The following is a 72,089-nucleotide window of genomic DNA, read 5'->3' on the forward strand; positions in this document are numbered from 1 at the left end:
ATACAGAAAATTCTGCCCTCTTGGACATTCTAGTGGGCCCAGAGACTAGCTACTTTGGCTTAAAGGTCTGGCCTAGGAGGGTAGCAATGAGCCTGTGGAGTGTAAGCTAAAAAATTCATTTTTTTTATATCTAAAGGCTATGGCAGAGGTAGAAGAATGAGAAAATCAGAAAAGGGAACTAAGTTTGGAAAGAAAAATGATTTTGAATAGCTATCTTAGAAAGAATAGCAAGACATCCATTTGAGAATATTCAGAAGGCAATTAGCAATATAAAGCTTAGCACTTCATTGAGAGTAAAGTACATAGACACCCTTCCCCACTGAGGTAATATCCAATCCAATGGCAGGTTTTAGTTGGAACCATAAAATTGAATAAATAGTCATACAGAGGAGAACCAGCACACAAAATACAGAAGTATGATAAATTCCCAAAATGATGGAATGGGAAAAATTAAAAAGAAACACTCAAAGTAACAAACTCATTTGCCAAATCTGTAAAAAGAGTAATAGGTAGCATACAGTCAACACAGTTCAAGGGAAAAGTCAACTGTAAGCAGCAAAAAATCAAAAGCAATGGACATTTTAAAATAAATGAGACAGAAGAAAAACCTTTGAATTTGGAAATTATAAAGCCATTATTGATCTTGAAAACATCTTGTTGGAATGTGGAATGAAAGCAGGGTGAAAAAAACATAAATAGTGCATGTATGCCACTTGTTTTACACCTATCAGCATACAAGGAAGGCGAGGAGTAGACTATTAGGAAGAAGGGCATGCTTCCTTTTGGTGGTAACTGCATCAAGGACACTAAGGGATTTTGACACCACAAATTAGCTGATGATTAGAGAAAAGTGTACTTAGTTTTGAAAAAATCTATACTTCAAATAGCTTACCAATAGCCTAATTCCTTAGATGTTCCACTACTATATGCTACTTCCAACAGAGTAATAGAACCCTATCATTTATTTTTAATACTGCTTGTTCATTTCCCCAGTTTTCTCTTAATCTGCTATCTTTAACTTCCTTGCCTTAGCTTACAGTAATATTTTAATATGCGGACTATAACAATAATGCTGAACTCATTTGTAATTCTGTCTCTTCAAACACATTTTTCCCACATGAAATGTGGTTAAGATCAGTTAAAAAGAAACCAAATGACAAATAAGAAAATTCTCTTTTTAAAAGATATTTCTAAAAAAATCTTTGTTTTGAAAGGCAGATATGAATCACTGACAGCACACATTTGGGTCTTAACAGGTGTATTTTGTTTAACAAATTTCTGTCTTTCACTCAAGCTTTGTTCCAGTATAACTATGCCCTCTATAGTCTTATCAAGTGAATGAAGGTGACTTTAGCTTGAAAGAAATCCAATAAGTCTCTGATACTTAGTCCACATTCTTGATTTAGGTAGGAAAGTAATATTTGGTTCTTTGTAAAAAATTCCCTGGGGAAATGCTCTAAGATAAAAAGCAACTAAATTTAACAAGTGGATACGTTTACTGGCTGTGTGATGACTACTTGGAAAAGAAAGTCTGCTTTTCTCCTTCAACACTGAAAACTATTATTAGTGACAATGTTGAATTTTACCTGAGCCTTCTAATCCTGGAAAACAGCAAAAGTTAAGGTATCTCTCTGCCTTTTGTGTTGTAGAAAACAGTTTATTGGTAAGAACCACCCTTCCCCATGGGTTTCCCAGGTGGCTCAGTGGTTCAGTTGCTGGGTCGCTGGGTTTTGGAAGATTCCCCTGGAGGAGAAATGGCAATCCACTCCAGTATTCTTGTCTGGGAAATCCCATGGACAGAGGAGCCTGGTAGGCTATAGTCCATGCGGTCACAAAGAGTCAGACACTGCTGAGCACAAGCACAAGCACGACCCTTCCCCATATGACTTAAATAAGACTCACAGATGTCTCCTCTTGCTTACCTATGGCAAGGCCAGACAAATATTCCAAATTGCCATTTTTTTTTGTCTCATAAATTATCAGCTGAAGTGTTTATTCTTATTGGAACAAACTGCTTATTAGTAAAACATTAAAGTTTCACTCCTTCCTCCTGACTCCAGAATTATGACTAGAATAGGCTGACTGACTTTAGGGTAAAATATTCTCTGATCTACTATTTAATCAAACTACTCTTTTACCCCATTTTCCCACTCCCTACCCTTATTACCCTTGCTACTTCCTCTCAACAGAAGAAAAATCACTTATGGTTATGGCATTCTCCCTACTGCAATAGTTCTCCCCCAATTGCAGTAGACCCTCCTCACACTGACCTTTTCTTTCAAGTGAGGTTTCCCCTTACTGTGTTGAGATTTTTTTTTTTAGTTGACATTGCCAATTGATAGAAAGAAGTAAATATTGCTGCATCTGGATATATAATAATGTGCAACTGAAAGCTCTAAATATTAAATGATCTGGCACATACAATGAATTACGAGTATTAATGGATACACAAAAAAGTCCACAAAGATATAGTCCTTTAAGCATCTGCTCTGTGCTAGGATTTTCCTCAACTAGACCACAATTAGACAAATATGCTTGCTCAAAAAGCACATAGGTTAGTACGGAAGACTAACATAAAACCATCATGAAATGCATTGATATCAGAAATGTATACAAAGTATTATGTTTATATCTGATAAAGCCATTTACTATGAATGCCTAGGGTCAGTGGCAGGAAAAAGATGTGACAAGGAAAGTTTTATAGTAAAGGTGATATCTGAGAAGAGCATTAAAGAATAAATATGAATTTGTCAGATGAACAAACTGAAGAGTCTGCATTTGGCATTGGGAACAAAGTGATCACAAAAAGACCAAGTGATACCATGATTCCTCGGGATAGCAAAAGTAGTTAGAACTGACTCTTTTGCAGAGTGCAGATGTAAGCCAACTGAAGAGAAGCTGAAAAATGAGCCGATACAAAGCAGTGCAGCCTTTTACAACTATGAAGTTTAGACCCTGCACAACTCCAATGGATACCATTCATAATGATGATGTCAATGTGAATGGCACAAGCTGGAGTTGTGTACAGCCCTGAGCAAGATCTCTGAGCAGGTATGAAATTAATGGAGCATTTTTATGCCAAGTATATAAGTTAGGATGCTTTGGGTAGTAAACAATGGAAACCAAATCTGTCTGCCCTTAACTTCAAGAGGATTTTGGAAGAACATCAGGGTGCATGTAATTGAGGAGAACCCTAGGGGGCCTTCCTGGGACAGACCCCTTCCCCATGTCTTCTATTTCAGCTTGTCTCTGAAGTACCTAGATGACAGTATCTGATGCACATTTTCTGAGCTGTTTTACAGATGTTAAAACTCCCACCGAGCGGAAGACTTCATGACCGTAAACTACTTCATGACCGTGAGCACAGAGCCCCCAGGCATACTGGAGCCAAAGGATTGATGATGGTAACCCCTGTGACAAGGACTGTTACTTCACCATTAACCAATCAGAGAATCGTGCACAAGTTGATTACATATCCTGGGACTTCCCTCCTTCATCTTGCCTTTAAAACTGCTTTGCTGAAACCCATCAGGGACATGATGCTTTTTGAGCACTAGCTGTTCTAGACTCCTTTTACGGGCCTTATGATAAATGTTGCACTTTCTTTCATTACAACTCAGTATCAGTAGATTGACTTTACTGCACAGAGGCAAGTAGACCCAAGTTTGGTTTGGTGACACTCATAGTACTGCTATGGGGTTGTTGAAGAAACAAAATATTTTCCCAGATCACAGAATAGGAAGTTAGAGAGCATTCCTTTAACAGGAACAATTTGGTCAGAATGCTACAGACTATGTACAGGATGTATGCGTGCATGCTAAGTCACTCAGTCATCTCTGACTCTTTGCAACCCTGTGAACTATAGCCCGCCAGGTTCCTCTGTCCATGGGATTCTCCAGGCAAGAATACTGGAGTGGGTTGCTATGCGTTTCTCCAGGAGATCTTCCTGAACCAGGGATTGAACTTGAGTCTCTTATGTCTCCTGCATTGTCAGGCGAGTTCTTTAGTACTAGCACCACCTGAGAAGCCCAGGTACAGGATACTACCAATATAACTGTTGTGAAATAATTCTAACCATCTCTAATCAATGCAGCGTTTTGCTCCATATTCAATCTTTTAGGTAAGAAGCTTTAATCAGGTCTGAGCTGTGTTCTTCTCATTAGAAAGACCACACAAAGTAGAGATTATCCTCAAAATGGTAAGGAAGGATTAGACACTGGACAAAGATGACAAAAATCTTTTGAAACAAGCTGGGATGTTTGGATTTTGATTTCTAAGGCAAGGGATGTTAAACTTTTCTTAAAGGGCCAGACAGTAAATAGTTTAGGTTTGCCAGCCATATGATCTCTGTGGCAACTAATCAATTCTGCCCTAGAAAGCAGTCATGCACAATACTAAATCAATGGACTTGGACATGTTCTAATAACACTTTATTTACTAAATACATGGCCAGTTTTAATCTTAGTTTGCCAAATATCCAGTTCTTAGGGATGAGAAGGCCTTGAAGAATCTCAACTCTTTATTATGCCCAATGAATTGGCCGTTTTCTCCATGACTATGAAGGTGGAAGCTACAAAAGGATCCAAAGTCTGTCTTCAGTGAAGTTATAATTCAGTAGATAAGGCCAAAATAAGGCATAAAATCATCAAAGTATTTTATAAGACATGACAAAGGATAAATTTAGAGATGCTCCCACTTTCCAAACTTGTCCCCAAACTTGTATTATTTCTGATCCAGTTTATTTTATCTCTTCCTTTTCTGAAATATAATTAAAATGCTTAGGGGAAAAGACATGAAGACTATCTTCAAAAGAAAATAATTGAGGGTTTGTAAAGAAAAATAGAAAAGCCAAAAAATGCTGACTATAATTGAGGATTTTTACATTAGAAATTCTGTACCATTGTGAAGTACAAGTAAAATGAGTAGGAGGATGGAACTTTCATAATGTTCAACTTTTCATTAAATTATTTTCAATTTTTTTTATGGGTAATGCTTAAAATTTGAATCATGTTAAAAATTACTTTTGAGTGATTGTGCTTTTAAAATGCATCTCCATGCAAAGTCTGAGCTACATTCTCTCTCAAATTTATTAATACATCTTGAAGTTCTTAGTGGTAAATCACCATCTTTAATCCCAAGAGAATGGAAAAGATAAAGAAAAATTAGTTTCAAAAATATTTCAACAAGTTTACATTTAAGACAAAATTTTAAAAGATGAGCAGCTCCAGTGATACTAGCTTATTTTAGCTGATAAACTAATGAATACAGACTTCACAAATTTTTAAAGCTTTTAACTGCCTTTGCTTCTATAGCAGGCCTCAAAATATACTACTTCAAAGGAACTGTAAACATCTTAAATCATGACTTCTTTCCTAAAATTACCTCTCTACTCACCTATAAAGCCTCCTTGACATTTTTTCCAATCATATTTATTAGCTTTGATTATTTCATGTATTTGACATACAAACGTATTGAACACCTACAATATATACAAAATACTTATTTTTTTAAGCTATATTTCAACTGATTATTTTGTGTGCGGCACTGGAACATACAGCGTTGGAAGATTCAGTCCCTGTACTCAATCTTCTCACAGTTAAAGAAGATTAAGACAAGTAAATCCACAATTCAACACTCTGCTATAAAAGGTATGAAAAAGGGTTGCCCAGGGGTGTTTGTAAAGAGCAGGAGAGACTATCTTTTCCAGAGTATGGGAATATTCCTGGAAAAGATGCAGAACTGATACTATATATTGGCGTGGTCCTAGACTTTAAGAGGACTGATGCTTCTGCTATGGTCTCTTATAAATCTGACTATTATCTAAGAAATCTAACTAGAGTAGAAATTTGCCAGACTACACGGAAAGGCTCTGATAAAGGGGCTGGGGCAGTGGGTGATGGGAACCAGCCAACACCCAGTAGTTCCAAGAGAGCCGTCCCAGTCACCCTAGCTAATTCAGCAGATAAAATGAAGAAACGAGTCCTACAGTCTACTGCCTGGATTTCAGTGTCTTAGAATTATGAGATAAAATAATGATAAAAATTTTAGCCACTAAATTTTGATGTAGGTTGCTATGCAGTAGTGAATAACCAGAGCACATACATAGGAATCAATAACGTGCAGAAGATGCAGTGACTTTTGTTGGGGCCCAGAGCCCCATATGCCTCAATAGCATATGGGTTATTTTAAATTACATTTACTTACGAAACAGCCAATACAAAAGGGACCCTTAAGACCTTTCTCTTTCTCTCTCTGAAAGCAGAAGATGAATCTCTCCCTGCATCTAGAGGCTGAAGGACACTCTTATCACCAGAGAGGGGGAGTTCTGGCTGAGAAGCCTGTATACACAAAATTTGTTACTTCTTTAATTGACTACCCCAAGTCCACACTGTTTAAAGTTCTCACTAATTAGGAACCCAAAGCCTAAATTCTTTGACCGGTCAATTCCTCATAAATTTACTGTTTACATAAAAAGTACAAAAGTTGCCTGCTTTGGCTACTTCTTAGGTGCCATTTCTGTGAGACTTCGGTGCACAAGAATTGAAGTGTTCCTTTCTCTCCTGTTAATCTGCTTTATGCGAATTTCCTTATCAATCCAGCCAAAAGAACTCAAGAGGGATAGAGGGGGATATTTCCCTCTCCTTGACACTTGTAAAGAGTATATAATGCTCACTGAAGGTGAGAAAGAAGTAATAAAATACTATTTTCTACACCCATTGCTATCAAACTCATTCATTAGAGCCTAAAAGGCATGATTCATGAGAAAAGATGCCTTGCTAACAATCTGATGAAATATAATTATTAATTCTAAAAACATTCTAAAAATGCAAGTCATATCAAATGAACTTACCCATCAAAAATACATCTAGTTAATGAATAAGAATACAGTAAATTTTAGTAATCTGAGTTATATTCAATTATGTAATTTGGAATGACAGGTCATAACTGACTTTTATTATTCATTTTTTTCAAGCAGAATAAGAGATCTCATACTGAATTTCCGATTACAGCTCATACCCTCTAGGTGGTTCTCATGTTCTCCTGCCTGTTAGTGTTACTGAATCAACCTATCTGTTCATGATATGTTTTGAAACTGTGTTTCTGTCTCCAAAGTAAACAAATGGTTTTAGCATACATGAATCAGCACTGACATGTACTTAGTCACATAATTACATCTGTACGTATATACTTTTGCCCATAATTAAAACTGGGTGTTTAGACATATACCGGAAAAGTCATAAAATGATGTTATAGTCATGAACTTTCACTTTAAAAAAAGGAAAACTGGTACAAAACCGTTCCTCCAGCAGTCGCAGCTCTGGAGACCATCCGCGCAGACCCACGGTTCAACATTCGGGGGTCTCTAAGCAGCCACCGGCTGAGGTCAACTGACGCAGAGAGGCAGAGTCTTCAGGCTGAACAAAGCCAAGGCAACCTTAACAGTGCCTGCGTCGTCCTTGCAGCCTTCGCAGACTGCAGCTAGCTCAGAATTCAGTTCGCGGGGGCTCCCCGCTTAGCTCGCAAAGGTCATGAGTTACAGCCGCCCTCCTCCCAACGTGGGCGACTTGATCTCCCTCAAGGTGGACAACCTGACTGACCGCATCTCACGCCGCACCCTAAGGCGCATCTTCGAGAGGTACCGGCCTGTCGGCGATGTGTACATCCCCCGGGACCGCCTCACTCTAGAGTCCCGCAGCTTTGCCTTCGTCCGCTTCTACGACAAGCACCACGCCGAGGAGCCCATGGACGCCCTAGACGGGGTCATGCTGGATGGCCGTGAGCTGTGGGTGCAGATGGCACGCCACGGTCGCCTCCTAGATTTCCACCAAGGCCGCCGCCAGGAAACTCCTCCCCAGGGTCAAGAACGCCAGAGCCACAGCCTGAGACTTCGTCGCTGCCGCAGGTCCAGCACCAGGAGCTGATCGCCAGGTCAGGCCCGATCTCGCTTCAGCCGCTCAAAGTCTCCATCTCGCTCCTGTGACAGTTCTCCATCCTCCCCAGAGTCCAGATCCTTCTCAGCAACCACGTCTAGGTCTAGATTCAGAAGCCTTCCACCAGGAAGAAAGTACAGGTCCTGAGGACAATCAAAAAAATCCCTCCAGGTTTCCAGAAGAGGAAGGCGCGGTGTCATATTAGAATAAGTGATGAACGAACAACCTGAAAACTGGGGGCGGGGTAGGGAATGAGGGGTCAGCGGGGAGGGGGGGAGAGGAACAACATCTCAGTTGATCAGACAGTCTTTGAAATTAGCCACTACCTGTTGAAAACGTTGTTCTTTAAAACATTGTGTAACTTTTTATTTGTTTTAAATTTTGCCTCAAGCGGTACACTTCATTTTATAATGGTATTTTGTTTCTTTTATTCACATATCTTTTAAGTTAGTGAGATGAACAATTTTGTTATTGGTTTCAATATTTGAGGTAAAGTTTCATCTATCTTTATATACTGCATTTTCTTTGAAAGTAAACAGGTTGTTATCTAATTTGTGGCCTCTAGACTTAAGAAAATGTGTGCAGCCTTTTCTTTTTGAGAAGTCAAAGACTGTCTAGTAATTGATTCTTCATTGCCAACATTCTTTGAAGAATAAAGACCTACTAAAAGTTACTTTAAGTGTATGTACACGTGTTGTTTACCTTGGGATTTAAATGGTAATCTGGATCTGTGTTGACACAGAGAAGTTTAAGGTGAAAATAAATTTTTAAAGAATTATTTATCAAACATATTTCTAGTTGCATGTATTTTTGTGCAGAAGACACAGTTGTACAACAGTTGGGCAATGATGGTTAACTGTGAAGGTGGTGTTTTGTAATACAGAATGCTTGGCTACTTGACGTTTTCCGCTGATTGCTCCTATGTAAAGGTAATGTGCTGTGCAGAAACAAATGGTTCTCCAGTTTGTTAAAAACCCTGACAACTGTACTTGCAGTCACCCAGGCCCAGGCCTCGCATCTATAAGGGAGCATACAGTGAACACACCTAGCAGGTGAATTGAAAAGTAAATGTGTCTTTATTTTTTGCTTTCACACCAAAAGAGGTCAATCTGACCATCTTCAGTTATGAACTTAAGTAGGAAAGATGCTAAGAATTTTTTTACTTTCTAAGTGCTAGTAACATGCTACATCTTTTTGTTTATGTATGTACTGTATTTTTCTGAACAAGCATTTTTCCTGGTATTTTAAAAAATTTGTTGTGATTATATTCTCATTCATAAAAGTAGGAAACAAAAGATAATTGAGGTCATACATCTCACATGTGTTATAAACAAAGATATCAAAACAATTGAGCACCAACTTTAAGAGATCCAAGGTATAAATATAATTTAGCAAGTTAAAATCAATGTCACACACATCTGCTACTACCTTACAGCTTTGATCCCCAAGCTGGGTATGACTTTACTGTGGCTCTGCTCTGAATCTTTTGGAATTGTCTTCTTTGGCTCAACACTCTATTTTAACTTGCTGGTTTTGAATGAATATTTTGGGAGACAGTTAACCCTAGCTTGACTTTGGAATTTATCTCAGCATCATTGGTCCTAACTGTAGCCCCACTCAACCTCTCCTCTTGAATTTGTGGTTGCCAATGTGACACTCTGTTTCAGACATTATTTTCTTTCTTTTTTTCATTTTCCAGTTTTATTGAAAAATAATTGACATACATCCCTGTATAAGCTTAAATATGCAGAATTATGGTTTGATTTATATATCTCAAGAAATGATTACCACAATAGGTCCAGCTAACATACATCTGCTCATATAGATATGACAAAAAGAAGAGAAAAGAAAAGAATTGCTCCTAGTGATGGGAATACTTAGAATTTACTTTCTTAACACCTTTCCTATATATCATACAGCAGTGGTAGCTATAGGCATGTTGTACATTACAATCCTAGTACTTACTTATAACTGGAAGTTTGTACCTTTTGACCACATAGCTCTGATTCCCCACCCCTCCTTCCCCTACCTCTGGTAAACACTACTCTGAGCTCTCTTCGAAAGACCTTGGTATTTTGGCTTTGTCTTTTCTCTTTTCTTAAGATTCCACATAAAGTGAGATAATAAAATATGTGTCTTTCGCTGCCTCATTTTCAATTCTCACTGCCCAATTCTCTTTGCCTGAGAAACTGACTAAATTCAACCATGAAAAATAGACTCAATTTTCACATATTAGAATTTAAGAAACTGGAGTCTAGAAAGAGTAAGTATTTGGGAGAATAATGGATAAATGATCAGACTTCAACCCAGGTCTTTAAATTCTCAACCCAGTCCTCTATCCTGTATATTGAATGTCTCAGTATATTGCCTTTAAATACACAGAATTGAAATGAGGTTTGGGAACATCAATTGTGGTATTTGGGAACAAATATTCAAAACAAGACTCCAAAAAATACTTTGAGAAATTTGTTTTTCAGCGAGTAGCTCAGCTGGATACTAGTAGGAAACAGTAGGCTCTGGAAACAGAGCCCTATTTCACCGAAATTTTGAAAGCTCCTCTGTGGTATGAATGCACTTTATCTCAAACTTTGAAGTCCTATAACACAATAGTTATTGTCTACAACTGATTTAGTCAGTTTCTCAGATAAAGAGAATTGGTCAGTGAGAATTGGAAATAACACAGAGAAAGTCAAATACTCTATTATTTCACTTACATGTGGAATCTAAAGAAAACAAATGCTAAAAACCAAGCTCATTGAAAAAGAGATCTGACTAGTGGTTACCAGAGGTAGGAAAAGGAGGGGTGGGGAGTGGGGGAAGGGGAAATGGAAGAGGTGGTCAAACGGGCAGCTCAGATGGTAAAGAATCCACCTGCAATGCGGGAAACCTTGTTAAATCCCTGGGTTGAAAAGATACCCTGGAGAAGGGAAGGACTAACAAATCCAGAATTCCTGCCTGAAGAATTCCATGAACAGAGGAGCCAGCAGGTTACGGTCCATGGGGTGCAAAGAGTCAAACATGACTCAGTGACTTTCACTTGCACTAGCAACCAGAAATCACACTTCACTCAAAGGTTACTAACAGAACCAAACATCTGTTAAAACTTTATAAATATAGAAAACATATGCATGCATGCACACACACACACATAACTACACACCTAGCATGCAAATTAAGACTGCTAAACTCCAATTCAGTTCAGTTCAGTCACTCAGTTGTGTCCAACTTTTGCGACCCCATGGACTGTAGCATGCCAGGCTTCCCTGTCCATCACCAACTCCCTGAGCTTGCTCACATTCATATCCATCAAGTCAGTAATGCCATCCAACCATCTCATCCTCTGTCGTCCCCTTCTCCTCCCGCCTTCAATATTTCCCAGCATTAGGGTTTTTTCCACTGAGTCAGCTCTTCGAATAAGGTGGCCAAAGAATTTCAGCTTCAGCTTCAGGATCAGTCCTTCCAATGAATATTTAGGGCTGATTTCCCTCAGAAATGATTGGTTTGGTCTGCTTGCAGTCCATGGGACTCTCAAGAGTCTTCTCCAACACCACAGTTCAAAAGCATCAATACTTCAGTGCTTAGCTTTCTTTATGGTCCCACTCTCACATCCACACATGACTACTGGAAAAATGATAGCTTTGACTAAACGGACCTTTGTCAGCAAAGTAATGTCCCTGCTTTCTAATATGGCGTCTAAGTTGGCCATAGATTTTCTTCCAAGGAGCAAGCATCTTTGAAATTCATGGCTGCAGTCAACATCTGCAGTGATTTTGGAGCCAAAGACAATAAAGTTTCTCAATGTTTCCATTGTTTCTCCATCTATTTGCCATGAAGTGATGGGACCAGATCCCATGATCTTTGTTTATTTAATGCTGAGTTTTAAGCCAGCTTTTTCATTCTCCTCTTGCAATTTCAACAACAGGCTCTTCAGTTCCTCTCTATTTCTGCCTTAAGGGTGGTGTTATCTGCATACCTGAGGTTATTGATATTTCTCCCAGAAATCTTGATTCCAGCTTGTGCTTCACCCAGCCTGCAATTTCACGTGAGGTTCTCTGCATAGAAGTTAAATAAACAGGGTGACAATACACAGCCTTGACGTACTCCTTCCCCAATTTTGAGCCAGTCCATTGTTTCATGTCTGATTCTGTTGTTTCTTGACCTGCATACAGATTTCTTAGGAGGCAGGTCAGGTGGTCTACCCATCTCTTGAAGAATTTTCCACAGTTTGTTGTCATCTACATAGTCAAAGACTTTACTGTAGTCAATGACGCAGAAGTAGATATTTTTCTCGAACTCTCTTGCTTTTTTGATGAGCCAACAAATCTTGGCAATTTGATCTCTGGTTCCTCTGCCTTTTCTAAATCCAGCTTGAACACCTGGAAGGTCTTGGTTCAAATACTGTTGAAGCCTGGCTTAGAGAATTTTGAGCATTACTTTGCTAACGTGTGAGATGAGTACAATTGTGTGGTAGTTTGAACATTTTCTTTGGCATTGCCTTTCCTTGGGATTGGAAAGAAAAATTACTTTTTCAAGTCCTGTGGCCACTGGCGAGTTTTCCAGACTTGCTGGCATGTTGAGTGCATCACTTTCACAGCATCATCTTTTAGGATTTGAAATCGCTCAACTGGAATTCCATCACCTCCACTAGCTTGGTTCATGGTGATGCTTCCTAAGGCCCACTTGACTTCACATTCGAGGATGTCTGACTCTAGGTGAGTGATCACACCGTCCTGGTCATCTGGTTCATGAAGATCTTTTTTGTATAGTTCTTCTGTGTATTCTTGCCAGATTTTCTTAATATCTTTTGCTTCTATTAGGGCCATACAATTTCTGTCCTTTACTGTATCCATCTTTGCATGTAATGTTCCCTTGGTATCTCTAATTTTCTTGAGGAGATCTCTAGTCTTTCCCATTCTATTGTTTTCCTCTATTTCTTTGCATTGATCACTGAGGAAGGTTTTCTTATCTCTCTGTGCTATTCTTAGGAGCTCTGCATTCAGATGGGTATATATTTCCATTTCTCCTTAGCCTTTCACTTCTCCTTTTCTCTCAGCTATTGTAAGGCCTCGTCAGACAACTCTTTTGCCTTGTTGCATTTCTTTTTCTTGGTGATGGTCTTCATTACTGCCTCCTGTACTATGTCACGAACCTCTGTCCATAGTTCTTCAAGCACACTATCAGATCTAATCCCTTGAATCTGTTTGTCACTTCCACTGTGTAAATGTAAGGGATTTGATTTAGGCCATACCTGAATGGTTGGGCTTCCCTGATAGCTCAGTTGGTAAAAACATTCGCCTGCAATGCAGGACACTCTGATTTGATTCCCGGGTCAGGAACATCTGCTGGAAAAGGAATAGGCTTCTCCATTCCCACTCCATTATTCTTGGGCATCCCTCTGGCTCAGTTGGTAAAGAATTCACCTGCAGTGCGGAAGACCTGGGATCAATCCCTGGGTTGGGAAGATCCCCTGGAGAAGGGAAAGGCAATCCACTGCAGTATTCTGATGGGGTCACAAAGAGTTGGACACAACTGAGTGACTTTCACTTTCACTTTCATTCCTGAATGATCCAGTTTGTCCCTACTTTCTTCAATTTAAGTCTGAATTTTACAAGGAGCACTTCATGATCTGAGTCACAGTCAGCTCATGGTCTTGTTTTTGCTGACTGTATAGAGTTTCATCTTTGGCTGCAAAGAATATAATAAATCTGATTTTGGTATTGACCATCTGGTGACATCCATGTGTAGTGTCATTTCTTGTGTTGTTGGAAGAGGGTGTTTGCTATGAGCAGTGTGTTCTCTTGGCAAAACTCTGTTAGCCTTTCCTCTGCTTCATTTTGTACTCCAAGGTCAAACTTGCTATCACTAAAGATATCTCTCGACTTAGGCATCCTAAAAATCCCACTAGGAAGCCAACTGGTCACATAACATTATCTCACTCTTCATGAAAGTATCAGTGAAAGATATTTTAGTTCCCACCAGGACCATTCTGTTTCTTCATATAAACCAAATGTTCAGTGATATTTTATCTCAGGATATTTCTTCCTCATATAGGAATTAAATGAGTATTACTGGGCCAAGGTATCAGAATACATTGTGCAATAAATGAAACACTTGCAAATATAAGGACTTTTTCTTCATTTATTTTTATTACTTGGACGCTAATTACTTTAAATAATGTAGTGGTTTTTGCCATACATTGACATGAATCAGCCATGGATGTACATGTGTTCCACATCCCAATCCCCCCCCCCCCGCCTCCCTCCCCATCCCATGCCTCTGGGTCTTCCCAGTGCACCAGCCCTGAGCACTTGTCTCATGCATCCAACCTGAGCTGGTGATCTGTTTCACCCATGATAGTATACTTGTTTCAACGCTATTCTCTCAGAATATCCCACACTCGCCTTCTCCCATAGAGTCCAAAAGTCTGTTCGATACATCTGTGTCTCTTTTTCTGTCATGCATATAGGGTATAGTTGTCTTCTTTTTAAATTCCATATATACGAGTTAGTATACTGTATTGGTCTTTATCTTTCTGACTTACTTCACTCTGTATAATGGGCTCCAGTTTCATCCATCTCATTACAACTGGTTCAAATGAATTCTTTGTAATGGCTGAGTAATAGTCCATGGTGTATATGTACCACAGCTTCCTTAACCATTCGTCTGCTGATGGGCATCTAGGTTGCTCCCATGTCCTGGCTATTATAAACAGTGCTGTGATGAACATTGGGGTGCACGTGTCTCTTTCAGATCTGGTTTCTTCGGTGTGTATGCCCAGGAGTGGGATTGCTGGGTCATATGGCAGTTCTATTTCCAAATGTTTAAGGAACCTCCACACTGTTCTCCACAGTGGCTGTACAAGTTTGCATTCCCACCAACAGTGGAAGAGGGTTTCTTTGTCCCCACACCCTCTCCAGCATTTATTGCTTGTAGACTTTTGGATAGCAGCCATCCTGACTGGCATGTAATGGTACCTCATTGTGGTTTTGATTTACATTTCTCTGATAATGAGTGATGTTGAGCATCTTTTCATGTGTTTGTTAGCCATCTGTATGTCTTCTTTGGAGAAATGTCTGTTTAGTTCTTTGGCCCATTTTTTGATTGGGTTATTTATTTTTCTGTATTGAGCTGCAGGAGTTGCTTGTATATTTTTGAGATTAATCCTTTGTCTGTTGCTTCATTTGCTATTATTTTCTCCCATTCTCAAGACTATCTTTTCACCTTGTGTATAGTTTCCTTTGTTGTGCAAAAGCTTTTAAGTTTCATTAGGTCCCATTTGTATATTATTGCTTTTATTTCCAATATTCTGGGAGGTGGGTCATAGAGGATCCTGCTGTGATGTATGTCGGAGAGTGTTTTGCCTATGATCTCCTCTAGGAGTTTTATAGTTTCTGGTCTTACGTTTACATCTTTAATCCATTTTGAGTTAATTTTTGTGTATGGTGTTAGAAAGTGTTCTAGTTTCATTCTTTTACAAGTGGTTCACCAGTTTTCCCAGCACCACTTGTTAAACAGGTTGTCTTTTTTCCATTGTGTATCCTTGCCTCCTTTGTCGAAGATAAGGTGTCCATAAGTTCGTGGATTTATCTCTGGGCTTTCTATTCTGTTCCGTTGTTCTATATTTCTGTCTTTGTGCCAGTACCATACTGTCTTGATGACTATGGTTTTGTAGTAGAGCCTGAAGTCAGGCAGGTTGATTCCTCCAGTTCCATTCTCCTTTCTCAAGATTGCTTTGGCAATTCGAGGTTTTTTGTATTTCCATAAACAGGTTGTGAAAGTATTTGTTCTAGTTCTGTGAAAAATACCATTGGTAGCTTGATAGGGAGTGCATCCAATCTATAGATTGTTTGGGTAGTATAGTTATTTTCAAAATATTGATTCTTCCCATCCGTGAACACGGTGTATTAGTCCATCTATTTGTGTCCTCTTTGATTTCTTTCATCAGTGTTTTGTAGTTTTCTATGTATAGGTCTTTCGTTTCTTTAGGTAGATATACTCCTAAGTATTTTATTCTCTTTGTTGCAATGGTGAATAGTATTGTTTCCTTTATTTCTCTTTCTGTTTTCCTCATTGTTAGTGTATAGGAATGCAAGGGGTTTCTGTGTGTTAATTTTATATCCTGCAACTTTAGTATATTCATTGATTAGCTCTAGTAATTTTCTGGTAGAGTCTTGAGGGCTTTCTATGTAGAGGAACATGTCGTCTGCAAACAGTGAGAGTTTTAATTCTTCTTTTCCTATCTGGATTAATTTTATTTCTTTTTCTGCTCTGATTGCTGGGGCCAACACTTCCAAGACTATGTTGAATAGTAGAGGTGAGAGTGCGCACCCTTGTCTTGTTCCTGATTTTAGGGGAAATGCTTTCAATTTTTCACCATTGAGGACAATGTTTACTGTGGGATTGTCATATATAGCTTTTATTATGCTGAGTTAAGTACCCTCTATTCCTGCTTTCTGGAGGGTTTTTTATCATAAATGGAATTTGAATTTTGTTAAAGAATTTTTCTGCATCTATTTGAGATAATCATATGGTTTATTTCTTTCAATTTGTTAATGTGGTGTATTACATTGATTGATTTGTGGATATTAAAGAATCCTCGCATTCCTGGGATAAAGCCCACTTGGTCTTGATGTATGATCTTTTTAATATGTTGCTGGATTCTCTTTGCTAGAATTTTGTTAAGGATTTTTCCATATATGTTCATCACTGATATTGGCCTGTAGTTTTCTTTTTCTGTGGCATCTTTGTCTGCTTTAGGTATTAGGGTGATGGTGGCCTCAAAGAATGAGTTTGGAAGTTTGCCTTCTGCAATTTTCTGGAAGCATTTGAGTAAGATAGGTGTTAGCTCTTCTCTGAATTTTTGGTAGAATTCAGCTGTGAAGCCATCTGATCCTGAGCTTTTGTTTGCTGGAAGATTTCTGATTAGAGTTTCGATTGCCGTGCTTGTGACGGGTCTGTTAAGATCTTCTATTTCTTCCTGGTTTAGTTTTGGAAAGTTATACTTTTCTGAGAATTTGTCCACTTCTTCCAAGTTGCCCATTTTATTGGCATAGAGTGCTAGCAGTATTCTCTTATGATTCTTTGTATTTCAGTGCTGTCCGTTGTGATCTCACCATTTTCATTTCTAATTTTGTTGATTTGGTTCTTCTCCCTTTGTTTCTTGATGAGTCTGGCTAATGGTTTGTCAATTTTATTTACCTTTTCAAAAAACCAGCTTTTAGCTTTGTTGGTTTTTGCTATGGTCTCATTTGTTTCTTTTGCATTTATTTCTGCCCTAATTTTTAAGATTTCTTTCCTTCTACTAACCCTGGGGTTCTTCATTTCTTGTTTTGCTAGTTGCTTTAGGTATAGAGTTAGGGTATTTGTTTGACTTTTTCCTTGTTTCTTGAGGTAAGCCTGTATTGCTATGAACCTTCTCCTTAGCACTGCTTTGACAGTGTCCCATAAGTTTTGGGTTGCTGTGTTTTCATTTTCATTCATTTCTATGTATATTTTGATTTCTTTATTGATTTCTTCTATGATTTGTTGGTTAATCAGAAACGTGTAATTTAGCCTCCATATGTTTGAATTTTTAATAGTTTTTTTTCCTGTAGCTGAGATCTAATCTCATTGCATTGTGGTCAGAAAACATGACTGGAATGATTTCAATTTTTTTGAATTTACCAAGGCTAGATTTATGGCCCAGGATGTGATCTATTTTGGAGAAGGTTCCATGTGCACTTGAAAAAAAGGTGAAATTGATTGTTTTGGGGTGAAATAGTCTATAGATATCAATTAGGTCTAGCTGGACCATTGTGTCATTTAAAGTTTGTGTTTCAAAAAAAGAAAGTAAAAATAAAAATAAAGTTTGTGTTTGCTTGTTAGTTTTCTGTTTAGTTGATCTATCCATAGGTGTGAGTGGGGTATTAAAGTCTCCCACTATTATTGTGCTATTGTTAACTTTCCCTTTCATTCTTGTTAGCATTTGACTTACATACTGCGGTGCTTCTATGCTGGGTGCATATATATTTTAATTGTTATATCTTCTTCTTGGATTGATCCTTTGATCATAAGGTAGTGTCCTTCTTTGTCTCTTTTCACAGCCTTTATTTTAAAGTCTATTTTATCTGATATGAGTATTGTGACTCCTGCTTTCTTTTGGTCTCCATTTGTGTGAAATATTTGTTTCCAGCCCTTCACTTTCAGTCTGTATGTGTCCCTTGTTTTGAGGTGGGTCTCTTGTAGACAGCATATAGAGGGGTCTTGCTTTTGTATCCATTCAGTCAGTCTTTGTCTTTTGGTTGGGGTATTCAACCCATTTCCATTTAAGGTAATTATTGATAGGTATGGTCCCATTGCCATTTACTCTGTTGTTTGGGGTTTGAGTTCGTCCAACCTTTCTGTGATTCCTGTCTAGAGAAGGTTCTTTAGCATTTGTTGAAGAGCTCGTTTGGTGGTGCTGAATTCTCTCAACTTTTGCTTGTCTGTAAAGCTTTTGAATTCTCCTTCATATCTGAATGAAATCCTTGCTGGGTACAGTAATCTGGGTTGTAGGTTACTCTCTTTCATTACTTTAGGTATTGCAATTCCCTTCTGGCCTGAAGAGTTTCTATTGATAGATCAGCTGTTATCCTTATGGGAATCCCCTTGTGTGTTACTTGTTGTTTCTCCCTTGCTGCTTTTAATATTTGCTCTTTGTGGTTGATCGTTGTTAATTTGACTAATATGTGTCTTGGGGTGTTTCGCCTTGGCTTTATCCTCTTTGGGACTCTCTGGGTTTCTTGAACCTGTGTCATTATTTCCTTCCCCATTTTAGGGAAGTTTTCAGCTATTATCTCCTCGAGTATTTTCTCGTGGCCTTTCTTTTTGTCTTCTTCTTCTGGGACTCCTATGATTCGAATATTGGGGCATTTCACATTGTCCCAGAGGTCCCTGAGGGTGTCCTCATTTCTTTTAATTCTTCTTTCTTTTTTCCTCTCTGCTTCATTTATTTCCACCATTTTATCTTCTACCTCACTTATCCTATCTTCTGCCTCCATTATTCTACTGCTGGTTCCCTCCAGAGTGTTTTTCATCTCATTTACTGCATTATTCATTTTTAATTCACTCTTTTATTATTTCTTCTAGGTTTTTGTTAAACATTTCTTGCATCTTCTCAATCCTTGTCTCCAGGTTATTTATCTGTAACTTTATTTTGTTTTCAAGATTTTGGATCATTTTTATTATCATTATTCTAAGTTCTTTTTCAGGTAGATTCCCTATCTCCTCCTCTGTTGTTTGACTTGGTGGGCATTTTTCATATTCCTTTACCTGCTGGGTACTTCTCTGCCTTTTCATCTTATTTAGATTGCTGTGTTTGGGGTGGCCTTCTGTATTCTGGTAGTCTGTGGTTCCTTTCTATTGGGGAGGTTTCTCCCAGTGTGTGGGGCTGGATATTTCGCTTGTCGAGGTTTCCTGGATAGGGAAGCTTGCGTCGGTGTTCTGGTGGGTGGAGCTGGATTTCTTCTCTCTGGAGTGCAATGGAGTGTCCAGTAGTGAGGTTTGAGATGGGTCTATGGGTTTGGTGTGGCTTTGGGCAGCCCGTACATTGACGCTCAGGACTATGTTCCTGCAATGCTGGAGAATTTGCATGGTATGTCTTGCTCTGGAACTTATTCGCTCTTGGGTGGTGGTTGGTTTAAGTGTAGGCATGGAGGCTTTTGGATGGTCTCTTATTTATTAATGTTCCCTGCAGTCAGGAGTTCTCTGGTGTTCTCAGGTTTTGGGCTTAAGCCTCTTGCGTCTGGATTTCAGTCTTATTCTTCCAGTAGCCTCAAGACTTCTCCATCCATACAGCACTGATAATCAAACTTCTAGGCTAATGGTGAAAGGATTCTCCACAGTGAGCATCACCCAGAGAGGTTCACAGAGTTACATGAAGAAGAGGAGAGGGAGGAAGGAGATAGAGGTGAGCAGGAGGAGAAAAAGGGGGATTCAGAGAAGATAGACATATCTAGGCAGTACTCTGTTCCCTAAGTGTTCTCTGGAGCCCAGAACACTCAGAGATTCACAGATTTAGACTGAGAAGAGAAGGGGGAGGGAGGAAATAGAGGTGACCTGAGGGAGAAAAAGGAGAGTCAAAAGGGGGAGAGAGTGATCAAACCAGTAATCACACTCCTGAGTAAAAATGGGTACTGAAGGTTGAATTCTTAAATGTCCAAAATTGATATCCAATACTGAAAAACAAAGATTAAAAATCTAGAGTAGAGGTTAGAGTCTTAAAAATACAATATTAAAAAACAACAAAAACACCAAAAATGTAAGAAACATATATGAAGTTTGTTTTAAAAACAGGGTTCTTTTTTGCGAGGTTATAGTGGGTTATAAAATGAAAATTAAGGAATAAGAGAGGAGTAATAGAGGACTCTAAAAAAAAGAGAGAAGAAAAAATATTTTTAATTAAAAAAATAATAATAGTAAAAATATATCTAGGAATTTCTCTGGAGCTGTTGTGGGCAGTGTGGGTTTGGTTCTGTTTCAGATAGCTCCTTGTTCCAACTTATACTTCTGGATATCTATAGGCCCCTTCCAGTGTAGTCGTGTTAACTACAGGGATTTTAATCTGTTGCACCTGTCACTTCTAAAGTGGTTCCCTTTGTTTATTTGGCTTCTGTTTGCAGGTCTCTTCAGTGTCTAATTTCCGCCCTGACACAAGTGGGCAGATGTGGTCTCTTGTTTAGGTTCACTTGCTCAGGCGTGCTGTGGGGAGGGAGGGGCCCTGAAGACAAATATCACTGGCGTGTGAGGGGAGTACCCGCAGTGTTCCGGCCACACTGGGTTTGCCCCCGCTCACAGCGTGTGTGCTTTCCCCGTCTACACTGCTCAGGCTCCAGGCTGCTTTCCAGGGAGTGGGCCCTGAGTCGCGAGCACTTCCCAGGCCTAAGTCGCTCAGGTTCAGGTTTTCGGGTATTCCACAAAGACGCAGACTCGGTTGGGCCTGCGTTTAGTGCCTTCCTGGTCAGAGCAGCTAAGACAACCAGGAGCTCGACGAGAACACTCTCCCTGGGTGCGGTGGGCCTTCTCCCCTCCGCGGTCCCAGCCTCAGTTTCCGGGTGCGCCGGTTGGGTGATCCTTGTGTCTGTTCTGGGGAGCTGAATTCTGGCTGTGACCCTCCTGACGGATGTCAACCATCCAGAATCTCAGAAAGTCTTTGGTTAGAAGATGGAAACCTGTTTGCAGTTTGGTAGGGGATGCCGTCTCTGGGGCCGTGTTTGCCCCTTTCCCCTCCCTGCTGCCTCCTGCCTCCAGCGGGGGTTGGGCCGGTCCGCAGCTGGCTAGCTCTGCTCTGGTATTTGCTCAGTCCTTTGCTCTGGGAACAGGCGGATAGTGCATAAATTTAGGGCTTTTCCCAGGTTAATTCTCTCTCTCTTGCTATCCCACAGTTTAAGTTGCTATGTCACGTTAGCTCCCTCCGATTGTCCTCAGGGCACTCAGACCCGGTCCTTACCCTAAGCATTATCACCCGCTCCTCTCTGTTCAGCCCCCACTTGCTAGTGGCAGATGCGAGCGTCTGGGGTACTTTTCTGCTGGGAATTGTTTTTAGGCATGTAATCTGTGGGTTTTATTTATTTTTCCTCCCAGTTGGGTTGCCCACCGAGATTCAAAAACATCCCCTGGACCCGCAGGTGAGAGGGTTTCCTGGTGTTTGGAAACTTCCTCTATTAAGACTCCCTTCCTGGGATGGATATCTCTCCCTAACTCTATTGTCTCTCTTTTTATCTTTTATATTTTGTCCTACCTCTTTTTGAAGACAATGGGCTGCTTTTCTGGGTGTCTGATCTCCTCTGCTAGCGATCACAAGTTGTTTTGTGGAGTTTGCTCAGAGTTCAAATGATCTTTCGATGAATTTGTGGGGGAGAAAGTGGTCTCCCGTCCTATTCCTCTGCCATCTTAGCTCCCTTCCCTATATAAGCATATTTTGAAAGGATCTTAAGGTACAAAGATGTAGGAAATTCATCCACTCTATTAACATTATATCGATATGTCATAACTACATTTCACTCATGATCAATTGAAAACGATTGCTCATTGCTTTCAAGTTTACACAATTTCAATGCCTAATAAATAGTTGTTAAACAAATGAATGACAGAAATATTGTTTTCTGAACTTTTCATAAAAACTAAATCCAACTAAATTGAAATTATATGAACATACTAAGCGTATAGACTGGACAAAAGCAAATAAATTTTGCATGCTGACTAAATTATAAATTATCTATTTTTTCTACCGGATTTTGGAGATATCATTGACATTTAACACTAAGTTTGAGGCACACAGCACAATGATTTGACTTATGTTGGGCAGCAAGAAATTTTCCTTTACCTGTCTAGATTCATCTGTCTGGTCTAAGAATTAAACTGGCATGAGACAAACTAGCTGGAAAAAAATCAAAGTTTAATAACATCCACATATGAGAAAGACCCAGGAAATCTGAAAAACCCAAACGGCTGAAACCCTCACCTTAAGAACATCTTTAACTAAAGACAAAAGAGGATGTTCTGGATAGTATTTGAGACTTCCAAGGAGAGCAAAGTGGTTCATATGAAGACGGAAAAGGAAATGTTTGGTAAATGGGCCATGTAGACAATAGGACACAGAACTGTCTTAGATCTCGAGGCCCTCCTGTGTTTTCCCCACCACAACTAGCCATATTCTTTGTAGATATCTCTGGTGATTGCTCTATTGGGGAATAGGCCCTTTATCTAAAAGTTTTAGGCAGTTAGGAACAAGGTCAAAGTGTCTTCCTGAGACTTTGGGCCTAGATTTTTTATTATTTCCCAGCTTGACATAATCTACATGTCAAAGAAACGTTTTGACGTGGCAAGTTTTGTTCTCCTACACTTACATACATCATGAAAGGATAACCATGATAAGTTCGGTAAACATCTATCACCTCATACAGGCAGAAAAGAAAAGAGAAATAATGTTTTTCCTTGTGATGAGAACTCTGAGGATTTATTCTTAACAACTTTCATATACAACATAGCAGTCTTAATTATATTAATCATGTTGCACATTACATTCCTGTACTTGTTTATTCTCTAACTAGAAGTATGTACCCTTTGACCTCCTCCATCCAACCCCCTCCCAACCTCTGGTAACCACAAATCTTATCTCTTTTTCTATAAGTTTGTTTATTTGTCTTTTGAAATATACTTGGCCGACAACACTGTTTGTCTCTGGTGCACAACATAGTGATTAGATATTTCTGTACATTATAAAATCATCACAACCCTAGTTACCATCTGTCATCCTACAAAAATATTACATTACTATTGACTATATTCTCCAGACTGTACATTTCATCCCTTTGACTCTTTATTTTGCAACTAGAAGTTTGTACCACTTAATCTCCCACATCTATTTCACTCATTCCCTGACGCCCCTCCCCTCTATCAAATTACTTTTTGACATCGAACTATATCATCGACTCAGTGGATATGAATCTGAGCAAGCTCTGGTAGATGGTAAAGGACAGGAAAGCCTGGCATGCTGCAGTCCTTGGTGTCACAAAGAGTTGGACAGAGCTGACCGACTTAGCAGCAACAACTACTACTACATCATCACCAATCATATTACTCTCCTGACATTATTAGGAGCCTTCCAATCATAATCTTATAGTTTTCAAATGAAATACATTCTTTTAAAGAGATAAAAATCCTAAGGCACATCTAGCTTCAGGTACTTCTCAATTTTTTTTTCTCTCAAATATCTCGTTCTTTCTCCATCTTTGTTTTCCTCTGTCTCTTAATGTCAATTTTCCTCATTCTTGGGATAAAACATAGTCACAAGCATCGTTAGGTTCATATCTCACCAGCTTAGTAACCCCAGGGGAAAAAAATTTCTCATTTTCAGTAGTCCTAGCTAATATTTCAGGTTTACCTCTTAAATGGGACTTTTGTTCACATGCTCATGTTTTGACCAATTACCATAGCCAATTTGAGATATGCTGATTGGACATGGCTGTATCATATGTCCTTTCCTTTAGCCACGGTAGGGAATTCAGCTAAACTTAAACTAACTGGACTAAGACTGTAGAATGAGTTTTTCTACCATGAAAATCAGGATGCTATCCGCACAAGTATGTTACGGGGACACTAAGCAGGCAAAAATAAAATCCACTGCTTGTTCTCAAAATATACCAAAACATCTTAATCGGTATCCTATTTCTTGCATTCAAAAACCTCAAAACTCAATTTATAGTTTGTGCCACTTACTTTTTCTGAGATTAATTTCGTGTTTCCACCCCTACCCCAAAATTGTGGCCACAGTTGCCCAAATAAGCCAAGGTCTTTCAAGTCTACTTTTTCTGACAGAGCCTTTCTCTACCAACACATAACTGCCATTTTCCATCTATAGAAACTAATAACTATATTTAAAGATTCAGATTTAAATATAATACCTCTGTGAAACATTCCCCAACTCCCATTAAATAATTGCTGCAAAATTCTCTGTACATACACAATAAAACATATATAAATCTATTCTAAAATACTGTGTATTTTCATAGTTTCTAGATGGTGTTTTCCTCGATTTCTTTGCATTGTTCACTGAGGAAGCCTTTCTTGTCTCTCCTGGCTATTCTTTGGAACTCTGCATTCAAATGGTAATATCTTTCCTTTTCTCCTGTGCTTTTCACTTCTCTTCTTTTCACAGCTATTTGTAAGGCCTCCTCAGACAACCATTTTGCCTTTTTGCATTTCTTTTCCATGGGGATGGTCTTGATCCCTGTCTCCTGTACAATGTAACGAACCTCCGTCCATAGTTCATCAGGTTCTCTGTCTATCAGATCTAGTCCCTTAAATCTATTCCTCACTTCCACTGTATAGTCATAAGGGATTTGATTTAGGTCATACCTGAATGGTCTAGTGGTTTTCCCTACTTTCTTCAGTTTAAGTCTGAATTTGGCAAGAAGAGTTCATGATCTGAGCCACAGTCAGCTCCTGGTCTTGTTTATGCTGACTGTATAGAGTTTCTCTATCTTAGGCTGCAAAGAATATAATCAATCTGATTTCGGTGTTGACCATCTCATGATGTCCTTGTGTGGAGTCTTCCTTTGTGTTGTTGGAAGAGGGTGTTTGCTGTGACCAGTGCGTTCTCTTGGCAAAACTCTATTTGCCTCTGCCCTGCTTCATTCTTTACTCCAAGGCCAAATTTGCCTGTTACTCCAGGTGTTTCTTGACTTCCTACTTTTGCATTTCAGTCCCCTATAATGAAAAGGACATCTTTTTTGGGTATTAGTTATAAAAGGTCTTGTAGGTCTTCATAGAACCGTTCAACTTCAGCTTCTTCAGTGTTACTGGTTGGGGCATAGACTTGGATTACCGTGATATTGAATGGTTTGCCTTGGAAACGAACAGAGATCATTCTGCCGTTTTTGAGATTGCATTCAAGTACTGCATTTTGGACTTTTTTGTTGACCATGATGGCTACTCCATTTCTTCTATGAGATTCCTGCCCACAGTAGTAGATATAATGGCCATTTGAGTTAAATTCACCCATTCCAGTCCATTTTAGTTCGCTGATTCCTAGAATGTCAACATTCACTCTTGCCATCTCCTGTTTGACCACTTCCAATTTGCCTTGATTCATGGACCTAACATTACAGGTTCCTATGCAATATGGCTCTTTACAGCATTGGACCTTGCTTCAATCACCAGTCACATCCATAACTGGGTATTGTTTTTGCTTTGGCTCCATCCCTTCATTCTTTCTGGACTTATTTCTCCACTGATCTCCAGTTGCATATCGGGCACCTACCGACCTGCGGAGTTCCTCTTTCAGTATTCTATCATTTTGCCTTCTCACACTGTTCATGAGGTTCTCATATGACCAACCTAGATAGCATATTTAAAAGCAGAGACATTACTTTGCCAAGAAAGATCTCTCTGGTCAAAGCTATGGTTTCCCCAGTGGTCATGTATGGATGTGAGAGTTGGACTGTGAAGAAAGCTGAGCACCGAAAAATTGATGCTTTTGAACTGTGGTATTGGAGAAGACTCTTGAGAGTCCCTTGGACTGCAAGGAGATCCAACCAGTCCATCTTAAAGGAGATCAGTCCTGGGTGTTCATTGGAAGGACTGATGCTGAAGCTAAAACTCCAGTACTTTGGCTACCTCATGCAAAAAATTGATGCATCCGAAAAGACCCTGATGCTGGGAGGGATTGGGGGCAGGAGGAGAAGGGGACGACAGAGGATGAGATGCCTGGATGGCATCACCAACTGGATGGGCATGAGTTTGAGTAGACCTCTGGGGTTGGTGATGGACAGGGAGGCCTGGTGTGCTGCGATTCATGGGGTCGCAAAGATTTGGACATGACTGTGTGACTGAACTGAACTCAGATGGTGTTTGCCTCACCTGGTATGAATCACTTGGGAATACAAACTGCTCCAACAATTGACATATCTCTAGGGCTAAGACAATAACTGACCCAGTTTATGTTGGATGGATTAATTATTAAATAAGACAAATTAAGTAATCTCAAATTCAGTAGCCAAATCTTGTCTTTACACGAATAATTTGAATGAAAAACTCTCAAACAAGTGTTAAGTGGGGCTTGCAGTATTAGCGAGTCCAGAAATTCTTAGAGGTCTCCTTTAGGTAGCATAACAAGTAAGCATTCGTTTTTTATCACCAGTAAATAAAGACATCCGGGTTGCACTAAGACACATGGGACAAAATCAGCAAAGTTGGTACTCATTACCATAGGCAAAATAAATATTACGTGTCCATTTTTTAAAGTTCCTGTGATAGTCTGACTAGTTTCGTTTGCAAGAGACACAAGGACAAAAATGAAACCGAAAGATTTTGCGGAGAAGAAATTCCCTGGATGAGCAGAAAAGCCTGCCAAATTTTGGTGTTTTTTGTTTGTTTGAAACAGGATTGAGGGGTCTTCTAATAAACATGAAGCCATTAAGAGCTAAAAGGGAGAGGACACATTGAAGAGAGTCAACTAAGACCCTGGTGAATTATCAAAAACTCTGAACTACTTTCTCAGTGAGAGTCTACGGTCTGAGCAATTCATGAGAAAAGGCAGCGGTCCCGCGGCACCTGGAAATGAGGAATGCTACATTTAAGGAACCTGAGTTGGGCGTGGCATTTTGAAGCAGGTGTCATGTAAAATGTAGCGAATGAAAATGCCTTCTGAAAGCCTGAGAACAGGCTGCGGCGGGGCAGAGCTGGGGGGAAGGGGAAGACTTTTACGGATGGTGCTTGGTACATTATAAACCCTCAGAAATAGCAGCTGCTTTTGAATGAAATGAAACCTAACCTGAATCCAGCCCCTACTCAGTTCCTTACGGAAGACAATGGTTGCCTAGGCAACGCCTAAGCATGTTAGGATGTAGAGGCGGATCTCAACTGTTGCCTCACCAGAGAGTACAGAGCTGAGGTGCCATAGCGGAGTAGCGGAGCTGCGGGAAACTTAGGCTGAGGGTCTGACCGAGTGTGTTCCGATCACTCCAGGGTGGAAGCATAAAGTAAACACAGTTTGACTGCGGTTTTAGCGTTTCAGCACTATGTCATGAAATTCACATAATTTTACACTTGTTCATCGAGATGGAAAGCTCAAATTCCGACGACGAAGAAGACAGAGTTTCGGTCCGACGCAGAGATCATATAGAAGGAAAGACTCGAGAAGATGATTACTACAGATTCGTAAGTGATCTGAGTGAAGAAGATTGCATACTTACGAGGGACAACAATTTGCTGGGCCCCCTAGATGAAAGTACAGAAGAAGAGTTGTTGAAGAGACTACAATTAATGAAAGAAAACCTACGACAAAACTCAGATGAAAATCCAGGTATATTTCTCTTTGGAGGGAATAGGATGGGGTGAAAAAGGAACTTCATAGTATTAGATAATCACTTCATAATAGTAAATAGTAAATTATAAAGAAGTGGCATAAATTATTAGGTAAGGAACTTCTCATAAAAAAGAACTGACATTGACTTGGTTTGCGGTGAGAATGCTAGGGTAGGTTCTTTTTCTCCTGATTCACATTTGGGTTGTTTTAACTGGGAAACAGTGTGAGGTAGACTATTGGTTTTTGTTTGGTTTTTGGTTTTGTACGTCAATGGAACATCCCTCCTATGTCCCGAATTATTTTCTCTGTCTATGAAAGTGAAAGTCACTCAGTCGTGTCAGACTCTTTCAAACCCCATGGACTATAGAGTCCATGGAAATATCCAAGTCACAATACTGGAATGGAGGGGATCTTCCCAACCCAGGGATGGAACCCAGGTCTCCCGTTCTCCAGGTGGATTCTTTATCAGCTGAGCCACAAGGAAAGGCCAAGAATACTGAAGTGGGTAGACCATCTCTTCTCCAGCAGATCTTCCCGACCCAGGAATCCAACTGGGGTCTCCTGCCTTGCAGGCAGATTCTTTACCAACTTAGTTATGACGGAAGCCCTCTCTATCTATATAGATGTGTAAAAAAAATAGCAAAAAGAAATATTTTATATTCTAACCAAATAGTTCTCAACTGGGGACAGTTTTGCTCTCCCCCACTCTAGTGACATTTGACAATAGCTGGAGATATTTTTGGTTGTCACAGAGGGAGGCATGGGTGTCACTAGATCTAGTGGGCAGAGGCCGGGGATGCTGCCAAATATGACACAATGCACAGGGTAGCTCCCCAAAATAAGAATTGCCCAGTGCCAACATGTAAATAGTTCTAAGGCTGAGAAACCCTTCTGGAACCTCAGATCTGGTGCCTTCTCTCCCAGTGTGAAATAGAGGATTTCACTATCTAATGAAGAGGATACTATCACTTTGGTTCTTGAATATGGGCTTATACGTGCCATGCTAGGTTCAGTCTATTCATTTGTTCTGACTTTCAGCTTAATGCCAATTAAAAACCTTGGTAATATTAAGAAGTATTCATACTTTTAAACCTATAACCTTTGTTTATATTTGGGCAATAATCTTATATTGTAAAACAACTTATACATTATCAAAAGCATATAAGAGCCTAGGAGTAGTGATGTTGGAGACGAATGAGAATTAGACAATAACATCAATTGAATTAAAATACTAGCACTCTATGTTAACTGGTGTTTACCTTGTAGAATTGCTTTGGTGTTTTGACAGTGGACTGAAAAAAAAATGTCTCTTGACATGCTTCCCACAGTGGTATACAGGGCTGTGTATGTGAAGAAATATTGAAAAACACACTTCCTTCAGATACCCTCTGAATTTATCTAGGATTAGTGTACTCTTTTTCAGATGAAATTGAAACTTCCCTGCCTTTACTTATAAATCTAGATAATATAGCTTTTAAAGTATCAACTCTGTAAATATGAAATCAGTTGAAAACATCTGAGTGTTTAAGTTCTCATTTGTGTTTGCTTTTTAAACCAAGTTTCAGAGTGCTACTTTATGATGGTTCCAATTTTGGTAGTTCTTTTATGGCCCCTCCCCCCCTTCTTTAATTAACAGAGAGTCATGCTTCAGATCAGGCATCCAGTGATGACTCTCTACTAGACGGCCTTACCACTTCCGGACAATCTGCAAATTTGACAAGTGAGCAAAAAGAATATCCGTCTTGGGGAGAAGACAGCCAAAGTAGTGCTAATAGTGATGAGCTCAGATTTGGCTTAGAAAGAAATCTTGACTGTGATGATGAAAACTCAAATCCAGAGGATGAATGTGTAGCATCTGCAAAACTTCCCAGGAGAGAAGATACGGAAGACAGCCAAAAACAATTGGAAAATCCACAATCTGAGCCACTATTTACAACACCATCTGCATCAGAACAAGATACAATGGAAGCATTAATGGAATTCCCACTGGCTACAAGTCAGAGAAGACTAAGAAGTAGGAGTCCAGTTTATCCGAGAACCAGAGCAAGGACTGACAGTTGGTCACCTCCACATTCACGGTGGGAATTTTTTCCAAGTATTAATGAACATATACCATCTCAGACTTCTAAAGAAACTCTCATATGTGAGAATGAGAGATATTCTAGAACGGGGCATGAAGAAACATTGAGACAGCAAATGCCTGGACATGAGTTACAAAATATGGGTCTTATTGAAACTTCTAAAACTAGGAATGCTTCTCATGAAGAATGTGATTCAGATACAACGTGCAGTAGTGAATCTTCAGAAGTGATAGAAACAAATCCAACCACACCCTTCAATCTTGAAGTAGAACCAGTTCATTGTCCAGCATGTTCTCTGATAGACAGCAGAGTTAGTAGAGCTCAGTTAACATCTGACTCACTGAACATAACTACCACTTCAGAAAGTGAGGAAGAAGTACTTCAGCCTATACTTTCATATTCTGATGAGGTCAATGAGACTGCTTCTGTGAATACCATCAGAAATCCCGTTCATAGAATTTTAAATATAACAACTGTTTCATTTCCGAGTATATCATGGCAGACAATGATAGGATTTAGTTACTCAAGTAATCTTATGGACACTGACAGTAATTTAGAGCATAGTGTCTCACCTCCAGGTGAAAACATAGAAAGGGCAGATTCACCAAATGAAAGACAGGGACCCAGTGGTAGTGATAGTCGACCTGGTTCTGCTTCAAATGCTAGTTATGATCCTGATTTAAGTTTAATAGTGATCTCTGACTCAAGCCCCATTTCGATTTCTAGTTCTGCGTCTACTCCGATATTAATTTCTAGCTCAAATGATGAAGATTCAGAAATTAGTTCTCTGATCTTTGTAGACAATGAAGAAAGCAGCTTATCAACAGGCTTATCAGAGGCTGGGCAAGAAGATGGACAAATGACCCCAATAATACTTGATGATAGTGACTCTGGGTCCTCCCTTGGTCCGGATGAATTTCTGTTATTCAGTGAAGCAGACCAAACTACAGGCCTTACATCAACACAGATTGACAACTTGCCCTTAAGATATTTTGCAGAGAATGATTCATATGAAGTGTGCAGCATTTGCATCACAGAATACACCGCAGGAAACATGCTACGCATCCTTCCATGTTCCCATGAATACCATCCTGCCTGTATCGATCGATGGCTGACCGAACATCGAAACTGCCCTATTTGTCGTGGGCCAGTTGTGGATCCAACTGAGGCAGATAATTCTATGTGAGATCTGAATTCTTGGATATATAAAGTGTTGTAATGATTAAAAAAATAACTGCTGCCTTATGTCCACATTTAGAGTTCTTTATGTTGAAGTATGAAAATCTGAATCTATATGTAACAATTGGAACTGAATTACTTGTTCCTGAAGAAATTATTGGGCTTTCCCCAATTTGTTTCATAATAAAAGGAAATATTAAAAAGTCAAACAGTGTTATCCTATCTGACAATAAAAATGAGTTACACACCATAGCAGTGCATTGAATTTCAATAGAAATCTAGTGTGTGCACTGGGTTGCGATATTCCTGATGCCATGAGAGAAATGTTCTAATATGATATAATCAATCCAGATAGATCCTAGTAGTATCTTCTAGTTATATAAATCCCAGATATCTCTTGGCCGTGTTCAATCCTCGTTGTTCATGCAAAGAAACAAGAACCCACTAAATAATTTAGAAGCAATTTAAGACTGCATTAGAGTCATTCACATACAAAAGTCATGTTATATTCATGAACGCCATAAAAAGCTTTCAAACTCTTCTCTTCCAGATTCTCCCTTATCCAGTTTATCTCTTCCATTTATCCCTTCTCCAGCAGTTTATCCCACCCTCCCCAACACTACCTTAACGTTTCTCCTATTCCCCACTACCAATGTATTAGTCACAATCCAACCAAAAGCTGATGGCACACTTTAAAAGAGTGACAGAATATCATTTAATGAGGTGAATAAAATGTGAAAACAATGAACAGAAACAAAGAGATGATGAATACCCAGAGGCTAGCAACTGAGAAGCCAGTATTAGAACCCCCAGGTTTGAAGGGGCATAGAGAGATGATAATTCCTGCAACCCCAAATGTCTTAAGAGGTGTAGTAGAAGTCTACCCAGCAAGAGCTATAAGCTGAGAAAATGGCAGCCACTGTCAATCCAAAGTTTTGGAGAGGGTGCATCACAGAAATGAATACCCTTACCTTCTTTCCTCCTGACTTCTAATCTTTTGTCAGTAGTCCACATTAGCCAAATCTAACCTGAAGGACTGATGCTGAAGCTGAAGCTCCAATACTTTGGCTACCTGATGGGAAGAACCAATTATTGCAAAAGACCCTCTTGGCCAGTAAAAAAAAGGATTCCTTAACATTTTCCATCCTGGTGAGAGTACATTGTATTACAACCTGTGGCAACAGTCATGACTTTGTACAATGTGCAACCTGTTCAAATGCAGGCTGTGTTAAGTATAAACCTGCTCTAAAAATTTACAGCCAGAAACATCACTGACCTTTATTTCCTACGTGACTTGCTGGTAGCCACAGTATTTGCACATAACTACAAAATATAAATGGGGAATGGTGGTGAGGTTTTTAAATTCACTTTTGAGCTAGCATATTTTTCACACAGAAGATAGCTGCATGGCCATACATGAAGACTTAGGTGAAACCTCTGAAACTGACATTAACTAATACTGAAATTTCTTTGAATATTCTGATTTTTATCGAGCATTTCTGATGCCAGGTGTACTTCATCTACTATGAGTAGAATAATTATAACAGTACTTGGTTTTCATACTATCCTAACAGGTTCCAGTCTTCCAAAGGATGATAATTGCTTAATTAAATCTTCAGTACATTCACATACACCTTCTGTGGTTGACAGAATTCTATGATGACACCTAATGATCCTTGTAGTAGCCCCTCTCCTTGAGTATGAGACCGGTAAATGTGATGGAATATTGTTCCCATTGTTAGATTATGAAAAACAGCACAGTTGACTGGGAAAGTATCCAGAGTGAGCTTGTCCCAATCAGGTGACCACTAAAAAGGCACAGAGAGGACTTCTAATCCATATAAGATGGTTTATGCTCCTCTTTCCCTGCTCCCTTTTTATAAGCCCAACTACATATCCTGGAAACAGTATAAGACAATCAAATATGAGCTCTGAAAGGTCTAAAGAAGAAGGGGAATTGGATAGGGACCCTTAGAATGACTGAGCAACTTCATGGTGGGGCACCTTATGACCTCTACCAAGAAGAAATGTGACCCAAACCCAGCATTCCCTCTCAACTTAGTAATAGGAAGTGGCTCAGATGGGCTCCTCTGCCATCACATCAAATAGGAATCCCACAAACACCAAATGAGCACTGAAGAACCTAAAAGAAGGTACAATTGAAATCCCTGCTGACAATAAATCCCCAGATAAAGTGATTTCCTCCCCACTCAACCCGAGATTCCCCTTCACCACCCATACACACCAGTGGCTCCTTAGCCAGAAAAAGTGATCCCACCAATAAGCTCACACTTGGAAAACGCTCTCCTCCTCAGAAGGGCCTGAGACTCCTCTCCGCTATCCAGAGACATTAGGCAACTTGCTGGTACCTCCACAGAAAGTTTTCAACCTGGTAAGTACCCTTCATTCGCTACAGTCAAGGGAGAACCTGTCACAAGTGCCTGGCACAGGAAATACTCCTCAGCAAGTGGTCCAGAGATTCCCTTCCCCCACCAGTAGCACCAAGTGGCCTAATCCTGGGGAAGCTGCTTCTGATCCCAGAAGCAGCATGAGGAGGCTGCTTGCGGAAGTAGCTGCATCAGTTACTTATGGAAGTAAGTAGAAGTTGGCCAGAAGTAGCTCCACCTGCACAACACAAAAGGTACCATAAAGGTTCTGAAAATTAGATTGTCATGGAACCATGGTCCACAAAATTTGGCACTATGTGCCAAACCTATAAAAACGAAAGGCCTGATAAAATGAAAAAGCAAAACAAAACTTTAAATAGGGACCAAGGTATCCTAACATAATAGCCAAAATGTCCAAAAAATAATAAAATATCACTACTCACATCATGACAACTTGACACATAACAACTTGAATAAGAAATGACAAATGATGCCAAATCAGGATGAGTTACATGTTAGAATTATCTTACAAGTATTTAAATGCTGATTTCAGACCTTTAAGACCTTGAACAGAGAACCAAGCCACTGCATGGCAGTATCCCAACCTACAGAACTGTGAGCTACTAAAGGGGTGTTGTTTTAAGCCACTACATTTGTACTAACTTCTTATGTAGCAAAACAAAACTAGGACAATGTCTTATATAGGATCCATCCTGTACCCAGAAAATGATAATAATGAGCCCGAGACGGTCACAAAGTGTCGGACATGACTTAGCAACTGAACGGCAACAAGACAAGTAAATGCCTTAATGCCTTAATTCTAGGCCTATTATGACATTATAATCTACCTTTTTTCCTGAGAATGGAATCCCTAATTCCTGCTACTGAAGCTCTTAGAAGACTATATGCTTCCTGTTCGAACAACCACCAACACCTCATAGCTCTAACATGACTTCATATTACCCTCTCTCATTCTACCAGCATACGCTGCTTTTATCATAAACCTAACTTAACACTCTGACTTTCAAACTATGTAGCCACTTAATTTGTCTCAACACAGCTGCTGAGTAGTATGTTTAACCTAACAGTAATAATTATTATTATATATTGATCTTCCAAACCATACTCCTTCTAACTGCCCTGACAAATCAGATTAAGACTTATACCAGAATCACCTGAGCTCAACCTGATCTGTTTTCTCCATTAGAGTGTATCAGTTTAAATACACAACATCAATTACTGTCATTGTGAATATTAATAATTCTATCTTAAGGATTTTCTCTGTATTTTCTTTCTAGGTTTTAAAATATGTATTTATTTTGGCCTAATTCCGAAAAAATAAACTAACAATCTTATCTGAATAACAAATTCTTTTTGAAAGTAGTTAGAGCCTATAGACAGGCTTTTGATAGCAAAATAAAGTGTATGTACATGTGTTATTTACCTTGGGATTCAAATGGTAATCTGGATCTGTGTTGATACAGAGAAATTTAAGGTGAAAATAAATTTTTAAAGAATTACTTATCAATCATATTTCTAGTTGCATGTATTTTTGTGCAGAAGACACAGTTGTACAACAGTTGGGCAATGATGGTTAACTGTGAAGGTGGTGTTTTGTAATACAGAATGCTTGGCTACTTGACGTTTTCCGCTGATTGCTCCTATGTAAAGGTAATGTGCTGTGCAGAAACAAATGGTTCTCCAGTTTGTTAAAAACCCTGACAACTGTACTTGCAGTCACCCAGGCCCAGGCCTCGCATCTATAAGGGAGCATACAGTGAACACACCTAGCAGGTGAATTGAAAAGTAAATGTGTCTTTATTTTTTGCTTGCACACCCAAAGTGGTCAATCTGACCATCTTCAGTTACGAAAATAAGTAGGAAAGATGCTAAGAATTTGTTGTTTGCTAAGTGCCAATAACATGCTGCATCTTTTTGTTTTATGTATGTACTGTATTTCTCTGAACAAGCATTTTTCCTGGTATTTTAAAAAATTTGTTGTGATTATATTCTCATTCATAAAAGTAGGAAGCAGAAAAGATAATTGAGGTCATACATCTCACATGTGTTATAAACAAAGATATCAAAACAATTGAGTATCAACTTTTAGAGATCCAAGGTATAAATATAATTTAGCAAGTTAAAATCAATGTCACACACATCTGCTACTACCTTACAGCTTTGATCCCCAAGCTGGGTATGACTTTATTGTGGCTCTGCTCTGAATTGTTTGGAATTGTCTTCTTTGCCTCAACACTCTATTTCAACTTACTGGTTTTGAATGAATATTTTGGGAGACAGTTAACCTTAACTTGACTTTGGAATGTTTTTTTTTTTTAATTTTTCAGTGGGTTTTGTCATACATTGATATGAATCAGCCATAGAGTTACACGTATTCCCCATCCCGATCCCTCCTCCCACCTCCCTCTCCACCCGATTCCTCTGGGTCTTCCCAGCCCACCAGGCCCCAGCACTTGACTCATGCATCCCACCTGGGCTGGTGATCTGTTTCACCATAGATAATATACATGCTGTTCTTTCGAAACAATGACCCAGCAATACCAGTTCTGGGCATACACACTGAGGAATCCAGATCTGAAAGAGACACGTGCACCCCAATGTTCATCACAGCACTGTTTATAATAGCCAGGACATGGGAGCAACCTAGATGCCCATCAGCAGATGAATGGATAAGGAAGCTGTGGTACATATACACCATGGAATATTACTCAGCCATTAAAAAGAGTTCATTTGAATCAGTTCTAATGAGATGGATGACTTTGGAATTTATCTCAGCATTATTGGTCCTAACTGTAGCCCCACTCAACCTCTCCTCTTTAATTTATGGTTGCCAATGTGACACTCTGTTTCAGACATTATTTTCTTTCTTTTTTTCTTTTCCAGTTTTACTAAAAAATAATTGACATACATCCCTTTATAAGCTTAAGACATGCAAAATGATGGTTTGATTTATATATCTCAAGAAATGATTACCACAATAGGTCCAGCTAACATACATCTCCTCATATACATACAACAAAAACAAAAGAAAGAAGAAAAAAAAGGAAAATAATTGCTCCTAGTGATGGGAATACTTAGAATTTACTTTCTTAACACCTTTCCTATATATCATACAGCAGTGGTAGCTATAGGCATGTTGTACATTACATCCCTAGTACTTACTTATCTTATAACTGGAAGTTTGTACCTTTTGAACACATAGCTCTGATTCCCCACCCCTCCTTCCCCTACCTCTGGTAAACATTAGTCTCAGCTCTTTTCCAAACACCTTGGTATTTCGGCTTTGTTTTTTCTCTTTTTTTAAGATTTCACATAAAGTGAGATAATAAAACGTGTCTTTCACTGCCTCATTTTCAATTCTCACTGCCCAATTCTCTTAGTCTGAGAAACTGACTAAATTCAACCATGAAAAATAGATTCAATTTTCACATATTAGAATTTAAGAAACCGGAGTCTAGAAAGAGTAAGTATTTGGGTGAATAATGGATTAATGATTAGACTTCAACTCAGGACTCTAAATTCTCAACTCAGTCCTCTTTCCTGTATACTGAATGCCTCAGTATATTAACTTTGGTTTCTTTTTTATCTGCAACATATTTTTTTTCCATTTATTTTCATTAGTTGGAGGCGAATTACTTTACAATATTGAAATGGGTCTTGTCATACATTGACATGAACCAGCCATGGAGTTACATGTATTCCCGATCCCGATCCCCCTTCCCACCTCCCTCTCCATCCGATTCCTCTGGGTCTTCCCAGTGCACCAGGCCTGAGCACTTGTCTCATGCATCCAACCTGGGCTGGTGATCTGTTTCACTATAGATAATATACATGTTTCGATGCTGTTCTCTCGGAATATCCCACCCTCGCCTTCTCCCACAGAATCCAAAAGTCTGTTCTCTACATCTGTGTCTCTTTTTCTGTCATGCATATAGGGTTATCATTACCATCTTTCTAAATTCCATATATATGTGTTAGTATACTGTATTGGTCTTTATCTTTCTGGCTTACTTCACTCTGTATAATGGGCTCCAGCTTCATCCATGCCATTAGAACTGATTCAAATGAATTTTTCTTAATGGCTGAGTAATATTCCATGGTGTATATGTACCACAGCTTCCTTATCCATTCGTCTGCAGATGGGCATCTAGGTTGCTTCCATCTCCTGGCTATTATAAACAGTGCTGTGATGAACATTGGGGTGCAGGTGTCTCTTTCAGATCTGGTTTCCTCAGTGTGTATGACCAGGAGTGGGATTGCTGGGTCATATGGCAGTTCTATTTCCAGTTTTTTAAGAAATCTCCACACTGTTCTCCATAGCGGCTCTATTAGTTTGCATTCCCACCAACAGTGTAAGAGGGTTCCCTTTTCTCCACACCCTCTCCAGCATTTATTGCTTGTAGACTTTTGGACTGCAGCCATCCTGACTGGCGTGTAATGGTACCTCATTGTGGTTTTGATTTGCATTTCTCTGATAATGAGTGATGTTGAGCATCTTTTCATGTGTTTGTTAGTCATCTGTATGTCTTTTTTGGAGAAATGTCTGTTTAGTTCTTTGGCCCTTTTTTTTGATTGGGTTATTTATTTTTCTCAAACATAGCTGCAGGAGTTGCTTGTATATTTTTGAGATTGATCCTTTGTCTGTTGCTTCGTTTGCTATTATTTTCTCCCAATCTGAGGGCTGTCTTTTCACCTTGTGTATAGTTTCCTTTGTTGTGCAAAAGCTTTTAAGTTTCATTAGGTCCCATTTGTTTATTTTTGCTTCTATTTCCAATATTCTGGCAGGTGGGTCATAGAGGATACTGCTGTGATGTATGTCGGAGAGTGTTTTGCCTATGTTCTCCTCTAGGAGTTTTCTAGCTTCTGTTCTTACATTTCGATCTTTAATTCATTTTGAGTTTATTTTTGTGTATGGTGTTAGAAAGTGTTCTAGTTTCATTCTTTCACAAGTGGCTGACCAGTTTTCCCAGCACCACTTGTTAAAGAGGTTGGCTTTCTCCATTGTATATACTTGTCTCCTTTGTCGAAGATGAGGTGTCCATAGGTTCGTGGATTTATCTCTGGGCTTTCTATTCTGTTCCATTGATCTATACTTCTGTCTTTGTGCCAGTACCATACTGTCTTGATGACTGTGGCTTTGTAGTAGAGTCTGAAGTCAGGCAGGTTGATTCCTACAGTTCCATATTTCTTTCTCAAGATTACTTTGATGTGAAAAGAGACAAAGAAGGGCACTACATAATGATCAAGGGATCAATCCAAGAAGAAGATATAACAATTATAAATATATATGCACCCAACATAGGAGCACCGCAATGTGTAAGGCAAACGCTAACCAGTATGAAAGAGGAAATTAATAGTAACACAATAATAGTGGGAGACTTTAATACCCCACTCACAACTATGGATAGATCAACTAAAAAGAAAATTAACAAGGAAACACACACTTGAAATGACACAATGAACCAGCTAGTCCTAATTGATATCTATAGGACATTTCACCCCAAAACAATCAACTTTGACTTTTTCTCAAGTGCACACAGAACCTTCTCCAGAATAGATCACATCCTGGGGCATAAATCTAGTCTTGGTAAATTCAAAAAAATTGAAATCATTCCAGTCATCTTTGCTGACCAGGGTGCAGTAAGATTAGATCTCAATCACAGGAAAAAAATTGTTAAAAATTCAAATATATGGAAGCTAAATAACATGCTTCTGAATAACCAACACATCATAGAAGAAATCAAAAAAGAAATCAAAATATGCGTAAAAATGAATGATAATGAAAACACAACAATCCAAAACCTATGGGACACTGTAAAAGCAGTGCTAAGGGGAAGGTTCATAGCATTACAGGCTTACCTCAAGAAACAAGAAAAAAGTTAACTAAATAACATAACTCTACACCTAAAGTAATTAGAGAAGGAAGAAATGAAGAACCCCAGGGTTAGTAGAAGGAAAGAAATCTTAAAAATTAGGGCAGAAATAAATGCAAAAGAAACTAAAGAGACCATAGCAAAAACCAACAAAGCTAAAAGCTGGTTTTTTGAAAAAATAAGCAAAATTGACAAACCATTAGCAAGACTCATTAAGAAACAAAGAGAGAAGAACCAAATTAACAAAATTAGAAATGAAAATGGAGAGATCACAGCAGACAAGTCTGAAATACAAAGGATCATAAGAGATTACTACCAGCAGTTCTATGCCAATAAAATGGACAACTTAGAAGAAATGGACAAATTCTTAGAAAAGTATAACTTTCCAAAACTGAACCAGGAAGAAATAGAAGATCTTAACAGACCCATCACAAGCAAGGAAATCGAAACTCTAATCAGAAATCTTCCAGCAAACAGAAGCCCAGGACCAGATGGCTTCACAGCAGAATTCTACCAAAAATTTAGAGAAGAGCTAACACCTATCTTACTCAAACGCTTCCAGAAAATTGCAGAAGAAAGTAAACTTCCAAACTCATTCTATGAGGCCACCATCACCCTAATTCCAAAACCAGACAAAGATGCCACAAAAAAAGAAAACTATAGGCCAATATCACTGATGAACATAGATGCAAAAATCCTTAACAAAATTCTAGCAAACAGAATGCAACAACGTATATTGACTTTAAATACACAGAATTGAAATGAGGTTTGGGAACATCAATAGTGGTATTTGGGAACAAATATTCAAAACAAGACTCCAAACAATACGTTGAGAAATTTGTTTTTCAGTGAGTAGCTCAGCTGAATACTAGTAACAGAGCCCTATTTCACTGAAATTTTCAAAGTTCCTCTGTGGTATGAATGTACTTTGTGTCAAATTTTGAAGTCCTATAACACAATAGTTATTGTCTACAACTGATTTAGTCAGTTTCTCAGATAAAGAGAATTGGGCAGTGAGAACTGGAAATAAGACAGAGAAAGTCAAATACTTTACTATCTCATTTAATTGTGGAATCTAAATAAATAAATAGTAACCGGAAAATCAAGCTCATTGAAAAAGAGATCTGACTAAGGTTTACCAGAGGTAGGGGAAGGAGAGGTGGGGAGTGGGGGAGGGGAATCGGAGGAAGGTGGTCAGAAGGGCAGCTCAGATGGTAAAGGATCCTCCTGCAATGCGGGAGACCTGGGTGTGATCCCTGGGTTAAGATGATCCCCTGGAGAAGGGAACGACTACCCACTCCAGTATTCTTACCTGGAGAAATCCATGGACAGAAGAACCAGGCAGGCTACAGTCCTTGGGGTGACAAAGATTCGGACACGACTGAGTGACTTTCACTTTCACTAGTATCCAGAAACCACCCTTAAGTCACTGGTAATTAACCTAACCAAATATGTTAAAACTTTTTAAATATCACACACACACACACACACACACACAAGTACACACCTACTTATGCAAATGAAGACTTTGTTAAACTTCAGTTTAGTTCAGTTCCGTCGCTCAGTGCAGTCTGACTCATTGCAACCCCATGGACTGTAGCACGCCAGTCTTCCATGTCCATCACCAACTCCCGGAGCTTGCTCAGACTTATGTCCATTGAGTCAGTGATGCCATCCAAACATCCCATCCTCTGTCGCCCCTTCTCCTCCTCCCTTCAATCTTTCCCAGCATCAGGGTCTTTTCCAATGAGTCAGTTTTTTGATTCAGGTGGCCAAAATATTGGAACTTCAGCAGCAGTCCTTCCAATGAATTGTTAGACTGATTTCCTTTAGGAATGACTTCTTTGATCTCCTTGCAGTCCAAGGGACTCTCAAGAGTCTTCTCCAAAATCATTGTTCAAAAGCGTCAATTCTTCAGTGCTCAGCTTTCTTTATGGTCTAACTCTCACATCTATACCTGACTACTGGAAAAACCATAGCTTTGAATAGATGGACCTGTGTCGGGAAAGTAATGTCTCTGCTTCTTAATATGGTGTCTAGGCTGGTCACAGGTTTTCTTCCATATAGCAAGTATCTTTTAATTTCATGGCTGCAGTCACCATCTGCAGTGATTTCGGAGCCCAAGAAAATAGCCTCTAAATGTTTCCATTGTTTCCCCATCTCTTTGCCATGAAGTGATGGGACCAGATGCCACAATCTTTGTTTTTTGATTGTTGAGTTTTAAGCCAGATTTTTCACTCTCTTCTTTCACTCTCAGCAAGAGGCTCCTCAGTTCCTCTTCCCTTTCTGCCATAAGGGTGGTGTCATCTGCATATCTGAGGTTATTGATATTTCTCCCAGAAATCTTGATTCCAGCTTGTGCTTCATCCAGCCTGGCATTTTGCATGATATTCTCTGAGTATAAGTTAAAGAAGCAGGGTGACAGTATACAGACTTGACATACTCCTTTCCCAATTTGGAGCCAGTCCATTATTCCATGTTGGGTTTTAAATGTTGCTTGTTTTCCTGCACACAGTTTTTGCAGGAGGCAGGTCAGGTGGTCTGGTATTCTCATTACTTCAAGAATTTTCCACAGTTTGTTGTGCTCTACACAGACAAAGGCATTGGCATAGTCAAGAAAGCAGAAATAGATGTCTTTGCTAGAACTCTCTTGATTTTTCAATGATCCAACGGATATTGGCAATTTGACCTCTGGTTCCTCTGCCTTTTCTAAATCCAGCTTGAAAATCTGCATGTTCTCGGTTCATATCCTCTTGAAGCCTCACTTGCAGAATTTTGAGCATTACTTTGCCAGCATCTGAGATGAGTGTAATTGTGCAGTAGTTTGAACATTCTTTCGCATTGCCTTTCTTTGCGACTGGAATGAAATATGACCTGTGGCCACTACTGATTTTTTCAAATTTTCTGGCATGTTGAGTGTGGCACTTTAACAGCATCATCTTTTAGGATTTGACGAAGCTCAGCTGGTATACCATCACCTCCACTAGCTTTGTCCATAGTGATGCTTCCTAAATCCCACTTGACTTCGCATTCCAGGATGTCTGGCCCTAGGTCAGTGATCACAGCATCATGCTGATCTGAGTCATGAAGATCTTTTTTGTATAGTTCTTCTGTGCATTTTCCCCACCTCTTCCTAATATCTTCTGCTTCTCTTAGGTCCATACCATTTCTGTCCTTTAGTGTGTCGATCTTTGCATGAAATGTTCCCTCGGTATCTCTAATTTTCTTGAAGAGATCTCTAATCTTTCCCGTTCCATTGTATTTCTCTATTTCCTTGCATTGATCATGGAGGAAGGCTTTCTTATCTCTCCTTGCTATTCTTTGGAACTCTCCACTCAAATGGGTATTTCTTCCCTTTTCTCCTTTGCCTTTAGCTTCTCTTCTTAACTCACCTATTTGTAAGCCCCCCTCAGACAACCATTTTGCCTTTTTACATTTCTTTTTCTTGGGGATGGTCTTGATCACTGCCTCCTGTACAAAGTCACGAACCTCTGTCCATAGTTCTTCAGGCACTCTATCAGATCTAATCCCTTGAATCTATTTGTACTTCCACTATATAATCGTAAGGGATTTGATTTAGGTCATACCTGAATGGGCCCTTGAATCTATTTGTCACTTCCACTGTATTACGGTAAGGGATTTGATTTAGGTCATACATGAATGGTTGGGCTTCCCTGATAGCTCAGTTGGTAAAGAATGAAATGGACGAAACTGGAGCCCATTATACAGAGTGAAGTAAGCCAGAAAGATAAAGAACATTACAGCATACTAACACATATATACGGAATTTAGAAAGATGGTAACGATAACCCTATATGCAAAACAGAAAAAGAAACACAGAAGTACAGAACAGACTTTTGAACTCCGTGGGAGAAGGTGAGGGTGGGATGTTTCAAAAGAACAGCATGTATATTATCTATGGTGAATCAGATCACTAGCCCAGGTGGGATGCATGAGACGAGTGCTCGGGCCTGGTGCACTGGGAGGACCCAGAGGAGTCGGGTAGAGAGGGAGGTGGGAGGGGGGATCGGGATGGGGAATACGTGTAACTCAATTGCTGATTCGTGTCAATGTATGACAAAACCCACTGAAATGTTGTGAAGTAATTGGCCTCCAACTAATAAAATAAAATTAAAAAAAAAAAAAAAAAAAGAATCTGCCTGCAACACAGGAGACCCTCGTTCAATTCCTGGGTTTGGAAGATCTGCTGGAGAAGGGATAGTCTTCTTCAGTACCCACTCCAGTATTCTTGAGCATCCCTTGTGGCTGAACTGGTAAAGAAACCACCTGCGATACCCAAGACCTGGGCTCGATCCCTGGGTTGGGAAACTCCCCTGGAGAAGGGAAAGGCTATCTGTCCAGTATTCTGGCCTGGAGAATTCCGTGGAGTACATAGTCCATGGGGTTGCAAAGAATTAGACACCACTGAGTGACTATCATACCTGAATGGTCTAGTGGTTTTCCCTACTTTCTTCATTTTAAGTCTGAATTTTGCAATGAATTCATGATCTCAACCACATGATCTCTGGTTTGTTTTTGCTGACTGTATAGAGCTTCTCCATCTTTGGCTACAAAGAATATCATCAATCTGATTTTGGTATTGACCATCTGGTGATGTCCATGTGTAGAGTCATCACTTGTGTTGTTGGAAGAGTGTGTTTGCTATGAGCAGTGTGTTCTCTTGGCAAAACTCTGTTAACATTTCCCCTGCTTCATTTTGTAGTCCAAGGCCAAATTTGCCTGTTACACAAGATATCTCTTGACTTAGGCATCCTTAAAATCCCACGAGGGAGCTAACTGGTCACATAACATTATCTTACTCTTTATTAAGGTATCAGTGAAAGACATTTTAGTTCCCACCAGGGCCATTCTGTTTCTTAATATAAACCAAACGTTCACTGATACGTCACCTCAGCATATTTTCTCTTCATATAAGAATTAAATGAGGATTACTGGACCAAGGTATCAGAATAGATTGTATAATAAATGAAATGCATGTCAATATAAGGGCATTTTGAGAGGATCTCATGGTACAAAGATGTAAGAAATTTATCCACAATATTAACATTATATCGATATGTCATAACTACATTTTACTCATAATCAAATGAAAATGATTGCTCATTTCTTTCAACTTTACACAATTTCAATGCCTAATAAATACTTATTAAACTAATGAATGACAGAAATATTCTCTTTTCTTCTTTTTTCATAAAAACTAAATCCAATTAAATTCATATTATATGAACATATTAATTTTATAGGCTGGACAAAAGCAAATAAGTTTTACATGGCAACTTAATTATAAATTATTTATTTTCTATACCAGGTTTTGACATTGAATTTCTATATTCTATACCAATTGACATTGACATTTAAGACTAAGTTAAAGGCACACAGCATAATGATATGATTTATGTTGTGCAGTAAGAAATTTTCCCTTACCCATCTAGATTCTTCCAGCTGGTTTAAGAAGTAAAACGTCATGAGACAAATTAACTGGAAAAAAAATATCAAAGTTTAAAAACGTATGGCTGAAATCCTCAACTTAAATACCATCTTTAACTAAAGACAAAAGAGGATGTCATAGATAGCACATGAGAGTTCAAAGGCAAGCAAAGTGATTCATATGACGACATAAAAGGAAATGTTTGGCAAATGGGCCATGTAGACAATAGGACACAGAACTGTCTTAGATCTCTAGGCCCTGCTGTGTTTTCCCCACCACAACTAGCCACATTCTTTGTAGATATCTCTGGTGATAGTTTTATTGGAGAATAGGCCCTTTATCTAAAATTTTTAGGCAGTTAGGAGCAAGGTCAAAGTTTCTTCCTGAGACTTTTGGAGCTAGATTTTTTTTTTCTCTAGCTTAAGATAAGCTTCACACAAAAGAAACATTTTGGGGTGGCAAGTTTCGTTCTCCTACACTTCCACACATCATGAAGTGATAACCATGATAAATTTAGCAAACATCTATCACCTCATATAGAGACAAAATAAAAGAGAAATAATTTTTTTTTCCTTGTGATGAGAACTCTTAGGATTTACTCTTAACATCTTTCATATACAACATGATTAATGTACACTACATTCCTATATTATTTATCCTGTAACTAGAAGTATGCACCTTTTGACCACTTTCATCCAACCCCTCCACCAACCTCTGGTAACCACAAATCATATCTCTTTTTCTATGAGTTTGTTTGTTTGTCTTTTGAAGTATACTTGTCCTACAACACTGTTTGTCTCTGGTGCACAACATAGTGTTTAGATATTTCTGTATATTATAAAGTGATCACAGGCCTAGTTACCATCTGTCATCCTACAAAGATATTATATTGCTATTGCCTATATTCTCCACACTGTACATTTCATCCTTTCACTCCTTTATTTAACAACTGGAAGTTTGTACTAATTTCCCACACCTATTTCACTCATTCCCTGACCACCTCCCCTCTATCAATTTACTTTTTGACATCCAACTACATTACCAGCTCTATGACATGAATTTGAGCAAGCTCTGGTAGATGGTGAAGGACAGGGAAACCTGGCATGCTGCAGGCCATGGGGTCACAACGAGTTGGACACGACTGAGCGACTTAACAACTACTACTACTATATCATCAACACTCATATCACTCTCCTATGACAACTATTATCAGCCTTCCAATCATAAGCTTATAGTTTTACAAATGAAATACATTGTTTCAAAGGTCTAAAAGTCCTAAGGCAAATATAACTTCAGGTACTTCTCAATTTTTTTCTTTCTCAAATATCTTGTTCTTTCTCCATCTTTGTTTTCCTCTATTTATGCCAATTTTCCTCATTCTCGGTATATAACATAGCCACAAGCATCTTTAGGTTTGTATCTTACCAGCTTAGTAACCTCAGTGGAAAAGGATTTCTCATTTTCACTAAATCTAGCTAACATGTCAGATTTAGCTCTTAAATATACTTTTGATCACATGCTCATGCTTTGACCAATTATCATAACCAATTTGAGATTTGCTGATGGGACATGGCTGTATCATATGTCCTTTCCTTTAGCCATGGTAGTGAATTCAGCTAAACATAAACCAACTGGACTAATGCTGTAGAATGAGTTTTTCCACCACGAAAATCAGGATGCTATCAGCGAAAGTTGTTACGGGGACACTAAGCAAGAAAAATAAAATTCACTACTTGTTCTCAAAATATACCAAAACATCTTAATCAGTATCCTATTTCTTACATTTAAAAAATCAAAACTCTATTTACAGCTTGTGTCAGTTATCCTTTCTGAGATTAATTCTGTATTTCTACCCCTACACCAAAATTGTGGCCACAGATGCCCAAATAAGCCAAGGTCTTTCAAGTCTACTTTTTCTGACAGAGCCTGTCTCTAACAACACATAACTGCCATTTTCCATCTATAGAAACTGATAACTATATTTAAAGATTCGAATTTAAACATAATACCTCTGTGAAATGCCCATTAAATAATTGTTGCACAAGTCTCTGTACTTACACAATAAGACATATATAAATCTATTCTAAAATATATTGTATTGTGATAGTTTGTAGATGGTGTTTCCCACTCACTTAGGAGTACAAACTGCTCCAACAATTGACATATCTGTAGAGCTAGGACAATAACTGACCCAGTTTATGTTGGATGGATTAATTATTAAATAAGACAAATTAAATAATCTCAAATTCAGTAGCCAAATCTTGTCTTTACATGAATAATTTGAATGAAAAACTCAAACAAGTGTTAAGTGGGACTGGTAGTATTAACGAGTCCAGAAATTCGCAGAGGTCTCCTTCAGGTAGCATTACAAATAAGCGTTCGTTTATTTTCACCAATAAATATACCATCCGGATTGCATTAAGATACATGGAACAAAATCAGCAAAGTTGGTACTCAATACCGTAGGTAAAATAACTATTAGGGATCCATTTTTTAAAGTTCCTATGATAGTCTGACTAGTTTCGTTTGCAAGAGACACAAGGACAAAAATGAAACCGAAAGATTTTGCGGAGAAGAAATTCCCTGGATGAGCAGAAAAGCCTGCCCAAGTTTTGGTGTTTTCTGTTCATTTGAAACAGGATTGAAGGGTCCTATAATCAAGATGAAGCCATTAAGAGTTAAAATTGAGAGAACACATTGAAGAGAGTCAACTAAGACCCTGGGGAATTATCAAAAACTCTGAACTACTTTCTTAGTGAGAGTCTACGGCCTGAGGAATTCCTGAGGAGAAAAGGCAGCGGTCACGCGGCACCTGGAAATGAGGAATGCTGCATTTAAGGAGACTGACTTGGCGTGGCATTTTGAAGCAGGTGTCATGTAAAATGTAGCGAATGAAAATGCCTTCTGAAAGTCTGAGAACAGGCTGTGGCGGGGCGGGGGGCGGGGGTGCGGGGGAAGAGTTTAAGGATGGTGCTTGGTACATTATAAACCCTCAGAAATACTGGCTGCTTTTGATCGAAATGAAACCCAACCTGAATCCAGTCCCTATTCAGTTACATAAGGAAGACAATGGATGCCTAGGCAAGGCCTCAGCAAGTTATGAGATAGAGGCTGATCTCAACTATTGCCTCACCAGAGACTACAGAGCTGAGGTGCCATAGCGGAGTAGCGGAGCAGCGGGGAACCAAGCCGGACCGTTATCTGACCGAACGTGTTCCGGTCGCTCCCGGGCAGAAGCAGAAGCTGAAGAGAACTTGACTGTGGTTGTTGCGTTTCAGCACTATATCATGAAATTCAGATAATTTTCCACTTGTTCATCGAGATGGAAAGCTCAGATTCCGACGATGAAGAAGACAGAGTTTCAGTCCGACGCAGAAGTCAGATAGACCGATTGGCTCGAGAAGGTGATTACTACAGATTCGTAAGTGATCTGAGTGAAGAAGATTACATACTTATGAGGGACAACAATTTGCTCGACCCGCTAGGTGAAAGTACGGAAGAAGAGTTGCTGAGGAGACTTCAATTAATAAAAGAAAACCCACCACAAAACTCAGATGAAAATACAGGTATATTTCTCTTTGGGGGGAATAGGATGGGATGAAAAATGAACTTCACAGTATTACATAATCACTTCATAATAGTAAATAGTAAACATACAGAAGTGGCACAAATTATTTGGTAAGGAACTTCTCATAAAAAAAGAACTGACATTTACTTGATTTGCCGTGAGAACGCCAGAGTAAGTTTTTCGTTTTTTCCTGATTCACATTTGGATTGTTTTAATTGGGAAACAGTGTGAAGTAGACTATTGGTTTTTGTTTGTTTTATGCTTTTGTACCTCAATGGAAAGTTCCTCCTATGTCCCGAATTATTTTCTCTATCGATGAAACTGAAAGTCACTCACTCGTGTCCAGACTCTTTGCAACACCATGGACTGTAGAGTCCATGAAATTTTCCAGGCCAGAATACTGGAGTGGAGGGGATCTTCCCAACGCAGGGATGGAATCCAGGTCTCCCACTTTCCAGGTGGATTCTTTATCAGCTGAGCCACAAGGGAAGCCCAAGAATACGGTAGTGGGTAGCCTATCCCTTCTCCAGCGTGGATCTTCCCTAATTGAACAGGGGTCTGCTGCACTGGAGGCAGATTCTTTACCAACTGAGTTATGAGGGAAGCCCTCTCTATCCATATACATGTGTTAAAAAAAAAAAGCAAAAAGAAATATTTTATATTCTAACCAAGTAGTTCTCAACTGGAGACAGTTGTGCTCTCCCCCACCCCAAGGGACATTTGACAATAGCTGGAGATATTTTTGGTTGTCACAGAGGGAGGCATGGGTGTTACTAGATCTAGTGGGCAGAGGCCAGAGATGCTGCCAAATATGACCCAACACACAGGGTAGCTCCCCAAAATAAGAATGGCCCAGTGCCAAAATGTAAATAGTTCTAAGGCTAAGAAACCCTGCTGGAACCTCAGATCTGGTGCCTTCTCTTCCAGTGTGAAATAGAGGATTTTACTATCTAATGAAGAGGATACTATAACACTTTGGTTCTTGAATATGGTCTTTTATGGGCCATGCTAGGTTCAGTCTATTCATTTAATCTGACTTTCAGCTTAATGCCAGTTAAAAACCTTGGTAATATTAAGAAGTATTCAAAATTCAAATACTTTTAAACCTATAATCTTTGTTTATATTTGGGCAATAATCTTATATTGTAAAACAACTTATACATTATCAAAAGCATATAAGAGTCTAGGAGTAGTGATGTTGGAGATGAATGAGAATTAGACAATAACATCAATTGAATTAAAATACTAGTACTGTATGTTAACTGGTGTTTACCTTGTAGAATTGCTTTAGTGTATTGTCAGTGGCCTGAAAAAAAAATGTTGTCTCTTGACATGCCTCCCACAGTGGCATACAGGGCTGTGTATATGAAGAAATATTGAAAAACAGACTTCCTTCAGATACCCTTTGTAAAAACTCTCTAAATTTATCTAGGATTAGTGTACTCTTTTTCAGATAGAATTGAAACTTCCCTGCCTTTACTTATAAATCTAGATAATAAAGCTTTTAAAGTATTAACTCTGTAAATGTGAAATTAGTTGAAAACATCTGAGTGTTTAAGTTCTCATTTTTGTTTGCTTTTTAAACCAAGTTTCAGAGTTATGATGGTTCCAATTTTGGTAGTTCTTTTATATCCCCTCCCCTCCCTTTTTTTAAATTAACAGATAGAGGAGATGCTTCAGATGATGTGTCTAGTGATGATCCTCTACTAGACTGGCTTACCACTTTCGGACAAACTGAAAATGTGACAAGTGAACAAAAAGAAAATCAGTCTTGGAAAGAAGAGAGCCAAATTAGTGCTAACAGTGATGAGCTCAGATTTGGCTTAGAAAGAAATCTTGACCCTGATGATGAGAACTCAAATCCAGAGAATGAATGTGTAGCATCTGCAAAACTTCCCAGAAGAGAAGATATGGAAGACAGCCAAAGGCAAGTGGAAAGTCCACAATCTGAGTCACTATTTATAAGACCATCTACACCAGAACAAGATATGACAGAAACATTAATGGAATTCCCACCGACGAGAAGTCAGAGAAGACTAAGAAGTAGGAGCCCAGTCTATAGGAGAACCAGAGCAAGGACTGACAGTTGGTCACCTCCACATTCACTGTGGGAAATTTTTCAAAGAATTAATGAAGATATACCATCTCAGACTTTTAAGCAACCTCTCATAAGTGAGAATGAGAGATTTTCTAGAATTGGGCATGAAGAAACTTTGAGACAGCAAATGCCTGGACATGAGTTGCAAAATAGGGATCTTATTGGAACTTCTAAAACTAGGAATGCTGTTCATGAAGAATGTTATTCAGACACAACATGCAGTAGTGAATCTTGGGAAGTGATGGAAACAAATCCAACCACTCCCTTCAATCTTGAAGTGGAACGAGTTCATTATCAAGCATGTTCTCAGAGAGACAGCAGAGTTAGTAGAACTCAGTTAACATCTGACTCACCAAACAACACTATCACTTCAGAAAGTGAGCAGGAACTGAAGCCTATGTTTTCACATACTGACAAGGCCAATGAGAGTGCTTATGTCAATACCTTCAGAAATCCTGCTCATAGAGTTTTAAATACTAGCTTAAGTGATACAACGTCTGTTTCAACTCAGAGTACATTATGGCCGACAATACGAGGATTTAGTAACTCAAGTAATCTTATGGACAGTGACAGTAATTTAGAGCATAGTGTCTCCCCTCCAAGTGAATACATAGAAAGGGCAGAGTCACCAAATGAAAGACAGGGACCCAGTGGTAGTGATAGTCGACCTGGTTCTGCTTCAAATGCTAGATATGATCCTGATTCAAGTTTAATAGTGATATCAGACTCAAGCCCCTATTCGATTTCCAGCTCTGCATCCAGTCCTATATTAATTTCTAGCTCAAATGATGAAGATTCAGAAACTGGCTCTCTGATCTTGGAAGAGAGTGAAGAAAGAATCTTATCAACAGGCTTATCAGACACCAGGCAAGAAGGTGGACGAATGACCCCAATAATATTTGATGATAGTGACTCTTGGCCCTCCCTTAATCTGGATCAGTTTTTCCTCCTAAATGAAGATGACCCATACGAACTTACAGGACTTACCAAAGCACAGATTGACAACTTGGCTTTGAGATCTTTTGGAGAGAATGAAGAATTTAAAGCCTGTAGCATTTGTATCACAGAATACACCAAAGGCAACACACTACGCATCCTACCTTGCTCCCATGAATTTCACGATCACTGCATTGATCACTGGCTGGCTGAGCACATAACCTGTCCGATTTGTCGTCGGCCAGTAGTGGATCCCTCTGAGGCAGATAATTCCATGTGAGACCTGAATTGTCAGATATATAAAGTGTTACGGTTTGGAAAACAGTCAGCTGCCTCATGTCCACTTTTAGAGTTATCTATGTTAAAATATAAAAATCTGAATCTATATGTAACAATCTGAACTGAATTATTGTTCCTGAAGAAATTATTGAGCTTTCCCCAATTTCTGTTTCATAACGAAAGGAAATATTAAAAAGTCAAACAGTGTTGTTCTGACAATAAAAATGAGTTACACACCATAGCAGTGCACTGAATTTCAATAGAAACGTAGTATGTGCACTGGGTTGCAATATTCCTGATGCCATGAGAGAAATGTTCTAATATGATATAATCAATCCAGATAGATCCTAGTAGTATCATCTAGTCATATAAATCCCAGATATCTCTTGGCCCTGTTCAATCCTGGTTGTGCATGCAAAGAAACTGGAACCCAACTAAATGATTAAGAAGCAATTTAAGACTGCATTAGAGTCATTCACATAAAGAAGACATGTTATTTTCATAGAACACCATAAAAAGCTTTGAAACCCTTCTCTTCCTATCTCCCTCCAGCAGTTTATCTCACCCTCCTAATACTACCTTAATGTTTCCCCTATTCCCCACTACCAATGTATTAGTCACAATCCAACCAAAAGCTGATGGCACACTTTAAAAGAGTGATGGAATATCATTTAATGAGGTGAATAAAATGTGAAAATAATGAAGAGAAACCAAGAGATGATGAAGTACCCAGAGGGTAGCAACTGAGAAGCCAGTATTAGAACCCCCAGGTTTGAAGGGGCATAGAGAGATGATAATTCCTGCAACCCCAAATGTCTTAAGAGGTGTAGTAGAAGTCCACCCAGCAAGAGCTATAAGCTGAGAAAATGGCAGCCACTGCCAATCCAAACTTTTGGAGTGGGTGCATCACAGAAATGAATACCCTTACCTTCTTTCCTCCTAACTTCTAATCTTTTTTCAGTAGTTCACATTAGCCAAATTTAACCTGAAGGACTGATGCTGAAGCTGAAGCTCCAATACTTTGGCTACCTGATGGGAAGAACCAACTATTGGAAAAGACCCTATTGGCCAGTACAAAAAATTTTCCTTAACATTTTCCATCCTGGTGAGATTACATTGTACTACAACCTATGGCAACAACCATAACTTTGTATAATGTGCAACCTGTACAAATGCAGGTTGTGTTAAGTATAAACCTGCTCTAACAATTTAAAGTCAGAAACATCAGTTCAGTTCAGTTGCTCACTCATGTCCAACTCTTTTCCACCCCATGAATTGCAGCACACCAGGCCTCCCTGTCCATCACAAATTCCCGGAGTTTACTCAACCTCATGCCCATCGAGTCGGTGATGCCATCCAGCCATATCATCTTCTGTCGTCCCCTTCTCCTCCTGCCCCCAATCTCTCCCAGCATCTGGGTCTTTTCCAATGAGTCAACTCTTCGCATCAGGTGGCCAAAGTATTGGAGTTGCAGTTTCAACATCAGTCCTTCCAATGAACACCCAGGACTGATCTCCTTCAGGATGGACTGGTTAGATCTCCTTGCAGTCCAAGGGACTCTCAAGAGTCTTCTCGAACACCACCATTCAAAAGCATCAATTTTTCGGTTATCAGCTTTCTTCACAGTCCAACTCTCACATCCATACATGACCACTGGAAAAACCATAGCCTTGACCAGACAGACCTTTGTTGACAAAGTAATGTCTCTGCTTTTTAATATGCTATCTAAGTTGGCCATAACTTTCCTTCCAAGGAGTAAGCATCTTTTCATTTCGTGGCTGCAGTCACCATCTGCAGTGATCTTGGAGACCAAAAAAATAAATTCTGACCATGTTTCCACTGTTTCCCCATCTATTTACCGTGAGGTGATGGGACCAGATACCATGATCTTAGTTTTCTGAATGTTGAGCTTTAAGCCAACTTTTTCACTCTCTTTCACTTTCATCAAGAGGCTTTTTAGTTCCTCTTCACTTTTTGCCGTAAGGGTGGTATCATCTGCATATTTAAGGTTATTGATATTTTTCCTGGTAATCTTGATTCCAGCTTATGATTCTTCCAGCCCAGCATTTCTCATGATGTGCTCTGCATATAAGTTAAATAAGCAGGGTGACAATATACAGCCTTGACGTATTCCTTTTCCTATTTGGAACCAGTCTGTTGTTCCATGTCCAGTTCTAACTGTTGCTTCCTGAGCTGTATACACGTTTCTCAAGAGGCAGGTCAGGTGGTCTGGTATTCCCATCTCCTTCAGAATTTTCCACAGTTTATTATTTTTTTTTAACTTAATATATTTTTATTTTAATATTTATACCAACAATATATTTTATATTTGTAACAACATAAAAATAGGTATATTCTGTATGCTTATAGTTTTCAGATGACAACAAAAGCTACAATATTTATAAATTAAATTAAAACAAAACCAATAAAACACAAATTAACCACCTTAATTCATTTAACATAACAAATGATGCTGCTTTGTTCAAATAATAACATTTTGCTCAAATGAAATAAACCACAAGTATTTGGTTTACTAGCAAAAAGCTGCAGCTTCAGATCCCATTCTATTTCTAAATAACAATACGTGTTCACATATGTATCTTGTTCAACTGGTATTGATAAATTCAAGCCTTTTTCTCCCTCTTTCAAGATAATCAGAACAAAATATTGATCACACCGGTCAAAAGTCAGTCCTGAAATGCCCATTTTAAAAGATGTGAACTGAAAGACTGAAAAGATCAACAATTGCCTTCTCTGGAATGGACATTAATCACAAGAACCTGGAGCAGAAACCATCTTTACAGGTTAACTTGCTATGATACTCATTACTAATGAGCGGAGGAAGCACTCAGTCTGGGAGCCTCAGCACAAAGGACAGACTATCAGGGTACAGCTCTGAATAAGTATTCGACCTCTTCATGTCATGTCAGATCAGGTCTAAGGTGTACAACAGCTTCATACCATCCTTCCCCTCCCTCTCCTGTAATCTGTGTTCTGAAGCTTCAACAATTTTACTTGTTTTCAAATCAGATTTCAATTTTGAATATTTAACACTATTGTTGATGTGCATTTCACTCTCCTCGTGTTTGCTAAGAATATGTGATAAATGCTGCCAATCTCTGCACCCATTCTCATTCTTCAGTTGATTTTTTCCCTCTCCAAAGAGTTTGCAATACAGACAAAACACAGAATCTTTCAAAGTCGAATAAAGTAACCAGGATCTAGTGGTTTTCTCACCATTTGCAAGAATTCTTGTATAGTAAGTTTCTGAAAACTTCCTCCCTGTACTGTCTTTTGGGAAGTTAAAATTTCTTACTTGAGGTGGATCATTTTCAACTAGAGTGTTCCTCTGTTTAATACTCAAAATTCGGGGCCATGTACCTGGATCTGCAGAAAGCACAACTGAAATAACAGAGTCTTCTGATGGTTTCTCTCCCAGTTGCTCTTGAAGTTTATCAGCTATGCCTGGTAAATTCACATTCTGTTGGACCACTGATGTGTCTGGGCTACATTCTGCTGAAACCTGTAGTTCTGAAGTCTTTTCCTTTATTTCTGATATTTCTTCTATTTTTTCCAGAAGTATATTCAATGATCCATATAATTCTCTTTCATTTTCTTCTCCAACAGCATTCCTTTTTCTGTTTTCTGATGCTAATACTTTTTTTAAGTTTGTTTCCATCATCTGTTTATACTCGTTAACACAACTTTGGCAGCAAAATCGCATCTGCTGACCTTCAACGACCAGGACATTGTTCCTAGCTCCTTTGCCGGGCAAGTACTCGCCGCACTGCTCACAGCAGTTCATCACTAGACCATTGGCTAGCCTGTACTTGTTAAAGCACTGGTTACTGCACAGTTTGTGTGTCACATTGTTAACGCTGACTTCATGCTGAGTCTCTGTTAGTTTATTACAGATTGTACATCTTGATTTGTTCAGAACTCTTTTTCGAAGATTCTGGCTGTCTTCATAGGGAGACAAACTAGACGTACTACAACATTTTGGGAAGGGTTCACTTGACTCCCCTTGAGGAACAACAGTAGCTTTTTTGGTAGGTGCATCTTTTTTACATGTCACATTGCGTTTCTTTGGAGTACGCTTATGAGAGAAGGAAGAAAGGCAGGTGGTAGAACAGAAGAGGTGAGCTGATCCTTTTCGCTGATAAGCTGTCTGTCCCTTCTTAAAGGTTTTTTGCAGTTTGCACAAGTGATTTTAGCTGCTTTAGTGGGTTGCTGTTGGGCAGAAGGCTGGAAAATCTGTTTAGGAAGCGAGGCCACTGGTGATAAAGAATCCACCCCTGGCTGTTTCTGATTACGGGGAAAGGATGCTGACTGGGAGATCCAAGAATCAGGACTATGATGAGTTGTAAATCCTCCATTCTGAAATTCACCTCCTGCCACATTCATTCTACCAGGATTAAAAGGTCCTACTGCAGTCTTGGTCTGTGAAGTTAAAGACGGGGTGTATGTTTGCATAGTAACACCAAAATTACTTGACTGAAGTCCTTTAGCGACATCTCCCAAGTTGGAATTCTATAGTGATGTTATATTTGTAATCATTTAAGTTCATATCTCGCCCATCATTCAGAGCTTAAAACCTGCTTCTAAAGTTGTAACATTAGTAATATGAATTTCAGAGTGGATTCTGTAGTGATAACACCATTACCCATTCCTGCATTTACCTTACTTCTTGAAAGACTGGAAGTGGAGAAATCCAAATCTTTGGTTCTGTTTTTAGTTCCAGGAAATCCCCATTCAATAAAACTGGGAGAAACTGTCTTTTCCCTTCCATTTGTTTCCATGTCCTCTTCATCATCAATAACAATTGTCTCACTTATATTTCCCTTCTGAGAATCCAAATATCTTGAGGAAGGAAGAATTACAGAATAATGTCCTAGAAGCTTTTTATTTCTTGATGCAGGAAATACAAAATGTCTTTGATCAGCTATTACTGGAGCAGAAATTGAAGGAGGTTGTATAGATTCAATAAACACAACATCATCATCATCACCATCATCACCTTCCACCAATGAGTTTCTAGATCTATTAACTAAAGGACTAGCTGCGTCACCAAATGAGTCTCCTACATCCATGAGACTAGCTGCCATGGCTTTACTCCCTAATAAGATAGGAGTCTGTTCAGTCAAGTCTAATCTTCCTGCTGAACATTCATCCATGTCAAAGAACCGTGGACGCTTTCCCCCTTAATTACTATCACCGAACTATCACCAGACTGTCCTGAAGGTGATTCCTGGCCCCGGTTCTGGCTGCGGCTCCGCGGAACAAACTTCCCCGCCCCCAGCCCACCCCTCTTCGGCAACACGCGCGACTCCATTCTGTCCAGTCCCGGCTTTAGCGCTGGTGAGGAGGCAGAGGCGGCGCCCGAGGCGCCGCGGCCAGACCTCTTTCCACAGTTTATTGTGATCCACACAGTCGAAGGCCTTGGCATAGTCAATAAAGCAGAAGTAGATGTTCTTCTGGAACTCTTGCTTTATCAATGATCCAGCAGATATTGGCAATTTGGTCTCTGGTTCCTCTGCCTTTTCTAAAACCAGCTTGAACATTTGGAAGTTCTCAATTCACGTATTGCAAGCAATTTGAAGAGTAAACCCTGGGTCTTTATATGTACATGTGTGAGTAGTGTGTGTGTGTGTGTGTGTGTGTGTGTGTGTGTGTGTGTGTGTGTGTTGATTCATGAAATGTTAGGGAGAAACATGGTATGATGGAAAGAGCAATGGCACCAGAGACATGGGTTTAAAATTCTATACCCGTCACTCTCTTGCCATGAAACTTTAAAAGCTCATTTAATGACCCACTAAATGTTTTTTCATTTGAAAAAGAATGAGGCATTTTCCAGCTTTAAAGTTTGATGGTTACATGGTCACTTTTAGTTTCAGCTTTTTAAGACTGAAAGTGAAAGTGTTAATTGTTGGGTCATGTCTCTGACTCTCTGCAAACCCACTAGGCTGCTCTGTCTGTAGAATTCTCTAGGCAAGAATACTGGAGTGGGTTGCCATATCCTCCTCCAGGGGATCATGCCTTCTCAGGAATAGAACCCATGTCTCCCACATTGCAGGCAGATTCCTTACTGTCTGAGCCACCAGGGAAGCCCCTTTATAAGACAACCCATCTAAATAAACTCTCAGCTATTTCTAAATTTCCAAGTATATACAGATAACTGATTACTTATGACCTCTCACTGACAGGCCTATTCCACTCAAATAAAGCCAACTACACTACAGAAATATACTCAATCTGTCTGGGATACAGAACTAAATATCTATCCACTCACTGTGTGAGTATATACACTTAATAAAATGCTCTGTAGTAGTGATGACTGTGGTCTTTAGTGTCCCATGAACCTAAAAATGTTGGTTAATAAGTTAAGTTAGTTGCTCAGTCATGTCCAACTCTTTGCGACCCCAAGTACTGTAGCCCGCGAGGCTCCTCCATACATGGAATTTTCCAGGCAAGTATATCAGAGTGGGTTGCCATTTCCTTCTCCAGGAGATCTTCCTGACTCAGGGATTGAACCCGGGCCTCCAGCATTGCAGGCCAATTTTTACCATCTGAGCCACCAAATATGTTGGTTAAAGAAGTAAAATGTAGATTCCACTGTTTATCATTTAAATGAGACTGATTTTTATGAAGGTTACTGATAGAAAAATATGTTTCTGAGGGGGAGGAGCTAAGATGGCAGAGGAATAGGATGGGAAGACCACTTTTTCCCCTACAAATTCATCAAAAGAACATTTGAATGCTGAGCAAATTTCACAAAACAACTTCTGACCGCTAGCAGAAGACATCAGTTGCACAGAAAAGCAGCCCATTGTCTTCGAAAGGAGGTAGAACAAAATATAAAAGATAGAAAGAGACAAAAGAGCTAGGGATGGAGATCCGTCCCAGGAAGGGAGTCATAATAGAGGAATTTTCCAAACACCAGGAAACCCTCACACTGGTGGGTCTGGGGGAAGTGTTTGAATCTCAGAGGGCAACCTAACTGGGAGGAAAAATAAATAAAACCCACAGATTACATGCCTAAAAGCAAGTCCCAGCAGAAAAGTACCCCAGATGCCCGCATTCACCACCAGCAAGTGGAGGCAGAACAGAGAGGAGCGGGCAGCATTGCTTAGGGCAAGGACCAGGCCTGAATGCCCTGAGGGCAATCAGAGGGAGCTAACGTGAGATAGCATCTTAAACTGTGGGATAGCAAGCGAGAGAGAGAGAAAATTAACTGGCCCGAACAAACTGCCGGCCCTTTCGCAAAACAAAGGACTGAGCAAGTCCAGAGAAGAGCTAGCTGGCTGCAGACAGCCCATCCCCCACCGGAGGCAGGAGGCAGGGGGGAGAGGAAAGGGGCAAACTCGGCCCCAGAGATGGCACCCCAACCAAACTGCAAATAGGCTCCCAGTTTCTAACCAAAGACTTCATGAGATTCTAGATGGTCGACATCTGCTGGGAGGGTCGCCGTTAGAGGCCAGCTCCTGAGAACAAGGTGCACTCACCCGACTGGCGCGCACGGAAACTGAGGCTGGGACTGGCAGAGGGGAGAAGGTGCACCACACCCGGGGAGAGTGCGCCCGTCAAGCTCCTGGCTGCCTGAGCTGCTTGGGCAGGGGAAGGCACAAAACGCAGGCCCAACCGAGTCCTCGCTTTTGTGGAATACCCGAAAACTGGAACCGCACACAACGCAGGGCCCGCTCCATATAGAGCAGCCGGGAGCCTGAGCTGTGTAGATGGGGAAAGCACACACCTGTGAGCGGGGGCAAACCCAGTGTGACCAGAACACTGTGAGTGCTCCCCACACACGCCACTGAGATTTGTCTGCAGTGCCCCTCCCTCCCTGCAGCACAACTGACCAAGCGAACCTGAACAAGAGACCACATCCGCCGCCTGTGTCAGGGCAGAAATTAGACACTGAAGAGACCGGCAAACAGAAGCCAAATAAAGGGAACCAATTCAGAAGTGACGGGTGCAACATATTAAAATCCCTGTAGGTAACACTGACTATACCGGAAGGGGCCTACAGATATAGAGAACTGTAAGCTACAATGAGGAGCTATCTGAAACTGAACCAAATCCACACTGACCGCAACAGCTCCAGAGAAATTCCTAGATATATTTTTAATTTCTTTTTTAATTAAGAAAAATTTTTTTCTTTTTTTTCTTTTTTCTCTTTTACTTTCTTTTAAAATTCCCTATTACTCCTCCATTACTCCTGAACTTTCATTTTCATATATTTCTCTATTTTATAATTAGAAAACATTTTTTTCTTTTTTTATTTTTTTCTTATTTTCTTTTAAACTCCTATATTACTCCTCTATTACTCCTAAATTTTCATTTCCATTTCACTATAACCTTGCAAAAAAAAAAAAGAAGACACCCTATTTTTGAACCAAACTTCATACATACTTCTAAAATTTTTTTGTGTCTTTGTTTTTAATATTGTATCTTTAAGAGTCTGAACTCTACTCTAGAATTTTAATCTTTGTTTTCAGTATTTGATATCAATATTGGAAATTTAAGAACTCAGTACCCATTTTTACTCAGGAGTGTGTTGATTACTCTCTCCCAATTTTGACTCTCCGTTTTCTCCCTCAGATCACCTCTATTTCCTCCCTCCCCCTTCTCTTCCCAATCCAATTCTGTGAATCTCTGTGGGTGTCTGAGCAATGGAGAACACTTTGGGAACAGAGAACTGTGTAGATCTGTCTCTCTCCTCTTGAGTCCCCCCTTTTCTCCTCCTGCTCATCTCTATCTGCCTCCTCCCTCTCCTCTTCTTCATGTAACTCTGTGAACCTCTCTGGGTGTCCCTCACGGTGGAGAATCTTTTCACCATTAACCTAGAAGTTTTATTATCAGTGCTGTATGGATGGAGAAGTCTTGAGACTACTGAAAGAATAAGACTGATCCAGAGGCAGGAGACTTAAGCCCAAAACATGAGAACACCAGAAAACTCCTGACTACAGGGAATATTAAGTAATAAGAGACCATCCAAAAGCCTCCATACCTACACTGAAACCAACCATCACCCAAGAGCCAATAAGTTCCAGAGCAAGACATACCATGCAAATTCTCCAGCAACGCATGAATTGATAGTCCTGAGCGTCAACATACAGGCTGCCCAAAGGCATACCTAACACATAGACCCATTTCAAAACTCACTACTGGACATTCCATTGCACTCCAGAGAGAAGAAATCCAGTTCCACACACCAGAACACCAACGCAAGCTTCCCTAACCAGGAAACCGTGACAAGCCAATCATCCGACCCCACCCACTGGGTGAAACCTCCGCAATATAAAAGAACCACAGACCACTAGAATACAGAAAGTCCACTCCAGACACAGCAATCTAAACAAGATGAAAAGGCAGAGAAATACCCAGCAGGTAAAGGAACATGAAAAGTGCCCACCAAGTCAAACAAAAGAGGAGGAGATTGGGAATCTACCTGAAAAATAATTTAGAATAATGATAAGAAGAATGATCCAAAATCTTGAAAACAAAACGGAGTTACAGATAAATAGCCTGGAGACAAAGATTGAGAAGATGCAAGAAATGTTTAATAAGGACCTAGAAGAAATAAAAAAGAGTCAATTAAAAATAAATAATGCAATAAATGAGATCAAAAACACTCTGGAGAGAACCAACAGTAGAATAACAGAGACAGAAGATAGGATAAGTGAGGTAAAAGATAAAATGGTGGAAATAAATGAAGCAGAGGAGAAAAAAGAAAAAAGAATCAAAAGAAATGAGGACAACCTCAGGGACCTCTGGGACAATGTGAAACGCCCCAACATTCGAATCATAGGAGTTCCAGAAGAAGAAGGCAAAAACAAAGGCCATGAGAAAATACTCGAGGAGATAATAGCTGAAAAGTTCCCTAAAATGGGGAAGGAAATAGTTACACAGGTCCAAGAAACCCAGAGAGTCCCAAACAGGATAAACCCAAGGCGAAACACCCCAAGACACATACTAATCAAATTAACAAAGATCAAACACAAAGAACAAATATTAAAAGCAGCAAGGGAGAAACAACAAATAACACACAAAGGGATTCCCATTAGGATACCAGCTGATCTATCAATAAAAACCCTTCAGGCCAGAAGGGAATGGCAGGACATACATAAAGTAATGAAAGAGATTAACTTTTAACCTAGATTACTGAACCCAGCAAGGATCTTATTCGGATATGAAGGAGAATTCAAAAGCTTTACAGACAAGCAAAAGTTGAGAGAATTCAGCACCACTAAACCAGCTCTTCAACAAATGCTAAAGGATCTTCTCTAGACAGGAAACACAAAAGGTTTCTCGTTTCGCAGAAACGTGAACACAAAACAACAAAGTAAATGGCAATGGGACCATACCTATCAATAATTACCAAAATGTAAATGGGTTGAATGCCCCAATCAAAAGACAAAGACTGGCTGAATGGATACAAAACAAGACCCCTATGTATGCTGTCTACAAGAGACCCACCTCAAAACAAGGGAAACATACAGACAAAAAGTGAAGGGATGGAAAAAAATATTTCACGGAAACAGAGACCAAAAGAAAGCAGGAGTAGCAACACTTATATCAGATAAAATAGACTTTAAAATAAAGGCTGTGAAAAGAGACAAAGAAGGACACTACATAATGATCAAAGGATCAATCCAAGAAGAAGATATAACAATTATAAATATATAAGCACCCAACATAGGAGCACCTTAACATGTAAGGCAAACACTAACGAGTATGAAAGAGGAAATTAATAGTAACACAATAATAGTGGGAGACTTTAATACCCCACTCACAACTATGTATAGATCAACTAAACAGAAAATCAACAAGGAAACACAAACTTTAAATGACACAATGGACCAGCTAGACCTAATTGATATCTATAGGATATTTCACCCTAAAACAATCAATTTCACCTTCTTCTCAAGTGCACACGGAACCTTCTCCAGAATAGATCACATCCTGGGGCATAAATTTAGCCTTGGGAAATTTTTTTAAAAATGAAATCACTCCAGTCATCCTTGCTGACCACAGTGCAGTAAGATTAGATCTCAATTACAGGGAAAACATTATTAAAAATACAAAAATATGGAGGCTAAACAATGCGCTTCAAAATAACCAACAAATCATAGAAGAAATCAAGAAAGAAATCAAAGTATGCATAGAAACGAATGAAAATGAAAACACAACAACCCAAAATCCTATGGGACACTGTCAAAGCAGTGCTAAGGGGAAGGTTCATAGCATTACAGGCGTGCCTCAAGAAACAAGAAAAAAGTCAAATAAATAGCCTAACTCTACACCTAAAGCAACTAGAGAAGGAAGAAATGAAGAACCCCAGGTTTAGTAGAAGGAAAAAAATCTTAAAAATTAGGGCAGAAATAAATGCAAAGAAACTAAAGAGACCATAGCAAATTCAACAAAGCTAAAAGCTGTTTTTTTGGAAAAATAAACAAAATTGGCAAACCATTAGCAAAACTCATTAAGAAACAAAGGGAGAAAAACCAAATTAACAAAATTAGAAATGAAATGGAGAGATCACAGCAGACAAGTCTGAAATACAAAGGATCATAAGAGACTACTACCAGCAGCTCTATGCCAATAAAATGGACAACGTGGATGAAATGGACAAATTCTTAGAAAAGTATAACTTTCCAAAACTGAACCAGGAAGAAATAGAAGATCTTAACAGACCCATTACAAGAAAGGAAATCAAAACTCTAATCAGAAATCTTCCAGCAAACAAAAGCCCAGGACCAGATGGCTTCACAGCTGAATTCTAACAAAAATTTAGAGAAGAGCTAACACCTATCTTACTCAAATGCTTCCAGAAAATTGCAGAAGAAGGTAAACTTCCAAACTCATTCTATGAGGCAACCATCACCCTAATTCCAAAACCAGACAAAGATGCCACAAAAAAGAAAACTACAGGCCAATATCACTGATGAACATAGATGCAAAAATCCTTAACAAAATTCTAGCAAACAGAATCCAACAACATATTAAAAAAATCATGCATCATGACCAAGTGGGCTTTATCCCAGGAATGCAAGGATTCTTTAATATCTGCGAATCAATCAATGTAATACACCACATTAACAAATTGAAAGATAAAAACCATATGATTATCTCAATAGATGCAGAAAAAGCCTTTGACAAAATTCAAATTCCATTTATGATAAAAAAAAAAACTCTCCAGAAAGCAGGAATACAAGGAACATACCTCAACATAATAAAAACTATATTTGACAAACCCACAGTAAGCATTACCCTCAAAGGTTTAAAATTGAAAGCATTTCCCCTAAAATCAGGAACGAGACAAGGGTGCCAACTTTCACAACTACTATTCCACATAGCTTTGGAAGTGTTGGCCACAGCAATCAGAGCCAAAAAAGACGTAAAAGGAATCCAGATAGGACAAGAAGAAGTGAAACTCTCTCTGTTTGCAGATGACATGATCCTCTACATAGAAAACCCTAAAGACTCTACGAGAAAATGACTAGAGCTAAACAATGAATACAGTAATGCTGCAGGATATAACATTAACACAGAGAAATCCCTTGCATTCCTATACACTAACAATGAGGAAACAGAAAGAGAAATTAAGGAAACAATACCATTCACCATTGCAACGAAAAGAATAAAATACATAGGAGTACATCTACCTAAAGAAATGAAAGACCTATATATATAGAACTATAAAACACTGCTGAAAGAAATCAAAGAGGACACAAATAGATGGAGAAATGTACCGTGTTCATGGATGGGAAGAAGCAATATTGTGAAAATGACTCTACTACCCAAAGCAATCTATAGATTCAATGCAATCCCTATCAAACTACCAACAGTATTTTTCACAGAAGTAGAACAAATAATTTCACAATTTGTATGGAAATACAAAAAAACCTCGAATAGCCAAAGCCATCTTGAGAAAGAATGGAACTGGAGGAATCAACCTGCCTGACTTCAGGCTATACTACAACGCATCAGTCACCAAGACAGTATGGTACTGGCACGAAGACAGAAACATAGATCAATGGAACAAAATAGAAATCTCAGAGATAAATCCATGTACCTATGGACACCTTATCTTCGAAAAAGGAGGCAAGGATACACAATGGAAAAAAGACAGCCTCTTTAACAAGTGGTGCTTGGAAAACTGGTCAACCACTTGTGAAAGAATGAAGCTAGAACACTTTCTAACACCATACACAAAAATAAACTCAAAATGGATTAAATATCTAAGTGTAAGACCAGAAACTATAAAACTCCTAGAGGAGAACATAGGCAAAACACTCTCTGGCATAAATTACACCAGGATTCTCTATGACCCACCTCACAGAATACTGGAAATAGAAGCAAAAATAAACAAATGGGACCTAATGAAACTTAAAAGCTTTTGCACAACAAAGAAAACTATAAATAAGGTGAAAAGACAGCCTTCAGAATGGGAGAAAATAATAGCAAACAAAGCAACAGACAAAGGATTAATCTCAAAAATATACAATCAACTCCTGCAGCTCAATTCTAGAAAAATAAATGACCCAATCAAAAAATGGGCCAAAGAACTAAACAGACATTTCTCCAAAGAAGACATACAGATGGCTAACAAACACATGAAAAGATGCTCAACTTCACTCATTATCAGAGGAATCCAAATCAAAACCACAATGAGGTACCATTTCACTCCAGGCAGAATGGCTGCTATCCAAAAGTCTACAAGCAATAAATGCTGGAGAGGGTGTGGAGAAATGGGAACCCTCTTACACTGTTGGTGGGAATGCAAACTAGTACAGCCAATATGGAGAACAGTGTGGAGATTCCTTAAAAAGCTGGAAATACAATTGCCATATGACCCAGCAATACCGCTCCTGGGCATACACAATGAGGAAACCAGACCTGAAAGAGACATGTGCACCCCAATGTTCATCGCAGCACTCTTTATAATAGCCAGGGCATAGAAGCAACCTAGATGCCCATCAGCAGATGAATAGATAAGGAAGCTGTGGTACATATACACAATGGAATATTACTCAGCCATTAAAAAGAATTCATTAGAATCAGTTTATTGAGATGGGTGATACTGGAGCCCCTTATACAGAGTGAAGCAAGCCAGAAAGATAAAGACCAATACAATATACTAACGCTTATATATGGAATTTAAAAAGATGGTAACAATAACCCTATATGCAAAACAGAAAAAGAGACACAGATGTACAGAACAGACTTCTGGAGTCTGTGGGAGAAGGAGAGAGTGGGATGTTTGGAGAGAGTAGCATTGAAACAAGTATGCTATCAAGGTTGAAACAGATCACCAGCCCAGGTTGGATGCATGACACAGTGCTCAGGGCTGGTGCACTGGGAAGACCTAGAGGGATGGAATGGGCAAGGATGCGGGAGGGGGGATCAGGATGGGGAACACATGTAAATCCATGGCTGATTCATGTAAATGTATGACAAAAACCACTACAATATTGTAAAGTAATTAGCTTACAACTATTAAAATAAATGAAAAAAATAAATAAACAGAATTAAATGGTGATATTTGCAGTAACATAGATGGACATAGAGGGAGATTATCACACTAAGTGATGTAAGCCAAAGACAAATATAATATGATGTTGCCTATATGTGGAATGTAAAAAAAAAAAAAATGACACAAATGAACTTAAATACAAAACAGAAATAAACCCACAGATGTAGAAAACAAACTCATGGTTAGAATTACTTTGATTCATAATGAAAGGATGTTAGAAAATAACAATAAGACCCAACACTATGTTTAGCAATCCTATATGAAGTTACACCCCACAAAATGTCTCCTGTTCATTGATTCCTTGTTAAGCTGTGACACTTGCGGGAACACTTCAGACTTGTGCAGACATTTTGAAAGCCTGCAAAGTGTCACAGAAGAGCATGTGCAACTTTGATGTTACTGGGGTTGAGAAAGGCCGTGCATGCATGCTCAGTTACTCAGGCATGTCCAACTCCTTGCAACCCCATGGACTGTAGCCAACCAGGCTCCTCTGTCCATGGGACTTCCCAGGAAAGAATACGGGAGTGGGTTGCCATGCCCTTCTCCAGGGGATCTTCCCAACCCAGAGATTGTGCTACAGGAGGATTCTTTACCATTGAGCCACCTCAGAGAGATTTCTGACCTTAAGCAGAAGACACCTTTACATATAATATCATGTTTACTTTATTTACTTTAAAAAGAATGTCATCTAATTTTTACTGCAACCCATTTATTTAGTAATCATTGCATTTTACAAATGATGAAACTAAAATTGAGAGATGAAACTCAATGTCACACTGCTCATGAGGGTGGGGGGAGTTCAGAATCCAGTTCAATAGCCTTTGAATTTTTCACTACAGAGTAGGACCATAGTTCTACTAACCAGGTATTCACTGAGTTTCTACTATGCATAGCATTTGGTGTTAGGCATTAGGAAGCACATTATGATGCCGAGTTCTTGCATCATTACAGTTTACAATCTAGTAGAAGGCAAGTACACACATTGTTCTATTTAAGAGGAAATAACTTAGGAAGATGAGAGATAGCAAACAGTTATGCAAACAGGAGTTTTACAAGTCATCTTGAAGGACATTGTATTTAATACAGGACTAGAAGAGTACATACCATTTCCCTAATTTTCTTGAAGAGATCTCTAGACTTTCCCATTTCTATGGATCATAGAAAAAGAGAGAGAGTTCCAGAAAGACATCTATTTCTGCTTTGTTGACTATGCCAAAGCTTTTGACTGTGTGGATCACAATAAACTGTGGAAAATTCTGAAAGAGATGGGAATACCAGACCACCTGACCTGCCTCTTGAGAAACCTGTAGGCAGGTCAGGAAGCAACAGTTAGAACTGGACATGGAACAACAGACTGGTTCCATATAGGAAAAGGAGTACCTCAAGGCTCTATACTGTCACCCTGCTTACTTAACTTATATGCAGAGAACATCATGAGAAATGCTGGGCTGGAAGAAGTACAAGCTGGAACCAAGACTGCCGGGAGAAATATCAATAACCTCAGATTTGCAGACGACACCACCCTTATGGCAGAAAGTGAAGAGGAATTAAAAAGCCTCTTGATGAAAGTGAAAGAGGAGAGTGAAAATGTTGGCTTAAAACTCAACATTCAGAAACAAAGATCATGGCATCTGGTCCCATCACTTCATGGCAAATAGATGGGGAAACAGTGGAAATAGTGTCCAATGTTAATTTTTGGGGCTCCAAGATCACTGCAGATGGTGATTGCAGCCATGAAATTAAAAGACGCTTACTCCTTGGAAGGAAAGTTATGACAAACCTGGGTAGCATATTAAAAAGCAGAGACATTATTTTGCCAACAAAGGTCCGTCTAGGCAACGCTATGGTTTTTCCCATGGTCATGTATGGTTGTGAGAGTTGGACTGTGAAGAAAGCTGAGTGCCAAAAAATTGATCCTTTTGAACTATGGTGTTGAAGAAGACTCTTGAGAGTCCCTTGGAATGCAAGGAGATTCAACCAGTCGTCACAAAGATCAGTCCTGGGTGTTCATTGGGAGGAATGATGTTGAAGCTCAAACTCCAATACTTCAGACACCTCATGCGAAGAACTGACTCATTGGAAAAGACGCTGATGCTGGGAGGGATTGGGGGCAGAAGGAGAAGGGGACGACAGAGGATGAGATGGCTGGATGGCATCACCAAATCGATACACATGGGTTTGGGTAGACTCCAGGAGTTGATGATGGACAGGGAGGCCTGGTGTGCTGCGATTCATGGGGTCGCAAAGAGTGACTGAACTGAACTGAGAAGAGCACAGATATTGCAGAGGGGTTTGATATGAACTAGGGCATTAAGGGCAGGGCATTGCAAACCACAGATTACAATGTGAACAAAGGCATGGGAAAAGTGACAGCATATTCAGAGAGATGTAGGATAAAGGAAATAAGTCTTGGAAGGTGGTGAAGAAAACAAGTAAACATGACACTTGCTAAAGATAGTAAGGATAAATCATGGGTACTTTGTAGTAAGAGGGAAATTGGACTCAACTCCTAATGTAATAGAAAAAATAGAGATTTAAAGGCAAGGAGCAAGATGGAGGTTGGTGGATAGAAAATTACTAGGAGGCTAGGAGGAAACACTGAGAGTAAAGAGAATTCTAGCTAAATGAATTTGACATAATTTCGTAGTCAAGCTAGAGTAATAAGATATAGAGGGCGAAAGATAAAGAATTTGATCGTCTATCAAGAGTAGAGGATTTTTGCTAAACTGATCCAGCAGTGTTCATGCTAAAACAAGTCTAAATGGGCCAAGGACAGAGACTAAAGTGAGGGACTAGTTAGAAAGAGGACTCAGAGGAGCGTGAAGCAAGCTTGGGCAAACTGCTATGGTCTGAATGTTTATGTTCCCTTAAAATTCATATGTTGGAATTCTAACCCCTCAAATTGAAAGTATAAGGAAGTAGAGCCTTTGAAAAGTGATTAGGTCAGGAAGGTGGCACCCTCATGGATGAGATTAACGCCTTTTCAGATTTTTTGTGACTATTAAGTATAGTCGATGTACAATAGAGTTATTCACAATTTTCAAAGGTTATACTCCATTTATAGTTATTATAAAATATTGGCTATATTCTTTGTGTTATACATTATATCTTTGAGGCTTATTTAATACATAATAATTTCTACCTCTAAAACCCCTATGCCAATATTGCCCCTCCCCACTTCTCTCTCTACACTGGCAATCACTAATTTCTTCGCCTCACTTATAAATCTGTTTCCTTCTTGTTACAATCACTAGTTTGTTGTATTTTTTAGTTCCTCTCTCATGAATGGGACTGCTGCAGCTGCTGTTGTTTAGTTGCTCAGTCTTGTCTGACTCTACAACCCCATGGATTGTAGAGCCCACCAGCCTCCTCTGTCCATGGGATTTCCTAGGCAAGGATATTGGAGTGGCTAGCATTTCCTCTTCAGAGGATCTTCCCAAGCCAGGGATCATAACTGAATTGGCAAGCAGCTTCTTTACTGTTGAGCCACCAGGGAAGCTCCATGAATGGGATTAATGCCTTTTAAAAGAGAGCTTGCTAATTCCCTTCCACACTCTGAGGACATAGCAAGAACGTTCTGGCTATGAATCAGGAAGAGGGCTCTCACCAGAATGGGACCATGCTGTTATCTTGATCTTAGACTTCCTGGCCCCTAGAACATTGCAAAATAAATTTCCACTGTTTATAAGCTACCCAGTCTGTGGTATTCTGTTAGAGTGGCCAGAATGAATTAAGACAGAGTCTTTGCCAAAGGTCCTTCTTCCCTCCCTTCCCCCCTGTAGCCCTTCTACCATCCTTGACTTATTTCACTATGTAACACATATTCATGTAGTACCTGCTTTAAAGAACTGAATAGACAGAAAACAGAGGTTGAGCTATAAAGATCACTATTAAGGCTTTGTGATAAAGCATGACATACACAATTTTATTTCAAATAAAGTGGTCAAGAACAGCTTGCATGGAAGTAACATTTAAACTGAAGTTTGAAAGATGAAAAGGTAGTAATGTTGGGAAATTTAGACTGATTTTATGAGGACTTCTTATACATTTTACTTTATTCTATATGCCTAAGTTGTCAAAAGTGTTTGAAGAGAGAGGTTGCATTCTAATAGTGTGGATGAGAACTTGGATTTAGTCTGAATATTAAAGAAGCCCCAGGAAATCCCACCACAAGGAAATCCGAACTCTGTTCCGAATACAAACACTATTTAAAAAACAAAACAAAACAACAAAACCCCTTTCACCCTTTGGTCAACCTACTGTCCACTAAATTTGTTGAGGATTGTGAGCATTAAGACCTAAGCAAGAGATGCAACTTGATTATAGTACAGTAGTTTGAATTTAAGCAAAATGATATGCTTGAAATGTAAGGGCCTTTTTGTAACGTAATTTGAAAAGGTGTTGAGTTTCTTTGAATAGGCAACCCAGACTCTGACCATTGAGTGACTCTCCATAAGAGCAATTACAACACCCAATTAGCACCATAAAAGGGAGCGTTCACATGATAGAGATGTGAGGTAACCATTTGTACCCACACCACATGCTGTCACCGTGGTGTAAATACTTGGTGAAAGAGGCAACACAGCTCCCTGTGACCACAGACTACTGAACAAAATCACCAACCTCCCTTCAATATGAGCATACAAAGCACTAGGCCTGGAGAACAAATAATAAAGTAACCATTTACTCTCCCCTGAGCTCATTATAGCCTTCTCTTCTCCCTACTGGGTCTAAGGAAAGCAGAAGATAACATTAAAGCTCACCGTCAGGGCCTGCATGTTCAGTTGTACAGGCACTACACTGCATATTTCAAGGACTCTCTTTCACTTTACTCTTTACATGAATGGTGCCCCTGGGAAGGTTATAGTGTACAACCTGTGAATCTGTATATGGCAGGCCTGCTTAATTTGATTTCGCTCATATATTGTGAGCCTTTCTATTGCTTATTCATTTTGTGTTCTCTGTGTTCACTTATTTTGAGAAACAAACCTCATATCAGTTTCATACTTGGAACCATAAAATTCATCTTTAAATACATATATATATATATATACACACACACACATATATATAGCAAAACAAACAAAATGCTATTTATGTATATGTAATTGTATTTATTTATTATACGAATACTATGAGGTAAGCCTCTACAAATAAACAAATTTGCAGAAATATGAACTAACTTGCTTGTGAATAACAGAACTAGGACATGCCTTAGAGAAAGTTTAAAATGGCTCAAAACTGGAGGAAAGCATAGAAGCAAATTATCCACTGACACAGCACTAACAGTAAAGTTATCAGAAGTCTAAATCTGAGCAGAACCAGGAAGAAAGGAAATCCTAAGAGAGATGCTGCTGCTGGTAAGTCGCTTCAGTCGTGTCCGACTCTGTGCAACCCCAGAGACGGCAGCCCACAAGGCTCCCCTGTCCCTGGGATTCTCCAGGCAAGAACACTGGAGTGGGTTGCCATTTCCTTCTCCAATGCATGAAAGTGAAAAGTGAAAGTGAAGTCGCTCAGTTCTGTCTGACTCTTAGCGACTCCATGGACTGCAGCCTACCAGGCTCCTCCGTCCATGGGATTTTCAAGGCAAGAGTACTGGTGTGGGGTAACATTGCCGTCTCCTAAGAGAGATGAGATCTTCTTAAATAAATGGATTTTTATTTCCATAATTAGTTGTACATTTAAGGAAAAGATGAAAATAATCCCTAAATGTCAAGCCTATATAAAAGGAAAGGTTGTAATTTCAATTAACCAGAGTTCCGTGTTTAGATGCAAAACAATGATTTGAATTTGATTTGAATCAAAGAACCAATTCCAGTATTCCATGAGACACGCATTACTTATAATCATTTTTCTGTACCAATGCTTTCAACTTTTTAACCCATCCTTCTGGTGGGAAAGAAAAAAAAATATGAAATATCAAGCT

The 72,089-nt window shown here is 39.2% G+C and overlaps 3 protein-coding genes and 1 pseudogene across 3 annotated transcripts; 3 read left to right on the forward strand and 1 right to left on the reverse strand.

Annotated features, from left to right (window-relative positions):
- Positions 1–7,529: 7,529 nt before the first annotated feature.
- LOC136154404 (serine/arginine-rich splicing factor 2-like) lies at positions 7,530–8,136 on the forward strand (annotated as a pseudogene).
- A 19,373-nt stretch (positions 8,137–27,509) lies between these two features.
- On the forward strand, positions 27,510–31,023 carry LOC136154068 (E3 ubiquitin-protein ligase RLIM-like). Its single transcript, XM_065916289.1, has 2 exons — positions 27,510–27,753; positions 29,393–31,023. Exons 1-2 carry the CDS (start codon positions 27,510–27,512, stop codon positions 31,021–31,023), a joined length of 1,875 nt encoding a protein of 624 aa, XP_065772361.1.
- Positions 31,024–48,068: 17,045 nt separating this feature from the next.
- Positions 48,069–51,628, forward strand: LOC136154071 (E3 ubiquitin-protein ligase RLIM-like). The gene is made up of 2 exons (XM_065916292.1): positions 48,069–48,312; positions 49,977–51,628. Exons 1-2 carry the CDS (start codon positions 48,069–48,071, stop codon positions 51,626–51,628), a joined length of 1,896 nt encoding a protein of 631 aa, XP_065772364.1.
- A 2,295-nt stretch (positions 51,629–53,923) lies between these two features.
- LOC136153519 (zinc finger MYM-type protein 5-like) lies at positions 53,924–56,920 on the reverse strand. Its single transcript, XM_065915444.1, is given in 3 exon segments — positions 53,924–55,806; positions 55,809–56,067; positions 56,307–56,920. Coding segments are annotated over 3 exon segments (2,007 nt in total). The 5' UTR covers positions 56,802–56,920; the 3' UTR covers positions 53,924–54,553.
- Between the last annotated feature and the right edge of the window lie 15,169 nt (positions 56,921–72,089).

The sequence above is a fragment of the Muntiacus reevesi genome, chromosome X (assembly GCF_963930625.1).
Source record: "Muntiacus reevesi chromosome X, mMunRee1.1, whole genome shotgun sequence".
Classification (NCBI taxonomy): domain Eukaryota; kingdom Metazoa; phylum Chordata; class Mammalia; order Artiodactyla; family Cervidae; genus Muntiacus; species Muntiacus reevesi.

Excerpts from the sequence above, each read along its gene's own strand:
- LOC136154068 (XM_065916289.1), top strand. The coding sequence starts at position 27,510 with ATGGAAAGCTCAAATTCCGACGACGAAGAAGACAGAGTTTCGGTCCGA. Across the intron at positions 27,754-29,392 it reads AAACTCAGATGAAAATCCAG|AGAGTCATGCTTCAGATCAG; the intron begins GTATATTTCTCT and ends TTTAATTAACAG.
- LOC136154071 (XM_065916292.1), top strand. The coding sequence starts at position 48,069 with ATGGAAAGCTCAGATTCCGACGATGAAGAAGACAGAGTTTCAGTCCGA. Across the intron at positions 48,313-49,976 it reads AAACTCAGATGAAAATACAG|ATAGAGGAGATGCTTCAGAT; the intron begins GTATATTTCTCT and ends TTAAATTAACAG.